Raw genomic sequence first — 71,878 nt, 5'->3', positions numbered from 1 at the left:
GGATAACCCCAAATGCCCCACAGATAGTGCTGAACATGCCAGGAGTGGATGTAGGAAGGAAGACACCCCCCCACCCCCGAATCAGCTCTGTGTCTGAATTCCAAGTCCACTTGCTCTGGCCTCCTCGGGAGGAAGAGACAAGAGCAGGGGCTTATTCCTGGAACTTCACAGCTCTCCCTCCTTCTCCTCTCCATCCTAAATAAAGATGGCTTTTTTAGTCTCTTTCCTAGACTCTGATTCACAGATATTGAGGAGGCATCTAAAGATGAGACCAGAACCATTTGGTTGGGAGCAACTGTGTTCCCGTAACTTATGTATTTATAGAGATGTTGTGGGGGAGGGCAGACACAGCTGAGCGACCTGACACCCTGGAAGTTTCCTGACCAAGGAAGGACCAGGAGCAGGAGCCCTGGGGCTTCAGCACCTAGCTAAGCCAGCCTGTTTCTCCATAAACTGACTCGGACCTTGATAAGCCATGAAACTGATAATGGACAAAATAAGCTGAAGGGGGTTTAATTCTTCATCATGGGGGAATCTGTCTCTTCCTTTTCGGGATCTTTACATTCAGTCTCTGTCTACGGCACAAAGAACTTAATAAATAGGAAACTCCTCAACGGTTTCCTCACATACACAGGTTTTGTCAGCATTCCCGTATATCCATCCAGCTTCTTTTCAATGTCTTTTATTTTGTGTATGTGTGCCGCGTGCCCATGCGGGGGTATGCACACGTGCGTGTGAGTGCAGGTGGCCAGAAGCCTCAGAGCCCCAGGAACTGGAGTTGTAAGTGGTTGGGTACTGATGGCACAGTGCTGATTCAGCTCCTCTACCAGAGAGAGCCATGTGTGCTCTTAATCTCCGGCCATCTCCGCCCTCTACCCACTTTCTTGAATCAGATGCCAGAGTGTCATCCTTGAATCAAAGCCACCTCCTTTCACCATCACACCTCACTAAGCAATCAAATTTCAAATTCTGTCTATTTGAGTCTACCCACCCCTCTCTCTCTCTCTCTGTCTCTGTCTCTGTCTCTGTCTCTGTCTCTGTCTCTGTCTCTGTCTCTGTCTCTGTCTCTGTCTCTGTCTCTGTCTCTCTCTCTCTCTCTCTCTCTCTCTCTCTCTCTCCCTCTTCTCTGGATTTTTATCAGCTTTTTTACTACTTGGACTATAGCTGCTTGTATTATGAATGCTAATTATGTCCCCCCTCCCCCAAAACCTGCTTGCAAAAGAGTGTCTGCTTGTAGCTTCTGGGAACCTGCCCCCAGTTGGCTCTGATTAGTAAATAAATATGCCAACAGCCAATAGCTGAGGAGGGCAGACAGAGGCGGGATTTTAGGATTTCCCAGGCTTGGGACCAGGCAGGGGAGAAGGAGATCTGCCATGCCATTCCTGAGAAAAGTGCCGGGGAAGAGAGGCATAGCCAATGTGTGAAGGAGCCAGAGAGTGCGGCCCAGAGAGTGACCCAACTGGGTCCAGAGCAGCCAAGATAGAACACAGAATTTAGTAAGTAGTAACTCTCGGAGTTATCATCGGGAAGTAGATTCTAGCAGCAGTGGGCATTAGGCAGTGGCCCAGCTACTATTTAAGGGATATTAAAATATAAAGGTTGTGTGTCTTTCATTTGGGAATATAAACCACTGGGGTGAGTAGCGAACCTGCCACTGTGATTTATTTATTAATAATTATTTCTACTTGGACAATCTCCATATGTTCTCTGCTCCCTGCCACCTTTCATGCTGCAGTCAACCTAACGGAGTAAAAGTTTAAATGTTTCATCCCTACTTAAAGCCATCAGTTGCTACCCACTGCCTTAGGATGAAGACTAAAGCTCTTACCAAACCTATAAGTCACATCTGCTCAGCACCCAGCACCCGTATCTCAGCACTGCACTTTTACTTCAGCCACAGTGGTCTTTCCACTCTTCAGAACCATGCCCAGTGTGAATCCTGAGCCTTTGCTCACACCAGACCCTGTGTACACCCCTCCACGAGCCAGTTCCGAACCAGTTCCTAAGACCTTCCTGAGAAAGGCACCCTTCAGGCTGGGTAGAATTCTCATAACACTTTGAGATCCCATTGTGTTTGGTTAGGGTCCCCAGTGCAGACTGAGCCACAGACTTGTGCAGGTCACACATTGAGATGTGATCTCACAAATCAGGGGTCTGTAAGCTTCAAAGGAGATACTGCCAACAAGAGATGGATCTGCAGACTTGTGCCCGATGGCTACGGCTGGAATCAGAGGCAGTGGAGGAAGGATGACCTAGGAGGCCGAAGGTGGCTCCTGCAGCTGCTTCCATCATGCTTAAAACAGTTCAATCCATGCTGAATCTGCTTAAGGTGGTTTTCTGTCCATTAGTATAGAGTTTTCCCTGTTCAAAGTTGCATTTTCAGTGCCTGGCCACTGTACAGCAAAGTAGTCTGGTACATAGTAGGTCATTAATTAATATTTGCTGAAATAAATGGAATTGAATGGGGGTAAGGGTTGGGGAAGCAAGCCTAGGGAAAAAGGACCCTGAGGTCCTTTTTAGAATGTGATAGTCCCTTATTCCAGTTGAGACTTGAGATTAATTTATGGATTGAATGACAGATTTATTATTGCCTTTGTGTTTTTTTCTTCTTATCTGTTCAGTCATTTTACATCGGAAAGAAACATGCTTAACTCAACTGTGCCCTGCCACCTTTGTTATCAAAATCACATTACTCACTGTCTAAGCCAATGTTCACCAGATCTCGCTTATTAAAAGTGTCAAAATTCATCTCTCCTGCATGTCGACAGTGGAACCTGGTTATAAGGAGCCTCACTTCAAGCTTCCCTCTCCACATCTGTCCTCCCGTTCTGGCTATCATGCCCAGAATACATGTTCTCTTGCTACCAGCGCTTGAGTAATCTCTTAAAATCTGCTGCCCACATACATGAGAGTTCACTATATACCAGGAACTGTGCTACATTTCATGGCTACAAAGACAATCTGCAGTGTGGCTTGCCCTCCAGAAGTTTGCAAGGGAGGCAAACTCATTATCAACTGTGAAAGTAAAAATATGACGGAGTGAGGCTTGGGGTAACATGTAAGAACTACAAAGAGACATCCAGTAGTCTTTGTGGGTTAGTGGTAAATCAATGAATGATTTAAGATTGGAGGCTTGGGTAGGAGGTCACTGTAACAGGAACTGGCAAAGGACATGTCGCCAGATGTTGTAGAGATGAAACCAGTAAGTATGGAGCTGTTTGGTAGGGCGTGACCAACAGAAGACTCTAGAGAGGGAGGCAGGAGCCAGTTCCTGGAAGACTGAGCAATGTGGTTAAGACTTTTCTCATGTGGCTGGCTGCCTCCTCCTCCTCATGAACCATGCCTTTCCTCATCAGCTCCCTACATTCCCCTTGCATCCCCTCTATGCTACTCTAAATGTTCTCTGAGAACTCACATCCTGTTCCTTACTCCTATCCACGGGGAAGGGATCAGGTGGCTGTGTACAACAGGAAACAGAGATCTCAGGACTGTCTTGGAAATCTGTCTATCTTACAACCCATTACTCTGCACTCGAGTTTCCAGCTCAATGTATTTTTAAAAGATTGTTTTCCCCCAATGGACTCCATGATTCAAATTCACCATTTGAAGAAACGAGGCAACTGGGGAGACTATTAGTGCTTCTCTAACATCTGACCCCTAACCTTTGGATTCCTCTCTTTTATAGGAAACAGGTTCTGCTTCGATCACATGGTGTATTATAGAAGTTCTAGCTGATACAAGCTTACTTAGAACATAGAGATCAGATTTTCTGGCTTTCCTTGCAAATAGGTACAGCTACGAGAACACTTCTTCAGCAAGATTATAATTAAAAGATGAAAGTGGCTATGGAAGTCTTCTCCGGAGACCCCAGATCTTGCCTTTTCTTTCAGAATCTTATTTATAACCATCAAGGTAGGCAAAGATGACTTTGAACTTCTGATCCTACTGCCTCTGGGGATATAGGTGTATGCCACCATGAACCACTTATGCAATGGAGGGGATCAAGCCCAGGACTTCACAAATGCTACACAAGTAATTTATCAACAGAAAAACACCCCCAGCTCCCTTTAGTCATTTCCCCCCATCCTTTCTCCATATATGGATACTGGACCCCAAATACCTGATAAGTTACTAGATAAGTTCCACGAAACTAGAGATGGCAGTAGCCTGAAGCTCCACAGACTTTGTGGAACCAAAACACCATAACAATTTTAGATTAAACATCTTGACTTGTTTGTTTTTGTTTCAAAACAGGGTTTCTCTATGTATGCAGCCCTGGTTGTCCTGGAACTCACTCTGTAGACCAGGCTAGCCTTGAACTCAACTCAGAGATTTGCCTGCTTCTGCCTCCTGATTATTGGGATTAAAGGTGCAGAGCTACATCTGGACTTTTAACTGGTAGAGAAATAAGCTTGAATTGCGTCTAAGCCACTGATAATCAGTTGAATATATTCTCAACCACCACAGGATTGATCCATAGTCCTGAGAGCTTATTCATGCTCTTTCCTCAATTTCTCTAAGATCTTATGTCCACTAAGGTGTTAGATCCAATTCTGTTTCCCTTTATGCCTCCTCTCAAACTCTTCCCTCTCCCTTTTTTTCCAACTTCCCAGCCCTCTTGAGCTTGCTGTTTTCCAAACCCAGTATCCGTCCCTTCACTCAAGACTGCCCAACCCCCATAGTATTCCTGACTATCCTCATGTTCGTCACGTCATTGCTCACCTTCGAACTCCCAAACATGGGCTTCACTTACGCATGTTAGGACAATTTCAGAATTAGTCTTCACCTGGAGTTTTAGTTTCCCCTTCCTTGGATAATTGTCACCAACATTCAAATCCCCAGTTAGGCCATTTTCCCTGAGCTTTGCCCATGCCTTGTGCTGAGGCCCTCCGCCCTGGCCATATATTAGAACCATCTGGGAAGTCATGTATCAGGACTGATGCCCAGTAGGTTGGCACTCAATGCAAAGGCATCATTTCACAGACCCACAAAACAGCCCTGGAAGGTGCCGGCAACATGACTGTGACCATTCTACAGCAGAGGAAGGGAGAGACAGGAAGTGCAGGGCATCTTTCCTGGCCAGTGTGTAGGGAGCCAGATTCCAACAGTGAGGACTTCTCTCCATTCCAAGTCTTGACTCCTTGAACTGTATTACAAATTAAAAATAATTTCAAATAGCATGGTACAAGATTGCCAACAAATCACTAAGTACAAGTGAAATATTAAATACTATCAATTCCTGGGCCTCACCCCAAACTGATGAATGTGTAATTTTCTGGGAATCAGGGTCTGAGTATATTTTCATTCATTTTTAGTTGAGCCAAATTAGCTCTCAGGGACTCTGATGAGAAGCCAGGTTGAGACCTGCTTTATCAAGATGCCCCCCCCACCTGTCTTCCTCCCATTTCCTTAGCCTTTGGGGTGTCTTTGCCTTTGGGGTTCAGTCCATATCATACCTCTGTAGACCTGACCTACTTTTTCCAGCCTGCATAAGCTTTCCTTCTCCCAAATGCAGGTGGCACAATTTGTCCATCTCAGCTAAGCTGGCATCCATCCACCCTTCAGTTTGGACCTAGCTCCTCTTGGCTTTATGCCTCTGGATCCTTGGCAGACTTTGTACATTTCATCATTTGCTGCTCAGCTACCTCCACCTCTGCTCCAAACAGCAACAAGCACAGTTGCTCCTCTATGAGAAAGCAAGGCTAAAAGCTCAGGGTCGTGCCAAGTGGTATTCTTGAATCAGCGGTCCATCCTAAGGAACCCTAAAGCCAGGAGAATGTGGTTAGGGAAGACAGGTTCTAGAGGAGGGACAGAGGGAATGTGGGCAGGGCTTCCAGGATCTCAGGTGCAAATATGGGAGTCACAAAAACAATGATGGACATGCCAGCATCTCTAAGGGTCAAGCTGTACCTGTGGGTAGACAGATGCTGAGAGCAAGCCTGAACCTGTGGGCAGATAGATGCTGAGAGCAAGCCTGAACCGAGCCTGGAATAATAATGGTGGGAGCCAAGGGCTAGGAAAAGAGAAGGGAACAGTTTAAGTAGAGGCAGCATTTGGGTCAACTGAGGCTGCTAAAGATTGATAGGATAAGTGGACAGTCTCCTGGACAGTTGGGAGGAACGCAGGGGCCATGGCACTCCTAAATAAGAGACTGTCAGCCATGTCTTACTTTTCTACTGCTACTAGTGACAAAGTCCCAGGTCCAAGGCAACTCATAAAAGAAAACATTTAATTTAGAGCTCATGGTTCTAGACGGTTAGAGTCCATAACCATCATGACGAGGAGTGGGGCAGCAGGCAAGCATGGTGCTGGAGCAGTAGCTGAGAGCTCACATCTTGATTCATAAGCATGAGGCACAGAGAGCCAACTGGGAATGGGGTGAGCTTTTAAAGCACCAAAGCCAAACTGGGGAGTGGGGGGTGGCAATGTGTACCTTTAACCTCAGCTCTCAGGAGGCAGCAGCAGGTAGATCCTGGCTCTACAGATTGAGTTCCAGGACAGCCAGAGAAACCGTCTCCAGCCCCCCACTCTCCAATAAAAATAAAACCTTGAAGTCCCCCCCACCCAGTGACACACCTCCTCCAACAAGGCTGTACCTCCTAATCCTTCCTAAACAGTTCCACCAACTGTAGACCAAGTATTCAAATATATGAGCCTGGGGTGGGGGTATTCTCATTCAAACCTCCACAATGTACATCGAGGGCTGGTTGGGAGGAGAGAGCCAGCTAACTGCATCAACTTACAAGACAGTAGAGTCCTTTGTCACCTGGACTCCAGCAGCTCTGAACCAGTCCCTACCAAAGCTGAGGCTGTGTGCAGGTCTGTACACCTCTGCTGCTAATCTACCAGTTTGATAGGTATGGTATCAGATGGTAAAAGACCCTGGCGTTGGAGATGGAGGGGAACAGTCATCCCGTCTCGATGCTGGGGTTAGAAACCAGCTCTGCTCCCAAATCTGGATCTCTTTCTTCTCGACTCTGTTGCTCACATGACTCACTTGGCCTTCGAATGTCTAAAAACAATGCAGATCTTTGTGAGTTTGGGGGCAGCCTGGTCTACACAGTGAGTTGTAAGCCATCCAAGGATAGACAGCCAGACACTGTCCCCCAAACAGGAACAAAACAAAAAACAAAATCCTCAGAAGAAGGCTATGGGTGGAGCTGAGGAGTGCAAGAGGGGCTCTTTTCCCGCCTTCCCTGCTTCCCATAGGATGCCTCAGGACTTCTGTGGGGTGTCTGTGCCACCCTAGTTGCTACCTGAGCCGGTCTGGTTCTTTCTCTCATGTGAATTTGAACTGAAGATCATCAGAGAAAGGCAGAAGGTAGAAGAAATGAATGAGCCTTAAACAAACACTCCAAGTAGTGCTCAGACTTGAAATCTTCCAGCATCTGCAATTACCCTAATCGGCAAATAGAAGCTCCTGTATTCCAAACCACCTTCCAGATGCCCGCAGTCCATTTTAACGCCCACCATGTGCATACATGCCCAGAATCTTGACTTCCTTATCTCCATGCTTCCTCCAGCCAGTCCAATTACCTGGGAAGGTCCAGCTGAGGCCCTTTGACATAATAATCTAAAATGGCAGGAGAGGCCCCAGGACCACCCCAGAGGCAAAGTGAGGGCGGCTGCCTCTTCCCACACTGAGAAATCTTCCATCCCTACCTCAGGGGCTCAGAAGCATTAGAGCAGAAGACCCATCAGGCCCCCCAGAGACTTGCAGTAGAAACTAAGACAGTCTTGGGGGCAATGTGGCCATGAGACACTGGGCAAAAGAAAGAATCAGTCATGGGCCTATGCGTGCGAGAGCTCCAGCTGCCCCAGACACTGCCGTGGGCCTGTGTGGGATCAGTCTTTTCTGTGATTGCAAACACTGGCTTTCCTCCACACAGCTCACTGGGCTGACTGTGAGCCTGTTTGTTATCCTCAACCGCATCCTTACATATTGACAAGCACACTATGCAGTCTCACTCGGGGTAGAGGAAAAGTAGCAGAGATGCTGTCCTGGAATATCCCTTTCAGGGGCCGAGAAGCCTAAGATGTATCCTAGCTCCCAGAAGGTCTCTTCCAGCACAGGCCTGCAGAAGTATCGTCAGTGTGACAAACCCCCAGACCTTAGTAGGGCCCCAGACCTTAGCACAACCGACTCCATGATCAAAGTACCATTCAGGCTGTGAAACTCAGCACACAGAGAGCACCTCCTGCCAAAAACTAAAACAAAGGCCCAATCCATCAAAGTCCATCGTTCGGGAAAAGTCTCTAAATGTGCTAACCTTGCTGTTTGGCTTCCGTAGTTCTGCTTCTGGCTAACTGTTCTTGCTAACTGAAGTATGTCGACCCAGAACATGGTTTTTAGGCTTAAAGGCTTATCCCAAGAAAGGCTTAGAGCTACACTAGGATCCTGAACACCCAGTGTAATCATTGGTCAGCTAATAAAGGCCTAAATCAGTGGCTGATTTAATTTAGTTAGTGGCTGGTGGAAACCCACAACCACCAGCAGCGCCACTGGCTTTCTCAGGTGATGCACCGTGCACAGATGGTGTGTAGCCTGCAAAACTCAGCTTGGAAGCCATTTCCTGAGCACTCACTGTGTGCCTGCTGGCGTAGCTGAGCCATGTAGAACCCGAGAAGGAAGAGGAGGAGGAGGAGAATGTAAATTAGGGGCACCTCGAAGCCACTGAACTGGACCACTCTATGGACAGAAAGAAAGATTTATTTGCGATTAAACTGCCAAGGCTATTTCTTGGGGGACAGAGAGAAACAAGATGGCCAAAAAGCAAATGCACTCAGCAAGGTACTGGGGGTGGAGGACAGGGGGAGGGGGGCGAGAAGGAAGTAGGGCAGGGCTGTGGCAGGCCTTGGACCTAACAGGTAAGATCCACTTCCAGCTCTAAGAGATGTACTCAGAAAGCTCTACTCCTTCCTCAGAGAATAGCTATTCAAATGACTAAAACCAGAGCTCCTTCTTGGTGGTCAGAGACTTATGAAAACCTTTAACCATGGGGATCAAGGCCTTCAAGACGGAGTCAAAATTTGATCTAAGTTTTGGGGAGGAGGTACATGGAAACAAATGTTCAAAAAAGGGATTACCCATTTCTGTTCACAAGCACAGGTTGGTCATTGTGCCAGAAGGAGAAAATAGAAGGGGAGTACCACGTGCTCTGGTCCCTGTAGTGGTCCAGGTGGGGAGCCAGACAAGCAGATGAAGGCCACAGCTTAATGGGACAGAAGTTCTGGGTAGGGGAGGGACGGTGGGTAGATGTCCAAACCATATAGGCCTGGTGCATATCCTGCTAGAAAAATAAGCATAGAGGGAGGGAGAAAGCCAGACCACCACACACAACCACCACCGCTTACCTATACTTGAATCTGACTCCATTACTGCTTTGCTGGAGCTGGGGTGGGGAGCAGAGCCCTCAGACAGAGGCTGAGGGATGCTATGGAGTATCCAAAGTGATACTAGAGTATCATCTTTGGATGGGCCAGGGAGGCAGAGAAGGTAGGTTCACTCATAGCTGAGAGAATTCACTGTTGGGTAGGAGCAGGAGGCACATCATTTCTTCAGAGGATACATTCTGTTATCCTCTCCTGTGTTCACAGTCCAGCCCTGGGAAGGGGTGCGAAGGTTAATCGTCGTGACCAGCTTGACTGAATTTAGAATCGCCCAGGAAATACGCTGCTGGGTGTGACTTGAAGGTGATTTCGGAGAGGTTTAACTGAGAGGTAAGGCATACCCCGAATATGCCTACCACTACCCTGAGATCTGGGCTCCAGACAGAAAAAAAGTGGGAAAGGAGAAAGATGGCAGAGCATCAGCAGCCCTGCCCTACACTTTCTGATTCGTGGCCCCTCCCACTGCTGTGATGGAGGACACTTCTTCAAACTGGGAGCCAAAATAAGCCCCTCCTTCCCTGAGGTGCTTTCGTCAGAGCGATGGAAAAAAAGTAATGAAAACAAGGGGATTGTGGTCTCATTTTTACAGTCAAGGGCACCCTGGCTCAGGGAGGAAAAGGGACATGAAAAGACAAGGCCACACAGCTTCCCAGGGGCCAGATCAGACCTGTTTGTTACACATATTATTCTCAGTCTGGTTCTTACTTGTTAGGGACAGCTAGGGTGTTTTGTTTTGTTTTGTTGTTTTGTTTTGTTTTTTGATCGTTTGGTTGGTTTGATTTGGTTTTTCATCTCTGTGGCTAATGAGGTGCTGAGGTCAAGAGGAAATGACCTGGACACAGGTGGCACGTGAAAGTCCAGAGGGAGAGGTGGCTTCTGGCCTCAGGAACAGGCAGACAGAACCTTGGGAGACAAGTCACACACTTCTCTTGTAAGAGTGAGCAGAGGTGAGGAAGCGTTAGAGAGGAATGAAACACAGACCTCTATATGTTCTTCGCTAGGCTCCTGAGAGCCTTCCTGAGAAAGGGGAAGGCGGGTCATCTCGATGCCCCGCCCCATCCCCCACCCCCCATCCACCCGCAGGACCCGCAGCTCACTCAGCCCTGGCAGAATTTGCGCTCTGCCCTTTTGCTCTGGCAGAGTTCTGCAGTTCAGCTCGCCCCCACTCCGATTTGGCTAGGCGTTTGCTATTTTGATCTGGTGGGAAAAGACTGAATCAAGGGCTGAGATTGGGAAGAGCAGACACTAAGATTAACCTTTGAGGTCGGGGACTCCCTCTTAGACAGCCCGCTCTCAGCCACCCCCAGCTTCTTTCTGCTTGCTTGTCCCAGAAGTAGAGTCGGAAGTAACTAACTCTTAGAGAAATTGGCCACTTTCTGGCCTCAAGGATTCTGGTACTTAGAACAGCAATCGTGTCCCCAGACGTTCCCAAATCAGTCGACCTCTAAGAGAAGGCGTCCTGTTAAACCATAGGCCTGTGTAGTCCAGCCCTATCCTTCGCCCAGGGGTGGGGTAAACCTCAGGCGGTAGAATGGATCCCTGCAGGGTTTCCTCCACTCGCAGGGCGGAGCACAGCTGGAGGAGAAAGGGCAGGGTGTCCCTGCTTCTGGCCCCAGGCGTGCGCTAGACCCTTGCGGGGAAGGATGGTGTGGAGACCAACCTGCGGTACTGAGTCGCGGGTGGTGGGAGGAAGTTAGTCCTTCAAACCCAGTAGGACGTTAAATTTTGACTCGAACCTATCCGGAGCACCGGGATTCTGGCGCACAGCACAGCAGGTTCATGAAAGAGCCCGAACGCGGGACCCGCCCACTCGAGGGTAGAGAGACCCAGTGTGGCTCGCACACGTGTGTGTGTCCGCGGGTGTCTGCGCGTGCAAGTTGAGAGGGTCTCGGCGTCCCTCGCACTCTCTCTTTTCTCTCTGGGATTCTATAAATTTGCCTTCCTTTGTTCTCAAAATAGTACGTGAGCGCTGCCGGCGCTGCTCTCGGGAGGGGTGGGGGCTGCTGCGCGCTCGCTCGCGCGCAGAGTTAGCTGCAGGGTTACAAACAGTCTCTCCTGCTCCCCCGGCCTGAATTAATGTGTTACTATTTCGGGCGAGCCAGTGTTTCCAGGGGAAACCTAATGACGCAATGACGTCAATGCAGGTCAGCAGCAGACTCTCCGGGAGGGCGGGCGGGCTCCCGGCTTTCAGGCTCCGCGCAGTCTGCGGGCGGGAGGGTGCCAGCGAGGTGGTGAGGGCGGCGGGTGCGGGGGCGCAGCAGCCCTGGCCAAGCCCAGAGACCGGAGGACACCCCCCTCCCAGCGCTCTAACATGGGTAACTTCCCGCTGCCCGGGACGGAGTTTCTCCGTTGCCCACGGACATCCAGGAGGCCGTGTGGAGGGCAAGCAGGGTAACCCCCACTCCTAAACCACATCTATCCAAGGGGAGCCCGAGGAGCCAGCAGGTCCGGACACTCTGAGGAGGCTCCTCGTGGGGCCTCCCACGCACAGGTACGCGCTGGTCCTCTGGGTGTCTTCAGTTTGGGAGGGAGACACATTTCCATCCACTCTCCTCTACTGTCCTGGCACCATAAATGGGCGTTTGGGGAAAGAAGAAGAAGGGGTGTCTTAGGAGCCACTCTTCGCTTGTGGCACCCCTTTTTTTTGCGGGCCTAAGAGCCGACTGCTCTACTTTAGCATCTTCTCTGGTCTCAGACTAGAATTGGAACTTCCTTCCTGGTTATGCCTCCCTTGGGGTCACCATCTGAGGCCCAGACACAAAGCGGGAGGGACATCCAGGCCATACAGGCCAAGGTGATGCTAGGCTGGAGAGGTACTTTGGTAACCTGGTGGGAGCCAGTGTTGTTGTTTAAAGAGGGCAAACAGAACTGCTTGAGTGTGTTTGATGTGCCCATAGGGTGTGTGTGCACCTACCCACGGGGGTCTATGTGCAAATGTGTCTGTGCCACCCGTGTACATGGGAACGCCTTACGTATCCTTCCTTGCTATGTATTCGTGGCATCTTTCCTGAGTGCAGGAATCCTTTCCCCGCTCCATCTCCGTTTGTTGGTCCAGATTGCACCTTGCTCCTAGGGGGATCCTGGCCAGCTTTCCCCAAGCTGACCACAGCATCAGATTGCTGCATTCTTCTCAAAGCCCAACCTGTCTTCTTGCCCCAACTAACTCAGGCGCTTCCTTTGAGGATAAGTAGGAGGGGGGATCGAGAGGGAATCCCTTTCTACCCGCCCCCTCTAACTTGTGGCGGAAGCACAATCTTCTCAGGGCTCCTCCTTTTAGACCCGCTGCTCTCCGATTTCAGCACCTCGGCGTGGACAGCTCCAGGCTTGCACCTGCCTAGCCTCTGCTCTTTTTTTTTTTTTTTCCCCTTGCCAACTCTTGGGAGCCAGGTCTGGGAGTGCGCAATCCCGGCCCCAGCCTACTCCTCCTGGCTGGGGCCTTTTCTGCTTCTAGCTCCAGAACCCAATTCCAGATCCCTCTCCCAGGCTTGCAAGGTACACCATACAGGAGGAGTCTTCTGTGTCAGGTAGCCGGGAACTCCTGCTCTGCCACCATTCTCTTTTCTCACTTCAATTCTTTTAATGAATAAAATGAGATTTCCACTCCCTAAAACGCAAGCCAGACTACTGACTGCAGAGGAGTAGGAATGGGGAATCCTCAAGACACTCCCTCCCTAATCTCACACCCCCTCTTTTGTTTCTTTTCCTATTCTAGGCCTCCTTGGGTCTGAGGCCTAGGGTAAATTCACAGCCCCTCACTGATCACAGGACTCCGGGGCTCTGTATGGAATAATATTCAAGGAGGATCTTGTAAGTGTATGCTCTGGGCTTCCCAGGAAATCTCCAGGGATACATTTGTTAATTAATTAATTGATTAATTTACTTATTTTTATAGTGATAGAGCTCTATGCAATTCACACTTACTAGGCTGTGACCACTTGGCTAACTGGAGATGGCAGCACACACATGCTAGCACTGATGGAATTCCAGATAAAGCAACTGCCTGCAGCTTGCTCCATTCCTGTATCCCATGACTGGCAAGGCACTGGGATGTTGTCCCAAACACACTTCAGTCCTCCCTCTTCAGGAATCTCATCATCATCCCAGCTCCTCCAGGAAGAGCTGAGAGGGCCTGTGGGACATCCCAGTTGGCTCAGGGACTAGCAGGAGAAAAGCAGGGGAAGTCACCCCTTCTAGCTTCAGAGACAGGCAGAGCCCCCTCTGCTTGGAAGCCTGAGCTCCAGTTAGTTCTTTTCATTAAATATTCTCTCTGGGCAGGAAAGATTAGGCCAACATTGTCAGGTCTGACTCGGGGCAGATCCAGGTGCTGCCTTTGTACTGCCAAGGTCAGCAGTATGGAATGAGAGCTAGGCTTGGGGAGATGGTCACCCCTCTGCAGAAGCTCTGGGGCCTGGAGTGCCCGGGCACGCACACTGTCAGCAGGAAATGGCCTTTCCTCTGAAATGGCCATTGTTCTGTTTGCTGCTGAGCTACCAGGGAGAGGCAAAGAAAAGGCTCCCTGGTTGGGGACAAGGAAAAGGGTGATGACCATCCTAGCCCAGTGGCTCTTTTCACAGCTCAACTCCTATAAAGTCCTCAGTGTCCCGCTGGCTTCCAGGAGGTACAAGGAAATGACTGTCCCCCAAAATGAGTTCATTTCATGGCAGAAGAGCCATGTGTGACCAGGTTAAACAGGTGGCAGTGTGGGCATGCACACAAACAGTACAGAAATGTACCTTCCACTAAAGGTTGATGGACTCCCCAGAGTCTTTCAGCTACTGTCATCTACCAAGCTCCATTTCTGGCCATTTGTCAAGTTTCCTTAGCTCCCTGGCTCCCCTCCTTGTTCAGCTGGGTAACATCTGGCTATGGCCTCAGGGAAGAGTGGCCATGGTGGAGCAGGTTCAAGGAAGTATGGCCTGTGATACCAGCCTGGCTCCTCTGGTTATTCAGAGTGGAGACTCGGTGAAGCCAGGGAAGATGGCTGACCTTGCTAGAAGGTCACACAGGGCTTATGCTGGGTGGCTCTTCTTGCCTGACTGCAGGGCACCTTTTGGTCTTCACGACCAGGCACTCAATAGGAAGCTGAACTGATGAAAGTCTAGTCTGAGCATGGGCTTCCGATGCTCCCTTCAGTCCCACGCTGACTGTGTAAGGTCATCCTCATTATGAACTTTAAGTTCTCCATCTGTGTGAGGGGGATTGGTGATGAACAGCTTGGGACCTGGCTTGTTCTGAGCATGCCTGACCAACACTGGATTAGCACTTGAGATCTACAAAAGATCCGCCAAGATGCCTGGGATCCTGAGAGGCCGGAGAACCCTGGAGCCCGAGGAAGGCTGGTCCAGGTCAGGTGGTAGCTTTCCTGCTGCCTGGTGAAGATCTGTTTTCACCGGGGTCTGAATCTCTCCCTGTAGAGAGAGGTTGAGCTCTCTTGGCTCTACCTCTTGCACCCCATCAGTCACAAACAAGAGCCTCACCTCCCTCTGTGTCAGAGAGATTCCTAGGAGGCATAGATAAGGGAGAGCTAGCTCTAAGTTGGTCAGATCACTGAAACCAAACCCCTGGCCCTACCTGGCATCCCCCTAGCTCTCTAATAACTAACTAACCAACTAACTAACTAATGAATGGAATAAGAGCCTTCACAGCAAAATGGCAGTGATCCTAACGTTTGTTCTTGGGGCCAAGAAACTTGGAGTTTTCTCCTGAAGGCTTACATATAAACTGTACTGTCTTCCAACTAGAGCACTGAGCCTGAGAACACTGAGCCAAGGTCCAAGCCACTGGGGACAAGGTCTTCCTGTCTACTTCCTTGTGTGGGAATCACTCATGTCTTGAAGTATGAGTCTCATGTGTGGCCAGCCTTTGGATTCTGCACCTTTCAGGGGATTTGCAGTTCCGAGGCATCCCTTAGCCACACTCAGGTTGAAGCTGACTGGGAGAAGCTTTACTTCAGCAAAGAGAAGCAGTGTGTTTACTCAATGTGTCTGCTTCTTCCAGAGCAGTGGTTCTCAACCTGTGGGTCGACACCCCTTGGGTGGAGGGGGTCAAATGACCCTTTCACAGGGGTCACCTGAGACCATCAAAAAACACAGATATTTACCTTACAATTCATAAAATAGCAAAATTACAGTTATAAAGTAGCATCAAAAATAATTTTTATGGCTGGGGGGTTACCACAACCCAAGGAACTATATTAGCAGGTTACAGCATTAGGAAGGTTGGACACCACCGCCCCAGAGGCTACATGTTCAGGGCTGACACCAACCCTGGAAGAGTAGTTTCGAGATTCCCTTGGTGCCATCTCTCTTGCCTATGTAACGTTGGAGTACTCATTTCATTCTCAGCATGATCAACCAATGCCCTTTACAGGGCCAGCGAGTGATGAGATACAGTGAAGACAAATATGTCACAGACGTATGCTATGCCCATTCTCACAATCAGGTATGTTTGACAGTAGTGTCGTAGTCACATATTCACAGCCTAGGGTTGAGAGGCAGTACATTCCATGCAGGACACACGAGGCATGCACTCAGGGCTACATCAGGGCTGAGTAAACTGTGAGGCTGTATGGTGATGATGAGTGTCTTGAGGAGGACTCAGTGGGCGTGTCTGGATCACTCTGTGGGCTGATGGGGAAGTAAGATGTTCCAGCTGAGAACCAGGTAGAGAGCCACTGGCCTGGCTCAGAGGAGAACTGGCCAGGTAGGGAATGCTTCCCACACGGTGGGGCATGTCTGGAGAAAGCATGGAAACTCAGGGTTGTTAGGACTTGCTGGGACTTAGATGTTGTCTTAGGGTTTTATTTCTGTGAACAGACACCATGACCAAGGCAACTCTTATAAAGAACATCTAATTGGGGCTGGCTTACAGGTTTAGAGGTTCAGTCCATTATCATCAAGGTGAGAGCATGGCTGCATCCAGGCAGGCATGATGCAGGAGGAGCTGAGAGTTCTACATCTTCATCTGAAGGCTGCTAGCAGAATACAGGCTCCCAGGCAGCTAGAATGAGGATCTTATAGCCCACACCCACAGTGACACATCTAGTCCAACAAGGCCATCCCTTCTAATTTGTGCCTCTCCCTGGGCTGAGCACATACAAACCATCACAGATGTCAAGGCAGCACTTGAAGTTTTCAGCTTTCACATACAATGCTCTAAGACTGTGTGTTCTGTCTCATTCATCCTCCTGATACCCCTAAAGAGGGTTACATGTCTTATAAGGAAATTGAGGCTAAGTATAAAACGTGATCACCCAGATCAAGCTGTGACCTCGGTCTCTCCCGACGTTAGTGTGTACTCTCTGCAATGTCTGCATTGACATCTCGAAGCAGGCGCAGTGAGAAACACAGTCTACAGATGCCCCAGGATCCTCTGCAGCTTTCCTTTGATTATAGTTGGGAGGCCATGGTAGAGAATCTAAAGGACTTTTGACAACTCTGATTCCAGATCCTGTGGCTGGTGAGTTGAGTTGCCTATAACCGCACCAAAACGCCAGTTGTGAAGGGCAGAGTGGGTTCAAGAGCACGGTATGGAGCCAAGTCAGTGAGAACTGAATCCCAGCCAACCCCAGTCTCTCCCCTGCTATGTGGCTTCGAGCTCACATATTCTCTGGGCTCAGGCTTCTCAGCGATAACTGAGGGAAAGATGGATGCGCACAGAGGCCTCTTCTAGTTCAAAGGTGTTGTGAATCTTTGAGAACTCTCATCTGTGGAATAAGAAGCCCCATCTGTAGAGAAAGTGGCTTCCAGGACAGGGGTGGTCCTGTTGGGTCAAGAAGAGTCACATTGATTCTGTCTTTTGTAGTGAATTAAGGGTGACGTGGTGGCTGTGTGAGTCAAGACCTAGCCCAGCCCAGCCTCATCTGCCTCAGGGAGGTGACTGGACGAGTCTGGCCAAGGTTAGTTTCCAGAAACTCCTCTGGGGACAGAAAAGTATGTGTTATTTTTCTATCTTGGTCTCAGAGTCCTGAGGCATTGACCTCTAGCTCAGCTCAGTCAGCAGGCTCCCTATATACCTGAGCACTTGCTGTGCCTTTGAGCTTGGTCCTTTTCTTCCTATGGGATTTGACAAATAAATACCACTTAAGCTTTAATTTCAGATAAATGCAACTTAAGAAAAAAAGTGCCTCAGAAAGTCCCCTTGAAGGGGCCCTATAATCTGTCTGCCCTGGAAGCTCCCTCCTCTGTCCTTGGCCCCTTTTTCTTGAGATTCGGGGTTTCTGCTGCCTACAGGGACCTGAGTGTGCTTAGAGAACAAAAACTAATGACAGCTGCAGAGAATGCTGAGATTGAAGCTCACATATCCCAGAGTAGCAGGCCAGGTCTGAACCGGAGGCCTTTATGTTTGTTTTGTGATCTATCCTTTCTCATCAGTGTGGCTGAAGAACTGCAGGATCATTGCCAGGGTCAGGTGGCTGCACTGCCCTCGTGTCCCCAGCAGCTGCTGAGCCCTGGCTCTGTGTAAAGCTGAGCAGCCCACTGTGTAGCCCCCAGGCTTCAGGCTGGCCTGCTTTAACTGGCTTGTGTTTGATTCCACCTTTTAGTCTGAGGCAAATCCATGTCCCCCTGACTCCTCCTCTGGCCGGCTGCTAATAAACCACTGCTCCCTAGTTGGTCTTCTAGCTGTGAGTTTATGAGGGAGGGAGAGAACGTCCGTCCGTTCCTCCTACCCCTGCCACCACCGCTGCTGCCACAAGCAGTCACCCTGACTGGTTGAACACAAGGGGTCACAACTTATGAGTGAGGTGAAGACAGGCCCTGTGTGGACACTTCCATACGCCAGAGGGGTCTTGATGACTTCCAGAAAAATCAGCTCAAATTAAATTAGTGTGGGATGCATGTGTAGTTTGACATTCACATTGAAGTGAGCTACAATGAACTCCTTCTATGGTCACATAGCACTTACCAGGAAAATGAGGGCTCAGGTCTGACTTTTTACCCCCAGGCCCTCTTCTGTACTTGCAACCCCCCACCCCCGCCATTCTTTCCATTCCTTGGGAGTACAGCCTGAAGACAATGGCGTCTACCTTAGGGAGGGGATATTGAAATACTTACCTGGTGAACTTAAGATGCTCAGGGATCTGATTTAATTAATATGGGTGTGGTCCAGGCATCAACAGTTTGTAAGAGCTCCCCAGCTAAGTCTAATAAGCACCCAGGACTTAGGATCCCCAATGACCGAAAGATAGCCCAGGCCAGAGTCTTCCAGACCACATTGGACTGTGGCTTTTGACTCCCTCCTCTAGCTGTTCTAATTAATTAATTAATTAATTAGTTTTTGTTTTTGTTTCTTAAGGCAAGGTCTCAAGTATCTCAGACTGGCTTCGACTTTGCTGTGTAGCTGAAAATGACCTTGAACTCCTGATTGTCCTGCCTGTACCTTGTACGCGCTGGGCTCTTGCACCTACCAGCATGTGTTACTAGGATCAATTTTATACGGTGCTGGGGATCAAACACAGGGCTTTATGTAACCACTTTGCCAAGTGAGTTTATTTCCCCAGCTTGATATAATCGGTAAAAATATTACTACTTTAGAAAGCTCTCCCAGTGACCCTGTTCAGCCAAGTTTGAAAGCACCGGCCTGGGATGGGGCCTTGCTCCCTCTCGGAAAGCCAGCAGCATCAAGAGGCCCCAGCAGCCTGTTCGAAACGGCAGACTTTAGGCCCTGCCGTGGTCTACTAAATTAGCATTACAGGTTAGCAAGACTTCCAAGTAATTTGCAGACACCTTAACAATTGATTTAATGAGCTCTGTGGTTATTATGGCTGATGTTGGGCCTTTAATTCCAGCTCTCAGTAGACAGAAGCAGGAGCATTTCTGGGAGTTTGAAGCTGGTCTCAGTAGTGAGTTTCAGGCCAGCCAGAGTTACACAGCGAGACCCTGATGAGATAGATAGATAGATAGATAGATAGATAGATAGATAGATAGATAGATAGATTAAAAAGCTTATGATATAATTAAAAAGCAAATGAGGGTTTTTTCTTCTCTTTCTCTTTTGTTTAAACAATTCATCTCTGTTGACTCATCAATTTGGTCGTTCTGCTGATAACCTGTGAGGACTAGCTCTATGCTGGCACCATGCTGAACATCACTTATTCAAAGAGGAACAGGGGTGACGTGGCATAGCTGTCAGTGATAACCCAAGGGTGAAGACAGTGCTTGTAGAAGCTTGAGGAGAACGCCGTAGGAGAATACAAAGGATGTGCCCTCTGCCCTGAGAGCAAAGGAATCCTGCAGTTGGGTTACAGAGGGAGGCTGGGAAGATTGCAGGTGAGACTGACAGACTGCAGAGGAATCATGACTTTAGCTGCGGACAAGGAAAAGTCCCTGGAAATTTCTGGTAAGAGAAAGGGGAAATGCTATGAGTCTTTTGTTCTCCAAGGTGGAAAAAAATCCAGAAAAGTACGTGAAGGCCCAGTGCGGAAGTGGGGAGAGCAGAAGAGGAAGGTTGACAGGTGGTTCTGTTGGAGAACCCCAAGATTTAGGAGCAGATAACATCTTGGGTATAAATGACAGACATTGAGGAAGTCTGGCAGTCGTTCAGGCACAGGGTGGAGGTGGCACCATTCCAGGAGATAAAGGCATGCGAAACGGAATATGCTGAGGTGGGCTGAGCAGCCAGTTATGTGGAACCCCTAACCTCGGAAGGAAGCTGAGGCACGTGGATCTGAGAACCCACACTGTCAGGGGCTGTTGAAATCGTGGGAGCGAAGAGCCGGAATTTAGGGAAGGAAGAAGGATCCATAGCGTGCTGAACTTCACTGTGTACAGGAAGAAAGGGAGAGAAGACAGGGAAAGAAGTTGGGGTAGGGAGAAGGAGCCAGCAAAGACAGCCTAAGAGAATAGGTCAGAAAATGAAAACAACAACAACAACAACAACAAGAAAACAGGGACCCCATAAGCAGAGAAAAGGAGAGGGAGAGGGGGAGAGGGAGAGGGGGAGAGGGAGAGGGGGAGAGGGAGAGGGGGAGTGGGGGAAGAAGAGGGAGGGCGTAGGGGGAGAGGGAGAGGGGGAGGGGAGACAGAACAGAGAGACAGAGACAGAGAGAAACACACACAGAGAGACAGGGAGAGAAAGAGACATAGAGAGTGGGAGTGAGATGGAGAGAGAGGGAGGGAGGGAGGGAGGGAGGGAGAGAGAGAGAGAGAGAGAGAGAGAGAGAGAGAGAGAGAGAGAGAGAGAGAGAGAGAGAGAGAGAGAGAGAGAGACCGTAGCAGTAGAAGGTACTACTGAGGAAGAAGATGCAAGTGAGGGTGTTGATCCAATGCTTATGGGAAAAGGAACCATTGAAACAGTTGTTTAAAAGAGAGCTAAGATGCGGAGAGCTTTGTTTCCTGTTTGGGTTAGAGGAAATGAGCCAGTTTCTGAGTAGAGAACATGAGTCAAAATGGTGACGGATGAGGAGGGAAACTGCTAGTCATTCTGAGAACAACAGATTGCATCTTGGAGAGGAGTATTAAAGTGGCACTCATCATTTTCTTCTCTATTCCTTGTGGAGAGGCACATTCACCTTGTGCCAATCAAGAGACTAGTGGGCTAAGGCTCCTAGGAGCAGAATGGATGTGAGAGTCGGTAGGTCCCTTCTGCTGTGGTCCGAACAGCCTGCAGTATGATACATTGTTTCCAGCCACAGAGGTTCAGGAAGTAAGGACTTTGAAGGTGACTGTTTTCCTTCAGGTTTGGGGACTTGCCACGGAAAGTGCAAGAAGAGACGGCATTCAGGAGCTGGAGGAGAGCACCATTTAGACACGCAGTCCATTGTTTTTTGTCTGATGACAGTCAAGTGCAGGGGCAGTCACAGCCTACTGTGAGCCTTCCTCAGAAAGGCGAAGAATAATGGGGCTACTGGTGCCTTAGCTGTATGTACAGAGCTCTTTGGAGAAAGGGAAGACCTTAGCCCCTGCCCCAGCTGCAGTTGCTGCTCTGTTCCAGACTTGTGGGTGGCTCTAGGGATAGGAGACCTCTCTCACCTCTGGTGTTTGCTCTCCAACCCTTGGAAGAATCTCAGGATCTCAGCGTTGGAGAGAACCCTCGCAGTCTCTTAGTCCAGTGGGTCTCAAACAGTGGTGATCCCTGGAGGCATTTGAAGTAAGTGGTGACTTGGATTGATTATCGTAATGGTTAAAGGCATGCAATTAACATGGAGGAGGAGGAGCAGGAGGAGGAGGAGGAAGAGGAGGAGGAGGAAGAGGAGGAGGAGGAAGAGGAGGAGGGGGCCTGAATGCCTGGCTGAGTGCAGTACAGAAAACAGGCTTGTACAGACAGCCCTGATGGGTCCCTTGCCTGCCAGAGAGCTTTCACACATTCTCCCAAGCAGCAAAGCACAATTCACAAAGATCTGTGAGAGGAGTTTACACATTTACACCCTTGAGCCCACTGGAGCCACTTCTGTGGATAAGTTATGAAGAGATTATACTCTTTACAGGTTGAAATGGATGCTCTGTCACTACAAATGATAAACTAAGTCATTTTAATTATATGTATCAATTAGGGAGTTATATTGACTTTTTTTTTTCAAATTCTTATTTCTTGAAAGAAAGCTTTTCTGTTATTTAATTTCAGGATAGCAAGAACCTAGCCCACTCTTTCAACCAGCGAGTTGAATTCTCTGTACAGTATCTCTCCTTGCTGTCTGCTCAAACAACTCCAGGGTGGCAACTCATCACCTGCCCAGGTCATCAGCTCCATCACCAGGGAGCTGGTGTTGACAGGAAGAACAGAACCTGCCACTCAGTACCTCCTGCCCTGCTTGGCAGTCCTGGGTGCGCATAGGAGGTGACAGTTCTCTTCCGTGAGATTTTCCTGATACTCGTGGGTACCACTGGAGCCACATGCTTCCACCTGTCTGCCACGACATTTGTGTCCAGACTAGAATCTTTCTCTATGTGACATGATTTGGGGGCCCCTTGTTATGCAGACCAATCTAGATACTGTACTAGAAGGGTTGAGGGACCTGGATAATTTAGTTCATCGCAGGATGGTTTATAGGCTCTTGGGCAGCTTTTGCTATCCACTGAACTAAGCTCTGGGAGTACAGAGGCGACGTAGAAGCATCTTGTATCTTCAGTTTAGCTGAGAGTGAAATTCAGTAAGATGAGAGGTTAATGCACACCCCTGTCTCCCTCCTTACCCTCCCGGGGCTGGTCTAGAATTATAGGCAGGGGTCTATGTCTGTGCCAGGAGAACCCAGAAGAGGGAGCCAGATCCCCTGGAGCTGAAGTTACAAATGGCTGATGTGGGCACTGGGAATCCAACCTGGGTCCTCTAGAAGAGCAGCCAGTGTTCTTAACCATTGAGCCATTTCTCTCCCCGGCAGGGGTTTTATTTAAAGAAGAAAATCCTTACCAAGTAATGATGAAGAAAGGTCACTCACAAAAGGAAACTTCCATTACATTCTACAAGTCCCAAAGGAGGGGGTGTCATAGTATGGCCACAGAGAAGAGCAAAGAGCTCTAGCTTAGAGTGCCCAGAGAAAGAGTGGGGGGAGGAAAAAGATAGGGTTCCTTCTTTTCAGAGAACCCCCTGGGGGTGGTCTGGTCTGCAAAGGGCCTGCGGAGGCAGAAGCAGGAATGAGATCTGCAGCCAAAACAGAGGGATTTCTGGGGGGTGCACTGTGTCACACTCCACGGCCTTATTTAAGCATTGTTTTCATTCAGAGTTTTGTCCTTCAGCTGGGGCGGGGCACTAGAAGTTTCTTCTTGGGACAACTATGGGTCCCTAAGTATGGCAAATGATTCTCCACCAAATTTAGTTATTGAGAAAACCTCACCTACATGTGTACAGCTCTGAAATAACCGATATCTAATTCTTAAATATTTACATGTATGTGTGCATGCCTGAGCACGCGCGCGCGCGCGTGTGTGTGTGTGTGTGTGTGTGTGTGTGTGTGTGTGTGTGTGTGTGGTGTGAGCACCACATAGGTGCAGGTGTCCTCAGAGATCAGAAGAAGGCATTGGGTCACCTGGAACTGGAGTTACAGGCAGCTGTGAGCTGCCATATGGATGCTGAGGACCTAACCTGGGTCTTCTGCAAGAGCACAGGGCACTCCTAACCACCGAGCCACCTCTCCTTTGCAGTGTCTTATTCTTAAGTATATGAATAGATGCTGCCCCGTATGTTCTAACCCCAAGGGTCGTCTTCAACAAGACTGAAGCTGGGGAAGAGAAAGAGAAAGGGACCCCAAGGAAATAGAAATAATGTCAAGAACAGAAAGACCTAAAACCAAAGGAAGCAAAGCTCACGTTCAGGTCCACGGGGACTGGGGGAACAGCAGAGCTCCAAGGGAGACACGGCTGCTGGAAATGAAAACAGTTTTTAAATGGCTGCCACAAGAAAATACTCAGTAAAATTGAAGAAGAGGGAAGTCGCTCTTTCAGAGAACAGAGCTGTAAAAATCCAATAGAATTGCAGACTGCAGCTAAGGAGAACCCCCCAGAAAGCAGGCTAACAAGACATATGGAAAAGATAACAGGGACGAAGGGAGAATCGATTGGGAAGGTTCATACTGGACTAATGGGCGTCCCAGAAAGAGACAACAGGGAAAATTGAGAGAAAATGATCAAATAAATAATAGAGGAAAATTCTCAACCCTGAAGCTTGAGGGCCTTTAAAGAGCCTGCTGAGTTGATCCAGCAAAGAACGAACATCTATCTGCAGCAGTGTGTGCCAACCTCAAATTCCAGAGACAAAGAAAATAAGCAAAAAAAAAAAAAAATGCTGAGGGAAATCATATAAAATTCCAATAAACATTAAAATGGCGTGAGACGTTTTCATGCCTCCAGAAAGCAGGTGGAACGGGCCTTTGCAATTTCAATAAAAAGTCACCCGAGTTCAATAGCCAGAAAAATGATCGTCGAGCTCCAGGGTAGAACAAAGGCGTTTTTCAGCTACAGTAAAGGCCCGCTGACTTATTTAAGAAGGTTATTAACCACATGCTTCATGGCAGGCCTGCAGCGCAGGTCTGTAATTCCAGCTACTCTGGAGGCTGAAGCAGGAAGACAAGTACAGAGCTGCCTGGGGTACACAGTGAGTTCTAGGCCAGCCCGGGACATTTGGTAAGAGACTCTGTCAAAGACAAAAAGTAAAAAGAGGACCATGATGGCCTTAGCTCAGTGGGTAGAGGTCTTATCTACCCTGCAGAGGAAAAGACTAAGCCAAGAACAGCAGCAAAAGTCCAGAACCAGTGGCTATCATCTGGAGAGCACCTGAGCCACGCCCCAGGCTGCCTCAGCTTGGTAGCTGTGGCACATGTTGGGGTACTGCCACCCAATCTGCAGCCTTAAGACAGAGGGGTCACAACAGGGACTGTACGGAATTAAATGGAGGGGCCAGAGCAGCTACTTAAAAGAGATCATGGCAGAAGTATCAGAAAGCCAATGAGAAATTCCAGAATTCTGCAGACACAAACACTAGTCCTTGTGAGAAACATGGGCCATTAGAGAGCTCTTCCTGGTCCTGCTGAGGCAGGCTTTAGATCAGTAAGGGCTGTCGCTGCAAGTGAAGATGTTTTATTCTAAGTCTTAAGGATGCCTGGATCTGTCTAATCAATCCGCACAGCAGAGAGAGTCTTGAAGCTACTGCTGACACCCAAGTGAATTTAAATGCGAATTAGTTAGAGGCTGGAGAGATGGCCCTATGGTTAAGAACACTGGCTGCTCTTCTGAAGGGCCAGGGATCAATTCCCAGCACCCACATGGCAGCTCACAGCTGCCTGAAACTTTAGTCCGAAAAGATCCAACGTTCTTTTCTGGCCTCTGTGGGAAAAATAAAAGTAACCTTAGAATTTTTAAAAATGAAAATTATTAGTTAAATGCATGGTTTGCCAAAGGCTCCAGCTAACAGGCTGCATGACTGCCCACGCAAGGTGCTGTAGGGCTAGGCCACGTGGTGACTGTAGGAAGGCGGGCCAGCTTCACTAAATGGTCTTTGAGAAGTTAAAAAAAAATGTATTTTTAATTTCATAAATTTATTTGTGTGCTTATGTGTCCACACATGTGTACGTGTGTGTATGTGTGTGTATGTGTGTGTGTGCGCGCGCGCGCACGCGCGCGCACGTGTCCCAAGAAAATTATGACTAGGTAGAACAGGACCATGGCAATTGTAGATTTGGTCCTAGAACTTGATGGTAGTAATGACGAATCACCAGTGAACTGTTGTTTGTTTGCGACAGAGTCTCATAATGTAGCCCAGGCTGTCCTGGAACTCACTATGTAAACCAAGCTGGCCTCGAACTCACAGAAATCCTCTTACTTTGCCGCCTAAGCGCTAAGATTAAAGGTATGCACCACTGTGCCCAGCTCAACAGTGAGTTTTTTTTTTTAAAAGAAAGGTGGTTAAGATGGAATTTCTATGTTTGGAAAAATACCATGCCCGCAGTGAGTCTGGGAGCTTATTTTAAAGGCTCTGGAATGCGGAGGAAAATCCTTTTTGTCCCTGCAGCTGTCGCGAGGGAATCATGGCCATGGAGGGAGGTGGGAAGAAGCCCATTTACGCAAATACTTGAAAGCAAATGTGTGACAGGACGGTTGTTAGATGGGATGGACGAGAAAGAGGGTGGATGCTTGTCTGGAGAAGTCCGGAGAAGGTGTGCAGAGCCCTCCAGGAAGGTCAGTGTGGGAGACTCGAGGGAGGGTCAGTTTGCAGAAACCCCGCTGGGATGGATAGGCTGCTTCTCTGGGGAAAAGGCGGTGCTGATGCTGGAGACTAGGAAGCCGTCTGCCTGTGGGGGCCAATGGAGGCAAGGGCCCAAAGAGCTCCCCATGGGCGAAAAATTTGGACCAGGGACAAAAAGTAAATCTGGAGTTTAGCATTTAAAAAGCAAGGTAAGCCAGAAACAGCAGTGCACATCTCAACCCCAGCAGGCACAGGTAGCGAGCGCCTGACTGGAGGCCAGCCTGAGTTGCCTTGAGTGACCTTGTCTGCCATGCGCGCGGGCATGGGGCTGGCCTTCCTTTCATGACTTACCGCTCAGTTTTATTTCTTCTCCTGTGAAATACCTATTTTGCGTTTGGATTATTTTTCCATTTCTATTATTTATTTCAAACCAAACTCATCAGCTAGTTTAATGATAAAGCCATGGAAGGATTCCCACGAGGGTAAGGAGCAGTTAGATGAAGTAGTAATTAAAGCAGTTAAATAAGAAGAAGAAATGAAGCGCCAAATTACAGAACAGGAAGCAAAATTGTATCTTTAGTGTTAAATGACCTGATTGCATAAGTCAAAAATCCAAGAAAATGACGGGGGTGGGGGATGCAACTAGCAAGAATTCTATGGGATTGGTGATAGAAAATTAATAAAGAAAATTAATAGCATTCCTCAAACAACAAGAATTTTATAATTACAACGGAAGGGAAAAACCGATTGCAATAGCAATAAAGACGCAAGCATCATATGAGGAATTTACAACATTCCTGAGGGTCACAATAGAAGGAGCTTCAAAATAGAAATGAAAAGTCTCATTCTTTACTTGAAAATTTCGTATCCAAAGTATTACAACGATGCTCATTCTTCTTAAATTATGCGTGACATTTAATTAACTGGGTATCTTTTATTCTTGGACTCTGACAGGTTTATTCTTAAGTGTTTGTGAAAAAAAAATACAAACACTCACAGATATCCAGGAAATGTAGTCACCTCAGAAGAGATCAGCTCACTTCTTTGTGAAAACATAATTAAAATAAAGAAGTACTGGAAAACATTCAGTCAGAGCAGTAGAGGGAATGGGGCGTTCAGAAGGAGAGCCAGATTAATACAGGAAGTTGGCGTTCCCTGAAGTGGCATCTCACCGGAGCGGCTAAGACAGGCTGTTCAGTATGGAAGGCTACAAAAGCTGGGCGTATACTTTGGAGAACAAGTGACTCTGACTTCAGTCTTTACATCGAAAAGGAGGAAATATTTAAAACTTGAAAGGAAAGTCACAAAAGTACTAGAAGAAAAACATGAAACGCTATATATATGTAGCATGTGTAAGTATGTGAATATATGTGAATACATATATAAAAATACACATACTTAGTATATATGTCTACATAAGTATGTAAATATATGTATATATATATATATATATATATATATATATATATATATATATTCTTTTTTTGTATTATTTTGAGGTGGGGTTTTACTCTGTAGTCAGGGCTGGTTTTAAACTAGTGGCATTCCTCTTGCCTTAGCATTCCAAGTGCTAGCTAGCATCACACATGTGTCACCACACCAAGTGCTCGCTCCCACGCTCGCTCTCTCTCTCTCTCTCTCTCTCACACACACACACACACACATATATATATACATACATACACACACATATATGTGTATATGTATATATATATGAGAAATTAATATTGTTGTATGTTTATATATATTCATATATATGAATAGCTATATAATAATAACATATGTGTGGGTTGTCAGGTAACTCAGCAGACACTGTTGCCAAGTCTGACAGCCTGAGTTTGTACTGTGTAGAAAACCAACTCCTGTGTTGGTTCTCCATCTCCATGGCCGACTTTACGTGTCTATATATATCGCAGGAGCCACAAATGAAAGAAAAAAATGTGTTTGTCTTTCTGTCTCTTACTATGATTATCTCCAGCTACACTATTTCCCTGTGAGGACATGAGTTCTTTCTTCTTTAAAGCTGAAATAAATTGTGCTGGGTCTCTCTGCCACAATGTGTTTATCCGCTGTTCTGTTCTGGCATATCTAGATTGGTTCTACCATTTAGCTGTTGTGAATAGGGCTGCAGTAAACATTGGTGAAGAATGAAGCTAGATCCCCATCTCTCATCATGTGCATACGTTCATATGGACCACAACATCCTCAATACGGGACCTAAACATCTGGGTCTGGGGAGATGGCTCAGCAGTTAGGAGCTCTGTTGCTCTTGCAGAGGACCTAGGTTCAGTTCCTATCACCCACAGGGAAGCCCACAACCTTCTGCAACTGAGAATTTGATACCTTCTTCTGGCACTGTGGGCACATGATGCGCAGCATATATGCAGGCACAACACCCCTACACACAAAAGAAAAAGAAACAAACCTCTTTTTAAAAGGCCTGAAACTCCTAGAGAAAAAAAAAAAACAATTAAGTAAGCAGTAAGTTTCCCAAGACAGTTTCATACATGCATGCCGTTATGCTTGTTTCTTACCTACCCCACCCCCACTGACCGACCTTGTCCCTTCTCTCTCCCTACTCATCCCCTTCTCCTCCCTAATAGTCCCTCTTTCTGCTTCATGCCCCCAAATGCTTGCTGCTATTACTGCCTCTTCCTCTTCCTACTAGACATCTTTCCTCCTCTCACAGTTCTCTTTCTATGTATATGGTGTGTGTGTGTGTGTGTGTGTGTGTGTAAGAGAGAGAATGTGAGTGTGTGAGAGTATGTGTGAGTATGAGAATGTATTGTGAGTGTGAGAGTGTGTGTGAGTGTGTGAGACTGGTGTGTGAGTATGTGTGTGAGCATGTGAGTGTTAGAGTATGTGTGTAAGAGTGTGTGGGTATATGTGTGAGACTGTATGTATGAGTGTGAGTGTGAGAGTATGTATGTGTGAGTGTGTGTGAATGTGTGTGTATGTGTGAGTGTGAGTGTGTATGTGTGAGCATGTATGAATGTGTGAGTGTGAGGGTGTATGTGTGAGTGTGTGTATGTGTGAGTGTGAGCGTGTGTATGTGTGAGTGTGTAAGTGTGAGAGTGTGAGTGTTAGAGTATGTGTCTGTATGTGTGTATGTGTGTGAGTGTGTATGAGTGTGAGTGTAAGTGTCTGTGTATGAATGTGTGACTGAGTGAATGTGTGAGTGTGAGGATGTATGTGTGAGTGTGAGCGTGTGTGAGTATGTGTGAGTGTGTAAGTGTGAGAGTGTGAGTGTTAGAGTATGTGTCTGTATGTGTGTATGTGTGTGAGTGTGTATGAGTGTGAGTGTGTCTGTGTATGAATGTGTGACTGTGAGTGAATGTCTGAGTGTGAGGATGTATGTGTGAGTGTGAGTGTGTGTGAGTATGTGTGAGTGTGTAAGTGTGAGTGTTAGAGTATGTGTGTGTCTGTATGTGTGTATGTGTGTGAGTGTGTATGAGTGTGAGTATAAGAGTCTGTGTATGAATGTGTGACTGTGAGTGAATGTGTGAGTGTGTGTGTTTGAGTATGAGTGTCTGTGTAAGAGAATGTGAGTGTGTATTAGAGTATGTGTGCATATGTGTGTGAGTGTGTGTATGATTGTGAGTGTGCGTGAGTGTGAGAATGCATGTGAGTGTAAGAGTATGTGTGTGAATCTGAGTATGAGAGTGTGAGTGAGTGTGTGAGCATGAGAGTGTGTGTATTTATATTAATATGAGTCAACACAGGCAGTATTTGTCTGACTGGCTCATTTCAGTCTTTGCTATTATTATTAAGGCTGAAGATTTGTAGACATCACTGGGCTGGAGATACAGCTGAGTGTGTAGCCTTTGCCTAGCACCTGCAAGGCCCTGATCCCTGGCCCTAACCCCACAGTGTCTTTTATAAGGACATTTATCTTGGTGTCATGTTGGGACTCTCTTCCTAGCTGGGATTTGTAAATTTTTATTACACTATTCTACCCTCTACTATAATGAGGGTAGAATAGCGTAATAAAGTCTCACATTTCCCCCACCCAGTGCCAACCATTATTAGCAGTCAGTTTTGTTTAATCTCTGCTGCTCCCCCTCCCTCTATTATTTTGAAGCAAGTCCCAGACATCATATCATCTTTTCCTGCAAATATCATTTTTTTCCCTGAAAACATTTCTGCTGTGTGGTATCTTTGACACAGGGAAAGCATTTGTACTTCAGCAAATCAAATCAGAAGCGAGCAGTCTTCCTGTTATCCTGCAACACTTCCTCAAACGCACCTCTGCCCCCACCAACTTCAAATGCCAATTGGATTTTCTGGCTTGCTCCTTTGATCCGTTTTCTTTGACACTGAGACCTTACTGCGGCAATTACTATGGGCTTAAGATATATATGTTCTCATATTTGATGTGACAAGCGTGCCAGGCTCCCATTCAGACTTTCTTCCCTCAGAGTTTTATGAATTCCCTCACTCAACCTTGTCCCAATAATGGCAGAGTCCTTAAATAAGACTCTACTCAAATCTCAGTTGAGACGTTGATTCCCATGATGGAGTGTGTAGATGAGACAGGGAAAAAGGAATACTTTTCCAATATGGACTCCTGACTTAAAACAAAGCCCGGCTTAAATGTTACAAAAACTGTGAGCTTTTCCTTTTGTGAAGTGACAGGCTGGCAGGGTTCTTCCCAGACTTTACAGATATCTGTCCATACACAGTACTGTGCTCCCACTACCCAGCATGCAACATGGGAGCTGTGTCCCTTGCCTGTCCCCTCCTGACATTGCATAGTTTGCTTGATATCCAGAGTGAAATTTTGTGTTTTCCTATTACTCTCTCTCTCTCTTCTTTTCTTTCTCTCTCTCTCTTTCTTTCTCTCTCTCCCTCCCTCCCTCCCTCCCTCTCTCTCTCTCTCTCTCTCACTCTCTCTCCCTCCCTCCCTCCCTCTCTCTCTCTCTCTCTCTCTCTCTCTCTCTCTCTCTCTCTCTCTCTTTCTTTCGGTTTTTTGAGACAGGGTTTCTCTGTGTAGTCCTGGCTGTCCTGGAACTCACTCTGTAGACCAGGCTGGCCTCGAACTCAGAAATTCCCCTGCCTCTGCCTCCCGATTAAAGGCCTGTGCCACCATGCCCAGCTCTCCTATTACTATTTCTAATTGGTTGTTGCAAATAAAAATTTTTTCTATATTTTCTTTGAAATTGCATACTTTTTCCAAATCAACAATTGGTCTAATTTTCCCTTGATCCTCAAGTTGGATGGAGACAATCAGGCTTTTAGCTCTCCTGGTTGAATAATGCTATGGATTTTTTTCTCTCTTTACTGATCACAACGACTAGAACTTCCAGTGCTTGGTGGTTGCTTCAGTCAAGGGCTCTGAGCATTCCAGGGCAACGCTTCTCGTCTGCTTGGATAGAAACAATTACAAGTATTCTAGGAACACATTTTCTGTATACACTAGGAGTCTTTCAATATGCCTATATTTCAGCTCAGTTTGAATTAAAAAATATATATATCTCCTGTGCATATTTAATAATTAACATGCTTGGCACCTGATTAGATTTGTTCTCTATCTGGCTTTAACTTCTGCTTGGATTTTTAGCAATGGGCTTTCTCAAGTGTCTTGAGGGTTCTCTCAAACAACTGTGCCATTTTCCTCTATTTCTGAGATGGACTGTATCAGTGTGTCTCCTGAGTCACATTCTGGGATCAGGCTTCACGTGGTCCTGTCTGTTATTATTTTTATTATTATTCTGCCGCCTTCTGTTTGTGGTGGTTTATTTCCGTTCCCATTAATGTTTGCATATGAAACAACACATCACTGTTGCCAAAAGCTTAGCAGAGAAGGCAAGGAAAGAGAGGGGAAGGACTCGCATGGAGCACGGGAGAGGAGCACAGGAGAGGAGCACAGGAGAGAGGGCAAGAACTTGGGGAAGTGAAGGAAAGGGGCTTTGGGTGTCAGTGGAACCAGCGCATGACAGCAGGGTGGTCCTGAGGAGGACAAGGGGCAGCCTGTGATGTGAGACTCACGGTGTGAAGGAGAAAGGGAGTGCGGTGAAGAAGACTAGACCCCCAGGGAGAGGAAGATGCTGAGACAGGTCATTTGGAGACTTCAGTGCTAACCAGGGTCAAAGTTGTCTTCAGATTTAGAGGGAAAATTACAGGCAAGTCCCAGTTGGAATGGGAATTGGAGAAGTGGGGTCCCTTGGACTTATTCTGGGGTATTTTTATTTTACTATTTCTTTTTTTTTTAATTTTATTTTTGAGGTTTTTTTTTTTTTTTTTTTTTTTTTTTTTTGTAGCTCAGATTGGCCTTGAATGTGTTATGCTCCCGAGGTTGACCTTGAACTTCTGATCTTCCTGCCTCTATTTCCTGAGTGCTGGAATCCCAGGCATGTGCTAACATGAGTGTTTATGCAAAGCTGGGGGCTTTGGACATGCCAGATGAGCACTCCAACAACTGAGCTACATCTACAACTGAGCTACACCAGATACCAGGACTGTTGTCAGTTCCTTCGATTTGTTGATGTTTCTACAGTGCTCATTGAGATGACAAACGCTTTCCCATTGAGCCACACCCTCAACCCTTGATTAGTTGTTGGTTGTATTTTTGTTTTTGTTTTTGAAACAGGGTCTCATTGTTTAGTCCCAGAACTTACTATGCAGACAAGGTTGGCCTAGAACTGTGAAGCCCCACCTGCTTTGGTCTCAAGTATGCTGGGATTTCAGGCACGTGTCACCTTGAGCCCAGGCACGTGTTTTCTGTTTGCATCGTTTTGCGAATTTGTGTCATATTTTTTCTGATTGAGCTCCTAGAGTAGAGAAGGACGGAGAGACCAGGGTGAGGGTTTTGATATGTGAGTGTGGAAGACAGACGCTGAGGCCAGGGTAGGGGTACAGGTTTCATGAACTGGCAAGGGGCAGTAGGGACATGAGTGACATGCAGGCCTCTCCCGAAGAGGCTATCATATTCTGTCTTTGTTTTATATTTCTGCCTTGAGGCAAAAGTTTCCATTTTTGCCCTGTCACAAAACAAATAGAGTGCATCCTGGTTTGAGCTAGATCACTTATGTAACGGGTTTCACGCTCTGACACTTCTTGACAGTTATAGAAAGTGAATGAAGTTGGGAGGTTCCGTTGGAACGCCAGGAAGTGTGCTCTAGTGTGAATCAGAGAAGGAGTGGGGCTGCCAGTGGATGTGTGAGCCCCTGCTTGCTCCTGGGAAGCTGGGGGTGGAGGGGACTCGGTGACACAAGAGAGAGAGCAGTTTGGCCCTTTCCTTTGCTCACTTCCTCCGAGGTTCTCTCTGTTACCTTTTCCCTCGCTGTGTACAAAGGCTCCGGGCAAGCCTCATTTTCCTCTGCTGCTGCGGCACTCTCTCTGCCTTCATTCCCTTGATTAGAAACTTCTAGATGAAACATTGTCCCGAGTCTTTATGCCCTTCCTTAAGCAAGCTACTTGGATTGCTCCAGTGAGGGTCATCCGGAGATCTTCCCCGGGGGAGTACACTCTTCCTTTTTGCCCTGCTTCTTTCCTGGCCCCAAGATCTTTCCCATCCTCCCCTTCCTCCTCCTCCTTCCTCTATTCTATAACCTCTCTTCTTCCTTCTACTTCCCTTTCCTTTCCCATCTCCTTTCCCCGTCTCCTATTCTCTTCCTTGTTCTAGTACTCAGCCTCTGGTTGGTTACCAGAAAGCTCTCCTCTCTGGCCCCTCCCACTTCAGTGCTCCATTGCTAACAACAACTTTTTTTTTTTTTTTTTTTTTTTTCCCCCGAGACAGCGTTTCTCTGTGTAGCCTTGGCTACTCTGTAGACCAGACTGGCCTCGAGCTCAGAAATTCGCCTGTCTCTGCCGCCCAAGTGCTGGGATTAAAGGCGTGCGCCACCACTGCCCAGCTTGAGTAAATAATTCAAATGCTCTAAGAGACCACACTCTCACATCTTAGCCAGTCTCCCCACCCCCATCCCCGCCCTCCAGTCATCTCCTCCCGTACCATTTTACCAAGTCTTCCGGACCCCAAGCTACTTTCTCCTTGAGCTTTCTTGAGCCCAAGCTCCGGTCTCCCAGGAACCGCAGGAAAGGGCAGGCCTCCCTATGATACAGTATACCCCACCCCAGCCGCCTGACCACCACACCCCCTCCACTGGGCTTTTCTCTTCTTGGGGGAGGGAAACCAAACCCCCATTTTCATCCTGTCTCCGCCCCTACAGCTCAGAGGTTGCAGGCACCACTGAACCTAGTCGAGTTGGCATTTTGTGAGAGTCATGGGGATTTGAACTCAAGTCCTCGTGTTTGTATTGTTTATAACGCACCCTCTCTTACCCTGTAAGCCGTCTCCAGGGCGCAGTTGTATATTATTTTTGATAGACACATAATTGAACATGTTTGTGCATTCAGTATGGTTTTTGTTGTTTTTGATGTATGTATACATTGTGTAATGATCAGATCAGGGCAGTTAGCATATCCATCACTCCCAACTGTCACCATTTTTTTTTAATTTCAAAATAGCAGGGACAGAGGGTTTGAAATGTTCACAGTACTTTCCTATTTCCTTTAATAGTTACACATCATTACCTAAAAATAATCACAAAGCTATTCTCTCCCTCATGACAAATAATCCATGTTCATGGTGGAGAATTTGAGAAACGGGGATAAAGACAAAGAGAACCCTAGGCGGCCTCCACAGTTTCACCAGCCAGGGCTAACTGCTGTTAGCAGGAACATAGGATAGCCATACTGTCTCTCAAAAACAGAAAGCTGTTAAGTTCAACTCCAAACATCTACGGTTTGATTTCCTGATTTTTAAGTGCTTAATAACTTATCTATTCGGTAAGCACCTATGTGTCTTATTCTAAAGATAAAAATGATTTTGGATAAAAAATTTTAAGCCAATCATAGAAAACGAACTTGGAAGATTTGGCCTACCAGAAACTACCAAGCATTTAGTACTGCCATGGCTTACAGCAGCACAGTGGAGGGTGGAGACAGGACAGGGGGACAGGCTACTTGGGAACAGGATCTGTGACAGGGAGGGGTACTGCCCATCTGCTCAGTCAAATGGAACTAGGCAATAAATGAGGGAACTGGTTATCTATGTAGAGGAAAAAATAGAATTTCCATCCTACCTCCCACCCTTCAGGAAACTCAATTCCAGATATATCCACTACTTTATTTTAAAGACAAAACTAGACACATTTTAGAAGATAACAGATTATATGAACTTGGACAGGAGAAAATCTCTAAACCAGACACACAGGACAACCGTGCTAAAAGCAAAGGCCTGGGCTGGGTGTGGTGTGCACGCCTTTAACCCCAGTACTCAGGAGGCAGAGGCAGGGGCAGGCGGGGCTCTGTGAATGTGAAGCTGCAGATCTTCATAGCTGGTTCCAGGCCAGCCAGAGCAGCAGAGTGAGTGCTTGTCTCAAAGCAAAAGACACGAGCCTCTGCTCACCAAAGGAATCACAGGAAGAAGGGGAAAATGAGCCACAAACTGGAAGAAAACATCGACAACCCAACAAACCAACAAAGGCCACGCGCAGTTCATAATCAGAGGCCTTCTACCGATAAAATCCCTAAAGAACACTGGGCAAAAGACGTGGAAAGATCCTATTTATCTCTCTTCTCATGAACTTACATCCAACGGCAGACACAGACAATGCGAGACCTCAGAAATAAGCAAACCGTGAGCTGGTTGTACTGGCCCATGGACTCAGAGGCAGGGCTGCCAGGTTTTAGCCAAGGTCAGCCTACAGAGGATGGCCTTGTCTCAAAAAAGGGGTGGTGGTGGTGGAGAAAAACCCAGCATGAAGTAATTTAGCAAGACAAAAATGAGGAATACATAAAGCCAGGTAGAGTTTGAGGGGTCCTGAAAAGGAAACAGCTTGTATGTTAAACACTAGGGGAGCCGTGGACCTTTGTTGAGACATTGAGAACTGAGTGGAAAAAGAAGGTAGTAAGCCAGGGCCAAGAGAATAACACTCCCCACAGTGGGAACAGCAGCAAAGAGCCCGGCAAGTCAGGAGTCTGATGAACTATAGCAGGCCAGGGTGGGCAGAGCAGAGTGGCCACTGGGAGCTTGCAGGAACAGAGGGGCTTTGAGATAATTAGAAGCATGGCAGTAGTGTAGCTAGCAAGGGTACATCATGGTGTAAGGCTAAGAGGAAGGTCTCCTTTGTCTTCCTTACCAGGGCATAGTCCCTCCCTGTGTGTGGTCACCAGTCTGCTCCCAGTAGGGGCTCTAAGTCCTGGAATATTGGGATCATACAGTATTCCCCACCCCAGCTTTATCTCCCTTTCGTGTGGATATTCTCGGTTCCTTTTATTTTTATCCAGACTTTCCGGATTGGCTTTACTTTGTACACAATCAAACTCACTTGTCCACTTTGATATATTTAGTATTTGTGTGCTCAATAGGAGCCCATCCCTCTGGTGATGGTGTTATTCCGTCTTCTTTTCTGCTTCCCTGTTGCTCAGATAAAGCACAGACTGAGGCCCACGTGGGAGGAAACAGTTGATTTGGTTTACCGATTACAGTCCATCAGGAAAGGAAGCCAGGACCAGAGCTCCAGGCAGGAACTGAGGCTGTTGGCTCTTCAGCTACCTTTCTTCTACCTCCCAGGACCACTTGCCCAGGGATAACATTCGAAGGGGGCTGAGCCCTCTCACATCAATCAATAATCAAGGCAAAACCTCCGAGGACATGGCCACACCCCAGTCTGGTGCAAGCATGGCCACATCCCAGCCTGGTGCAAGCATGGCCACATCCCAGCCTAGTGCAAGCATTCCCTCCGTCAAGGTCTCCTCCTCTCTTATGACTCTAGTTTGGTCAAGTTAAACTAATCATAACAAATGTCTTTGTATCTTTTTATACACTAGGCCTTCTAGGACTCCTGGCCTTAGGCCACTGCTGATCTTTTTGCTACTGTGTTTTCACCTGTTACATAGACTCACATAGCTTGAATCAGGCAGTACACAGTGTTTCTGTGCCTGGCCCATTCCTCTTAGCATAATGTTCTTACGAGTTCTCATGCTAATACGGCTATCAGTGCATGGTATGGTAGCAATTAGAATGCACTTCCTTACAATCAAGTCAGCCCCTGTTATGGTCTGCTTTCTAGAAAGTGTGAGCATTTACTGGGGAAATGGTGATGCGCTGGATCCATTTTGTTAATATTGACACGTGTTTGACTTCTTCTAAGATGTATTTATTTACATACATGTTTTATTCATGTGTGTGTGTGTGCCTTCGTGAGTTTATGTGCATTGATGCATTACTACAAGCCATAAGAGGGTATTGGGTCCCTGAAAGTAGAGTCACTGTGGTTGCTTTGGTTGTTCTGGGAGATCAGTAAGTGCTCTCAACTACTTGGCTATCTCTTTGGTCCCATATATTTGACTTGTATATATTCTATATATCCAACAAGGTTATTTTAATAGTTGTCTTTAAAACAAGTCACAAAGGAAAAGTAACAGCCTTTTAAAATTACCCATGTATCTAACTTCAAGTGTTCCTCTTTCTCCCTGTAGGATCCCAGTGTCTCTCTGGTGTCTTTCTATGCAGCTTGAAGAACTCCCTTTACCAATGGTCATATGGATAGCTGCAAACCACGAACTCTCTCAGTTTTTACATTTCTGAAGGTTCAATCCTTCGTTTTTGAAAAATATTTTCAATAGATACATAATCTGGAGTTAACAGGTATTTAAGGGCAGGGGTGCTTGTTTTCTTTCAACATTGGAGAAAGGTGTTCCCCTGCCTCCTCCTCACCATTTCCTGTAATCTGTAGTGTTAAGATGTCCCTGCACCCCTCCCCCAATTTTTAGCTTTAGTTTAGAATGCTGAGTCATCTCTCTAGCCCCTATGCCTGCCTGCCTTCCTCCTTCCCTCCCTCCCTCTCTCCTTCCTTCCTTCCTTCCTTCCTTCCTTCCTTCCTTCCTTCCTTCCTTCCTTCCTTCCTTCCTTCCTTCCTTCCTTCCTTCCTTCCTTTTCTTTTTCAAGTCAGGGTTTCTCTGTGTAGCCCTGACTGTTCTGGAACGCTTCCTGCAGAACAGGCTGGCCACGAATTTGGAGATCCGCCTCCTGCCACTGCCTTCTGAGTGATGGGATTAAAGACATGCACCACCATGCCTGACCTAGCCCCCACCACCCCCCCTTTTTTTTTCAAAATAAGCATTTTTTATTTATTTGCTTGTTTGTTTAGTGTGTGTGCGCGCACAGGTGCATATATGTGCACAAGTACGGGTTTTGAAGATTGAACTCTAGTTGTCAGGCATAGTAGAAAGTGAGGCATCTTCCTGCCCCACTGGTTCTTTTTTATATCTTCCGTTTTTTCCTGTGGGAATTCCTGTGTGCACTCATGCAAATTCCTAAAGTTTCTTTTTTTTTTTTTTTGCAAATGTATTTATGTGTTTATTGTGGCATTATATTTACTTATAAAGTACTCACTATCAGATATAACACAAAGCCCTCACCAGACCTTCACAGTAGCTCCATGAGGAAGTAGTTAACATTAACTCCATTTCTCGGATGGGAAAACTGAGGCTCAGAGGCATCAATGAGCCCACAGGCTATCCTAGGAGGCAGACTGGATTGAAATCAGGTCTAACTCCAAACTCTGTGACAAGACTGTATTGCTTTCTACTGGAGAAAGGAATGGGCCCAAGGAGTGTTGGGATGGCAGAGAAATGGGCAAAGAGAGTGTTCAGGAATCTAGGAATGCCTAAGACATGGCCTTTAGAAAATCGTTTTAGTGACCAAGTATTACATAAGACTAGAATAGCAAATGCTCTGGGGCTTCCTGTGGGGCACCTCTGAGTGGTGCTTCTGGTATCATTTCCTGGGACCACTGTGACTCAGCACTTCTGATTCCAAAAACCACATTTTAAGCCACAAAACTAATATTTCCCTCAACACAGATGTCTGCCGATCAGGCTCCAGAAGGTCGAGGGGCCTGAGATGACCCAGTCTGCTAATTCCAAGGAACAAAAGTGCAAAATATCAATATATAAACAGATCTTTTATGGGAATTCAAAGCCAGCTTCTCAGGTTTGCCCCATAAACAATGTGTTCCTCATCACACCATCTCGCTTGCCCCGAGTCTGGGCTTCTTCTTCTTCTTTTTTTTTTTTCATGATGTTTGTAGAACATGATTTTAATATTTTCAACTGTTAATATTTGACAAATAGAATAATTATTTTAAGATATATTTCCTTGTTATGTCTTTACATTTCTGATTTTATTAATTTGGATACCCTCCTGTGCCCTCTGGTTAGTATGCCTAAAGGTTTATCTATCTTGTTGAATTTCTCAACGAGTCAGCTCCTGGTTTTTGTTGATTTTTTTTTTTTTTTGTATAGTTAAAATTTGTTTCTATTTGGTTGATTTCAGCCCTGAGTTTGATTATTTCCTGTGGTTTACTCCTCTTGGGTGTATTTGCTTCTTTTTGTTCTAGAGCTTTCAGGTATGCTGTCAAGCTGCTAGTGTGTGCTCTCTTCAGTTTCTTTCTGGAGGCACTCAGAGCTATGAGTTTTCCTCTTACCACTGATTTCTTTGTGTCCTATAAGTTTTGGTATGATATGTTCTCAATTTCTTTATTTCTTCCTTGACCTTTAATTCTTTCTTTCCTTCTTCCTTGTATCATTGAGTACAGCGTTGTTCAGCTTCCATGTATATGTGTGTTTTCTGTTGTTTTTGTTGGTATTTAAGACCAGCCTTAGTACATGGTGATCTGATAGGGTGCAGGGGATTATTTGAATCTTCTTGTATCTGTTGAGACCCATTTTGTGACCAACTATATGGTCAATTTTGGAGAAGGTACCGTGAGGTACTGAGAAGAAGGTATATTCTTTTGCGTTAGGGTGAAATGTTCTATAAACATCTGTTAGATCCATTTGGTTCATAACTTCTGTTATTATCACTGTGTTTCTGCTTAGTTTCTGTTTCTATGATCTGCCCATTGTTGAGAGTGGGGTGTTTAAGTCTCCCACTATTATTCTGTGGGGTGTAATGTGTGCTTTGAGCTTTAGTAAAGTTTCTTTTATGAAAGTAGGTGCCCTTGCATTTGGAGCATAGATGTTTCAGAATTGAGAGTTCATCTTGATAGATTTTTTTTTTCCTTTGACCAGTATGAAGTGTCCTTCCTTATCTTTTTTTGATAATGTTTGGTTGAAAGTTGATTTTATTTGATATTAGAATGGCTACTCCAGCTTGTTTCTTGGGACCATTTGTTTGGAATATTGTTTTCCCACCTTTTATTCTGAGGTAATATCTGCCTTTGTTACTGAGGTGTGTTTCCTGTATGCAGCAAAATGCTGGGCCCCATTTACATGACCAGTCTGTTAGTTTATGTCTTTTGAGGGAATTGAGTCCATTGATGTTAAGAGATTATTTTTGTTGTTAGAGGTGGAATTATGTTTGTGTGCCTATCTTCTTTTGGGATTGTTGAAAGATTACTGTCTTGTTTTTTCTAGGGTGTAGTTTCCCTCCTTGTGTTGGTGTTTTCCATCTATTATCCTTTGCAGGGCTGGATTTATGGAAAAATAATGTGTAAATTTGGTTTTGTAATGGAATATCTTTGTTTCTCCATCAAGGTTAATTGAAAGTTTTGCTAGGTATAGTAGCCTGGGCTGGCATTTGTGTTCTCTTAGGGTCTGTATGACATCTGCCCAGGATCTTCTGGCTTACATAGTCTCTGGTGAGAAGTCTAGTGTCATTCGGATAGGTCTGCCTTTTTTCCTTACTACTTTTAATATCTTTCTTTGTTTAGTGCATTTGGTGTTTTGATTATTATGTGACAGGAGGAATTTCTTTTCTGGTCCAGTCTACTTGGAATTATGTAGGCTTCTTGTATGTTCATGGGCATCTCTTTTTTTAGGATAGGGAAATTTTCTTCTATAATTCTGTTGAAGATATTTACTGGCCCTTAAATTTGAGAATCTTCACTCTCTTCTATACCTATTATCCTTAGGTTTGGTCTTCTCATTGTGTCTTGGATTTCCTGGGTGTTTTGGGTTAGGACCTTTTGCATTTTGCATTTTTTTTTATTGTTGTGTCCATGTTTTCTATGGTGTCTTCTGCACTTGAGATTCTTGCTTCTCTCTCTTGTATTCTGTTGGTGATGCTTGCATCTATGACTCCTGATCTCTTTCCTAGGTTTTCTATCTCCAGGGTTGTCTCCCTTTGTGATTTCTTTAGTGTCTCTATTTCCATTTTTAGATCTTAGATGGTTTTGTTCATTTCCTTTGCCTGTTTGATTGTGTTTTCCTGTAATTCTTTAAGGGATTTTTGTGTTTCCTCTTTAAGGGCTTCTAGCTGTTTACCTGTGTTCTCCTGTACTTCTTTAAGGGAGTTATTTATGTCCTTCTTAAAGTCCTCTATCACCATCATGAGAAGTGATTTTAGATCGGAATCTTCCTTTTCCTGTATGATGGTATATCCAGGACTTGCTATGTTGGGAGAATTGGGTTCTGATGATGCTAACCAAGTAAATGTGGTTTCTGTTGCTTATATTCTTATGCTTGTCTCCTGTCATCTGATTATCTCTAGTGCTACCTACCCTTGCTATATCTGACTGGAGCCTTTCCTTCCTGTGATCCTGGTTGTGTCAAAACTCCTCAGAGTTCAGCTGTCTCTGTGATCCTGAGATCCTGGGTGTCTCAGAGCTCCCAAGCTGCCTCTGGGACCCTGAGATCCTTGTGTGACCAAGCTCCTAGGATCTTGGGATCCTGTGATCCTGTGGTCCTGGGCATGTTAGAGTGCCTGTGAGTGGAGCTTCCTCTGGGTGCTGTGGGACGGGCTGTGGTCCTCATCCCTAAACTTTTAAAGAGCTGCCTAAATGTCTGTCTTTACTCATTCTAACATCTCTCTTACTTTGAGGGCTTGTTTCTGTTGGTTTACAATGGTGGCTTGATAATTCTTAGCCAAAGGTCACATTTTCCCATTTCTTCACATCTCTAAAATATTGTCATGATCTTCTGGACATTGTGAGTGACATAGTACAGCAAGTACATTTTATGCTTTCTTCCTTTAAATATATCAAATTTTTCTCTGAGAGCCACTGATCCTGGCAGATTGAGTATCTTTTCTTTCCCATGATCCTATAGCATGCATGACATTTACCCTAAGCACGTAGCTGATGCTCCAAAGGCAAGGCCTTTCGGGTGGCTCTTGAATGCTTGCTCTAAGTATTTCCTGGGGTCTCACTTACCCTGCTAGGTTGGAAACTTACCTCAGCCCCTGCATGACCTTGGCAACCCTGTTCAGTTCTCTGATCACAATAGCAGGGCTTAGCCAAGTGTGGTGGTACCTTTAACCTCAGCACTTAGGAATCAGAGGCAGGCCAGCCTGGTCTACAGAGTGAGTTCGAGGATATCCAGGGCTACACGGGGAAACTTTGTCTCAAAAACAAACAAACAAACAAACAAACAGACAAAAAGTAAGGGAGAAAGTGAGAGAGGACACTTAACACCAGGCACGTGCACACGGACACACACAGAGAACACAGATTGTATGAGGAAGGGGAGGGGAGAAGCTTGATGGGTTGTACTCAATGTACAATATAGTTGTGTGAAAATATCTTTATGTAACATGGTATGTTACATAAAAATATACAAAAAAAAACCCATTGATTTAAATGAAAACACATGTTGGAATAGTGCCCCCATCAAGAACTTTATTTTTAACCCAATCATTTGTCTTAAAGGTCTTATCTCCAAAGGCTGTCACATTTAGAGATCTCAGAAGTTAGAATTTACATGAAAATGGGGGTGACTCCTCACTGTCCCTACAAGCTATCTTGACCCTCCTGGTTCTGCCATGCCTGTAGCCCTGCACCCTGATCTCAGGCACCTGGAACTCACAGAGTGAGTTCCAGGCCAGCCAGGGCTACACAGAGAAACCTTGTCTTGAAAAACCAAAAAACCAAACCAAAACAAAACAAAAATGCGCTTTTCCCTTTGCTTTTCTTGTTGCTGTTTCTTTCCTTGGCTTTATTTATCATCCTTAAAAGAAAGTCAAGTTTCTAGGGAGGTTAATTTGAACAAAGTAAGAATAGAGACATAGGTAGGGCCAGAAGAGAAAAGACAGATCTAGAGAAGAGATGTGATCAGGGCAAGAGGGGAGGGAAGCAAATAGTGGTCACAGACAGATTGTCTTCAGTGTTCTCTATGAACTGGTGTGTGCATTGGTCCTCAAGTCTAAAGAAGACCTCTGTAGCGTCAGCATCATGGCTTCCTATCTGGGACCCAGGATGCGCTGGTCTAGATCCTGGCTCACTCCCAGAGACAAGAGCTGAAGTGGATGCCCCAGGCTGAGAAGAGGAGGGTGTCAAGGTGGGTCCAGCACCTACCTGCTACCGTGCTAGGAACCCCAGCTCAGGAAGCTGTACTGGTCATCGGAGGACTGTGTGCCAGCTTGGGGTGAGGTCGCTGTGTGTGGAGGGCGCAGTGGTTAATACCAAGTGACAACTTCTTAGGATCTAAAATCACTTAAGAGGAAAACATCTGGGGATCCGTGGAAAGTCGATTCCAGATTGGGTGAGCTGATGGGAAGGAAGATCAACCCTAATTATGGGTGGCCTTCTTCCATGGACCGGGGTGCCAGACAGGATAAAAAGGAGACAGTGAACCAATGCAGGCTCAGTGTGTGCAGTTACCTCATGATCCTGCTGCCATTCCTTACCCACCATCAAGGACTGCACCCCCTAACCATAAGCCAAAATAACCCTTCCTTAGGTTGCATGGCAATATGTAAGAGATCAGAGGACAGCTCCCAGAAGTCAGTCCTCTCCTTCCACCATGCTGATTTCAGGGTTGAACTCAGGTTGTCAGGCCTGGAGGCAAGTGATGAGAAATGTTGCTGACCCTTAAGCTGCTTTGGGGTACCCCAGCCATCAGAATATTAACTAATACAGGGAGCACAGCCTAGACAGGGAACTCCTCTGGAAAGGGCTCCCTCTGAATAGAGCTGTAAAACCTACTCAAGCCCTCTGCTCCACCTCTGGCTGTCCAGCTCCCCCAGCTCTGTTTGTGTCTGTTAAAACCAGCTTTGGGCTATGTCTTAGTCAGAGTTTCTATTCCTGGGCAAAACATCATGACCAAGAAGCAAGTTGGGGAGGAAAGGGTTTATTCAGCTTACACTTCCATACTGCTGTTCATCACCAAAGGAAGTCAGGACTGGAACTCAAGCAGGTCAGGAAGCAGGAGCTGATGCAGAGGCCATGGAGGGATGTTCTTTACTGGCTTGCTTCCTCTGGCTTGCTCAGCCTGCTCTTTTATAGAACCCAAGACTACCAGCCCAGAGATGGCACCACCCACAAGGGGCCTTTCCCCCTTGATCACTAATTGAGAAAATGCCTACAGTTGTATCTCATGGAGGCATTTCCTCAACTGAAGCTCCTTTCTCTGTGATAACTCCAGCTGTGTCAAGTTGACACAAAACTAGCCAGTACAGGCTACTTGTCTGATGCCGAACCCCAAGGACATCTCTGAGGACCCCTCCAGGACCATCTAGTAGCACAATCCCCAGGACCACTAATAGGGTGCAATATGGTCACCAGCTGTTCAGGGTCCTTCTCACCTCCAAGCTCCGAGGGTGCTGCCAGCAGGCCTCATCTGTACTTGAAATGAAGGAACATCTGAACTTCTGGAAAGATCTTTTTCTTGATGTCAGATCTGAGGGGCTCAGGTCATCCAGGAGAAAATGTCCATACTCCCCTCTGGATGTGGAAAGCGCCAGTGAGGCTGACAGTCTTCAAGACTTCAGGCCCCTCCCCTACCTCACGTTACAGTTCCCTAAAGAGTTTAAGTAGGTGGAATAGGAAGTGGGGGGTTGGATTTCCATTATCATCAGAAAGAAAGGAACTCTAAAGATACCAATAGAATGAGTTCTATAAATGGCACTGTCTCAATTCATCACCATTCAGTATACACAGGCGTTATTTTTATCTAAATTATTTTCAGAACAAGGATAAGATTCATATGTTAAATTAAACAACTGTTACTCTATTTAGTTTCATTTTATGGCTAATGAAACCATGAAGACAATGAGAACTTGTAATAGGTCTGGAAAATATTATTACTGAGCTGATAAAAAGAATATAAATACTGGCCTATAAATTAGCAAGGAACGCTCGAGGAAGAAATATTTCTATTTTAACATGAACTAAGGGAAATAAATACTCAGCAGAGAAAATTACAAGGGACAACTTGTTGCCAGGCAGGCGACAAATCAAGAAAAATGAAGCAAAACCAACGAAAGATGAGTCACCCACCAGGTGACGGAATCACAGTATGAAATTACACAGCGTCTTGTCCGATTTCTGTGGCTGTAACACAATGTCTGAAAATAGGTCGTTTATAAGACGATCCATTTACTTTGCCTCTCAGCTCTGCGAGGTCAAGAGCAAGATGCGACCCTCTTTTCTGTCTTTGGTGAGAGCTGTATGCTACTCAAGAGAGAGGAGAAAGTGCAAGTGGGTGCGTTTGTGTGTGGAAGGCAGGGAGGGGACGCAGAGGCAGGCCCGCTTTACAATCTGACTCTCCAGAGCCCTCACCCAGCCTCCAGAGAAAAGCATGGATCCCTGTCAACCCCTCCCCCCAACACAGCTACCAAACTTCCACAGAACTTTTGGTGGGAACAAAACCACATCCCTGCCATGGAACGGAGGAATATTTATTTGCCTATTGGAAGAACCCTCTCCCAGAACTCTCAGGGGAGGGAGGGTCACTTGCATTTAATTGCAATTACAACAGAAAGGTGTGGCTCTTAAAGAGAGGGCTTTTCAGCCAATTGCTGCCTGTAGAACCCACTTACACTTAATAGGGCCATGAGCGATGTGAGTCTCTCTCCACTGGCAGCAGTGAGGCTCATAAAACAAGCTGAGACAAGGGTCTACCTTGTCCCCTGACCAGCATCACTTGGTTAAGACACTGAGGCCTGGGTCACAACGCTTCAAGTCTCTGCTCTTGGTCCTGCCTGATGTCTACTGGCTTGTGTGTGTTGACAGTGACTTTTTCATTGGCTGCTTTCTCTTGGTCACATTTCTGGCTACTCCTTGGTCTCCCTCTGCCTGATCCCCTTCTGCCTCTTCCTTCCCAGGGAGTAGTAACCAGAAAGCACCCACCTGTGAGCAGGGAGCCTGTGCCCTTGTGTCATCCTGGTGACCTGGTGGTGAAGGGTGGGCACATTAGGACAAACTCCCTTGCAGACTTTGGTCAAGCATCTTTCTGTCCACCTGACTCTTACCATAGTCGAGGACCCTCAATCCAGAGATCCTGCTATCTGACTCGAAGGAAGGCTCAATGAGCTCACCAAGCTGGACCACTTCGTGGATGGAAAGGTTTGGGGGGGGGGTCAGATTGCCAAGGCTGTCTCTGGAGGTGAGGGTGGGGGCGGGGAGAAGCAAAATGGCAGAAAAGGAAGCAGATTTTATAGGGCAGTCAACAGGGTGATGGTCCTTGAGCTAGTACAGACTGTTCAGATTGACCAAGAACTATAAGGTCAGCCTGAGGTGGCTGACCTTTGGGGGACAGGATTAAGGACATCAGGCAGGACCAAGAGCAGAGGCTCTGAGACTTTGTGACCTAGGCCTGGTTAACCCTCCCCTAAAAAACGTGTTAGAGATCTGCTTTTCTGGTAAACAGAAACCCACCTTCATGCTTCTGTTCACCCGGTTAGACTCCTTCTGTTCAGGACGTTGCCGCCAGCCCCGTCATTTTGAGGGTCTGCTTTGGACTTAGGACAGACCACCCTTCTTACCTCTTCCTTCTATGCTTCCTGCCTGCCTTGTTCCATTCACCTTCCCTTTCATCCCGTCAACACTAATTATGAGTGCTGGGCGTATAGCTGCTAATAAGACAGGCAGGGCTTCTATCCTCGGGGAGCCAGTCCGGTGGGACGGACAAACATTAAGTCCACCAACAAAGGAATCACAGCCATGCATATAGATTTGCAAACGGAGATGTAAGCGCGCGCGGAGGGAGCACAGGCAGCTCTGCTGTGGACTAACAGGGTCAGTTTAATTTGGGTGCTCGGGGAAGGTCTCTTGGAGGGAGTGATAATTAAGCTCGCTGCTGCAGGCAGTGCCGGAGTTATCCGCGGAAGTGGGAGGGACCCCGTTCCCTGAAGAGGGGACAGCAAGGGCAAAGACCCCGAGGCGAGCGTGGAGTCTTCAAGGAGCTGGAGGCATGCCAATAAGGCTGGAGCGTCCAGGGAGAGGAGAAGATTGACACAGGAGATGCGTGGGCTGAAGGCAGGTGATTGGACGGGAATTACTTTTAAGAGCGCCACTTAAGGGTTTCTCTGGTGGCGGAGGAAGAAAAGCAGATTTGCATTTAAATTTGGGGGGATTGGAGGAGCAAGGGATCCTGTGGAGTGCACTGGTAGGAAGCCACCAGACTCTGAGATCACAAGGGCACCAGGTCTTCCTCAGGGCAGGGCAGGGAGAGGGGGTAGGGGTGGCCAGGGACAAATAGAGAGCTTCTGAAACATTTAGCAGTTCGACCTTGAGACTTTTAAAATAAGGAATAAGGAAATAGAGCTGCCACCGTGGCAGGAGCGGTGACAGCTCCCGCACAGTGGACCCAAGGTCACTCACACACTCTTTTGGAGTGTGGGCTCAGCCTCTGCTTGGCATGCATCCTTTCCTTTGTGTGAGCTAAATCATGACTCTGAGAACTTTCCCAGGGCGGGGCTGGAGCCTTCCTCGCTGTCTTGGTCAACTTTGGCATCTTAGATTGGGGGACAGTGCTGAGGAAATCATCCTGGAAGAGTGGAGGTGACCATAGCACAGTAACCCCCGCCCCTCAAACCGCACACCTCCCTCCCCGCTCTAGCTTCTATCTCTGCCTCCTCCTGTCATTTTTCTACCCTTCATGTGCCGTCCTCATTACCGAATCCTCCTTGAGGACATTGCTGATCCCTGTGCATCTTGGGTCCTTCACACCTCCTTATTGAACTGGACTGCATGTGGTATAAGATCTAGCCACCTTATCTCCTCTTGGGGCAGCCTCCCTTCCTTCTTCACTGGGACCCCCCACACACACACCTGGAAGTACCCCTTCCTTTCTTGTCTCTATTATATCCTACGTTTGCTGCAGCTCAGTCTCCCTCCTCCCACCTACCTAAGCTAATCTGCACCCCATTGCTGCTCATTAGTTCATTATAACTCTACGTCCTACCTCCAGCCTGCCCTGCTTCCATTTCCTGCTCAAAACACTGGTGGATCTACAAACCTATCCGCTGGGGGGAACACCAAGCTTTGGTGGAAGTCTTTTCATTCCCTTCCCTCTCTGTGTTTTGATACTTTGTGTCTTTCATCTGCTCTCAAACTACCTCAAACTTTCCCATACTACCCAAACTCAACCTCTTTGGAGAAGCTTTCCAGACTTCCCTCCCTCATCCCATCCATCTTGGAGAGTCTCAGCTTCCTGAGTTCTTCCAGCCCTGGGTTTGACCTCCACCATTGACCTATGGACACCAGCTGTATCCCATCACTGGTGATGCAGGAGTTGAGCAGCATGGGAGGGTGGCCCAGCTCCAGCCCAGGTTGCTTAAATGCCTATAAGATACTTTGTTGGAGGTGATCCCAGCAACCAGGGAAAAATGTCCACACTGGCCTTCTCATCTGGAAGCTCCTGGCAGGCAGGGTCTATGAGGGCTGTTTCTCCAGCCACTGCGTTTAGCTCGAGGCAGGACAAGTGCAGGAGCACAGGTGATGTTTACCAAGGGGATGGTGAATGAACTTCGCTGAGGCTAAGATTCTGGGGAGTGGATTAAGGTAGCCAAGGAGAGTTGCTGGAAGCAGGTGGGGTTGAACCACAAGGGAAGGTTTAGACCAGGAAAAGGAGTGGGTGGATGGTGATAGGAGTTTCTGGGGAAAATGGAGACTAAGAAGGGATGAGGGGTGGGCTGGAGAGGGGACAGTGTTCCGGTGAGATTGCTTCTGTCTGAGCAGAAGATACCAGGCAATGAAATCAGAAGGATACGTTGGATGATGGAGCCATAGTGAGATCCAATCTCCCCATACCCTGCCACACTAGGTCACAAATACCGAATGGGCTCGCTTTTTCTTACGCCTTCTGATCTTCATGGGAGAGACCTAAGGAAGGCAAGGGATGGCTTGGCCAAGTATGGGAGAAGCTGGAGCAGAACTGGAGTACTGGGGACCTCTTTCCACATGCCAGCTCATGCTTTCATGTTTGTCGGGGCTCAGCAGGGAGCTGGGGAGGTAAGAATCTTATCAGGGAACAAGCTTATTTCTGGGGGTTACAGAGCCTCTGCCAGGGTAGGGGGCTGATGGGTGGGGTTAGGGACTGGACGCAGGAAGTAGAAATCTAAGCAGTCTTTGGAGGCAGGACTTGGGGACTTTTCTGATAGGTACCTGGGGAGAAGGAAGTCACAATTGTCACTGATGGACAGGCTTGTGGGGTCCGGCTCCCTGAATCCTACCACAGAGTAGACCTGTGTCTCCAGTTCTTGAACAGGGATGCCGGGCATGGGAGCACAGCTTTTTCTCATTTGCACAATGGCTCTGTTTAGGACAGTGGTGTCCTGGCCTTGTCCTCTGAGCCCTTGTCCCCTATACATCTTATTCTCCACAACTCCCTTACTAACACTCTGAGGACCAAATATGTGGAACAATTAAACATCACCCCCCCCCATTAGGTCCCTCATAGAAGACCATACTCCTCTCCTTTCTCATTCTCTCTCTCTCTCACTCTCTCTCTCTCTCACCACACTACAGGCCTTGGAGAATTGCATGAGGCCCACTCACATTAGGCAACTGTTTTACTTGGCTTATTAATGCAAATGTTAATATCCTCTTTAAAATTGTCCTTGGAGACACATTAAATATAGTGACCAGATAGGTGGATGCTTGGGGGTCTCAGTTAACATAAAATCAGCCAACACAGCTTCTTCAAGAAAGCCTCGTTGGAGGAGACACCTAGGGAGGATCTGCCGTCCTGGATGTGCAGGACAGGGGGCTGGATCTGGGGTGGACAGAAGCAGGAGCCAGACCTGGGATACACAGGAGATCATTCAGGTAAAGGAACGGCATATACAAGAGCCTGAGACCAAGACACAGTAGACACTGCCACCGCAAACAAAGAAGCCATTGTGTTCAAAAAAGAATGAAGCAGGTGGCTAGGAGATAAATCAAGAGAGGCAGCAGGGGTGGGTGAGGGACAGGGCTCACCCTTGCTCTGGTGGGGATTGTGGACTTAGTCTGAATGAGATGGGAAGACACTGAAGAAGTATTTAAGAGCCGATGCAATGGATCTCTTTGGTTGGTTGGCTAACTGTGTTTTCCTCGTTTTGTTTTGTTCCTGAGGAAGGGTCTTATATATCCCAACCCAAGCCTGAACTGAAGGTCACCTTGAGGCTCACATCCTCCTGCCTCCCCCTTACGAGGACCGCAGATGTGGCCCACCCCACACAGTTTCAAAGGTGCAGAGGATCGAACCCCAGCACCTCATGCATATTAAAAAAGTCCTCCTTCCAACTGCTGTTCCTAGCTTTGACCTTTGTCGTTAAAGAGTCGCTCTGGCTACTTTGTAGAAACAGACCTTGTGAGGAGGTTAGAGGTTATGCTTTGAAGAAGTGGTGAGAAACAGCTAGAACAGAGGTTCCCAACCTTCCTAAAGCTGAGACCCTTTAATATAGTCAGTTCCTCATGTTGTGGTGACTTCCAACCACAAAATTATCTCATTGCCACTTCATAACTGTAATCTTGCTACTGTTATGAATTGTAATGTAAATAAATATCTGATACTCAGAATTATCTGGTATGTGATTCCCCCCTGCCCCCCCAAAAAAGTGAAGTAGTGACTTATAGGCTGAGGCCCACTGATGGAGGTTCTGAAGAGCCAGAAACATGCTAGTGAATGAGATAGGAGCTCTGGAAGGACCCTGAGAGATTTTTCCCTTGAGCTGGATTTTTCATTTCCTTGTGTAGGAGCAAGGACAACCCCACAGGGGAAGCCTGCAGTGCTATGCAGGCTTGTAGCAAACACTGGGCAGATGACCATGTGAAATAAAGAATCTTGGACGGGTGTGGGAAAGGGCGTGGTCAGTGCCAAAGAGAGAGTGTCTTCAGGGGCAAGGTTCATGTGAGAGAGGCAGGGGCTGCCACACTCACTTCCCATGGGAGCCCTTCCCAGCCTGCCTTAATTCCAAGCCGGTATGACTCAGAGCAAAGCCATTAGGAGAATGTGCATCCCTTCTCCATCCCTATCTCCTCCATCTTGTTTCTTTTGGCATAAGCTGCAGCCAGGTAAGGGAGGCAGGATCCAGAGATTTCCCCAGGGACCGTGCTCTGACGGACCATATAAAGCTGGAAGCAGCTGGAGCCAGGGGTCTTCTGCAGCTGTGCTCCAGCCTGTGCAAGCTAGCAAGCCCACAGTGAGATGCCTGTGGCCCTGGCCCCCCCTCCACTTTGGAGCACTCTCCTAAAGTGAACATCCAGAAGGGGAAGCCCACCTGCTGGGCAGGGTGGGAGAAGATTCCTCGCCTTTTCCTCCTGAGAGTGAATGCAGGCCCCCAACAGGGAGGCAGCGTAGGCATCTCTCTTACAAAGATGCTCTCTGAGTCTCACAGCCTGTGTGTCCTCAGGTCCTTCTCTGCAGTTTGCCCTGGAGCCAAGTTCTCTCATCCGACACCCTTTCTGTTCTCTTCCCTGTGCAGGTGCTGAGCTGGGCCAGCGGGTATCTCCAGGCAGCCTCTGCTAATGAGCTCTTAGCAGGTAAACAGCTCTTCCTTGACCCCCTTCAGGATATGCAAGAGACAGGACCAACCTGAGCTGGCACGTGGCTGAGAAGCAGAAATCATCCAGTCTACAGCCCCTTAATGTTCTCCCAGCTGGGACCTCTCTGCTCTCTGTGGCCGGGGCCTCAGGACCTCCTGGAAGAGTGGGACAGACCCAGGCTTGGGGAGCAGGGATGCTAGGAAGCCTTCTACCTGTACTCTGGAAGAATTTAGGAAGAAGGGTCACTGTAGTTGTTTAAGACCATAGAGGTTGGGGGCAGGCCAAACGGGGCTGGCCTGGAGCCTCTACCTTTCTTCATCATACCATAGTATCTGCTGATGCTGAACAGAATCCATGCCTTCAGCCCAGAGCTATCTAGTGACAGCCTCTTGGGGGGTGGGAGGGCTCTTGGTGAGTCCCCAGGAGGAGTTGGGGGTGTTAAGGCAGTAGAATCCAGGACATAGAAGATGCCTGGGATGACTGACTCCCAGTCATAGCAGGAAACTGTAAAATCCTCCTCACAGGACAGAGGAGGAGACAGATTCCAGCTGCCCCCGCATGCCAGAGCACACAACCGCTCTGTTCCTTACAAGCCTGCCAGGTGAGAATACGATTGACACGGGGTGGGTAGAAGCGGGTGCAACTGGGGCTCCTGTCACCTGGCTGCCTGAATATATCCTAAGGCTCCCCCCTCTCCCCTTCCCTCTCCCACCCTCCTGTTCCCCAGGTCCCGGCTCTGCTTCCCTGTCCCCATCTGCAGTCGCGCAAGCAAGCCCCAGCCCTGGAGGGACTGCACCCAGCAACCTTCCCACAGCTGTCTCCTTTGGATCTTTTTGCGGTCTGGGCTTGCTGTTCTCTCAATAGTAGTCAGGAAGCCCTTACCCCAAAAAGTATCTACGGGAGGCTTGGTCTACAGGGGAGACCCCCAAGGGCTCCAGGTGAGTCACACCAAACCCAAGACTACCATGTGGATCCAGGGCATCTTTGCCATACCTTAGTATTGCTGGGTGACCATGGGTCAAGCCCTAAGCCTTAAGTTGGCAATCTTCCTAATGCTGTGACCCTTTAATACAATTCCTGATCTTGTGGTGTCCCCAGCCATAATATTGTTTTGTTGCTACTTTGTAATTGTAATTTTCTACCAATATGAATTATAATGTAAATATCTGATATCAAGATATATATGACCCCCAAGTGGGTCGTGGCCCACAGATTGAGAACCACTGCCCTAAGACATTCTGTGACCCAGTGACCTTAAACCTTTCCTGATAGACAATGTTTAGTAGGAGTGGCTTTAGTCAAAGCCAGCGAAGGCCACTTGGGTAGATGTTGCTGGCTATCATGGGCACTCCTCGCAGGGCTGTCACTCAATATGCCCAGCCCTCCTTCCTGGCATTGGATAGACATGAGATCCAAGACAGGCCTGGCTATTAGAATCCTGGGCAGAGGGACTGGGAACACCACAGTTGATCCCAGCAGCTGAGTGAAGATGGTAAGCCTCTGTGGCAGGATGAGGTGTCCAGCATCTGCCTGCCGTCCCTTAGCCTGAGTCAGTCACCATGACCCCCTTTCTCCTGTGAGTCAGTCACTACTAGTCCTTCAAATAAAATCCTTGACTGCTCAAGTTTACTGAACAGATACCATTACTAACCTCTGATTCACCGCCATCTAGAGGGAGGAGGGGGGATTGCACACGCTAGAGAAAAGGGGCCGACTTGGGGGAAATCTGCGTCAGTCATCCTTAGAGGAGGCGTTGAGGAGAGTCCATAGGCAAGGCATGAAGTAAAATCCAGGGGAACTTTCTGAAGCGCCAAATAAAGAGCAGAGGACCGACATAGGAAGATTTAAAGTCACCGCGTCCTCCGTTTCCAAAGGTGGTAAGGACAGGTGATGACAATTGGTGGTGACTCCTGCCAGTTTAAGGGAGTTGGGTACAACTCTGCAGCTGTGGTGAGGCACGTCAGGTATGGCCACATGGGCATCCATCTCATTCATCTCTGCCCCCACCCTACTTCTGTGCTTCCTGGTTCTATGCCTTTCCTTATCTGGATCCTCTGCTCTTTTTACACTCAGGTGCGGGATGGGTGGGCAGCCCTGGACAAAGACAATCTCATTGCTAACAAAGTCACAGATCTTGAGAAACAAAAGCCCCCAGAAGGTTACCTCCCTGTGCAGAACTACAGGAGGCAATTCTAAGGGGATATGTACACTGGTGTGTGAGTCTCGCCGAATTCAAGGGTGGCAAGAGAGCCTACGTGGGGCTGCTGGAGTGTGCTGTGGCAGTTCAGGAAGGAGAGCGGAGTTCACAGGTCAGAAGGGAGAACTGCAGGTGTGTGGGGCGAACGCCACCACCTGGAGACAGGAAGACATTGGCGGAGAAGGCACGACATGAACAGGCCACATTACAAGGCTGACTCATGACCACAGGAGCTCAGGGTCCCGATGCTCTCTGACTTCTCCATTCTGGCCCCAACAAAGCAGGTTTGCTAGGCCACGGTCCCCAGCATGCGGGTTGGAACGGGGTGCGTAGCTCAAGGGCGGCATCGTGCGGTCATCTTGGGGAACTTCACCCTACATCCTCTATTGAGTGAGGGTATTGTCTGACTCTCTGGAGGACAGCAGTCTTTGTTGCCGGTTAGGGATTTCTGTGCCAAGCAGTCCCTTCCCAAGAGCCGCAGAGCCTGGGGCGAGGTAGATGTAGGTGGGAAAGGATGCTTCTATGGGGTGCCCTTCACTGAGGCTGTTTACAGTTTGCACATCACCCGGAATAAATCACCTCTCAAAATGGGTTTCTAGGAACACAGCCTGGACATTTGACTGCCCCTTGCTCCTCAGTCGAGTATCTGAAGTCTCAGTTTGGCTCCCTCGGGGAACTGTTCCCATTAGAGGGTATCTTTTGGAAAAGACTTCAGCTCCTAACGTTCCTAGGAAGAACCTGGACTTCCAAGACAGTCAGATCCATCTTTTAGGACTAGCTGTGTGCTTTCCGGAAAGTTCTTAACCCTCTCTGTTCTTCACTTTGCTCATCCCCAAAATAGGGATAATAACGACTTCCACAGAGGGCCATGGGTCCCGACTCTGGGCCCAGTGAATGTCAGCTTTGGGGTGGGATCCATGTGACCACCTGTGTATAGCTTTCTTGTGTTGTGTGTGTGTGTGGTGTTGGTAACCAGGCAGGAAGGAGGTTGATGCAAGGCCTCTTTATTGGCATGGCCCATACGTCCAGAGAAAGGGTTGAGAGCTTAGCAGCAGCGAGGAAGCCTAAGGGTTTCCCGGAGTCCAGCTGGAGCAGAGACATCAAAGGTGGCTGGAGTTCTCACTTCCCATGAGCCTGACAACAGGTGACTCTGTAAAACAACATGACCTCAGCAACTTTGTTCAGCCACCCCACCTGTGAACATCTTCTGCCTGCAAAGCCTCTCTGTTGTTCCCCAAGGTCACCTGCTCCCAACGGGACCTGGGGGTGTGACAGAGAACACCAAAGAACTTCCTGAATGAAGCTGGCAGTCACATGCAGGGGACTGGACAGGGCCTCTCGGTGCTCTCACGTTTGTACCCTAAGTCCTGGGGCAGCTGCTGACCCCAGTCACACAGCATCTCTGTTCTGGACTCTGGCTCTTCTTTTCTGTCCTCTCCACTCTCTTCTTTGTTCCTTCCCTCTTTTTTCCCCCAGAGTCTGTACCTTGTCCAGCCAGGAATTATCTCAGATCTGATCCTGCCCTTGAAGAGGTCCTGGGGTCCAGGGCACACCCATCCTGAAGGCTGTGCCCTTTAGAGGTGTGGTCAGGGCATTCGGGACAGGAACAGAGTTTGTGGACCAGTGTTCCAGGACATGGCTCCTTTGCTGAAAGACTAAGAAGTCCCCTTTTGAGCTCTTTAACATTAAGGCTGCAGGATCATTGACACAACCCAGGGCTCAGTCTTTTGGGGCAGAGACTCTCAAAGTAGGGGCCTCTTTGGTACCTATTGCTCAGCGTCCCACTGGAGGGTTTTTTGTTTTTTCTGTTTTTGTTTGTCGTGTCTTCAGAGAGCCTGTTGTTCAACGGTTTTCAGCACCCAACGCCTCTGTCCAGAATTGAAGGTGGAACCCAGAAACGTCATAAGATGACTCCCTGTGCAATTGTGTGTAAGAACCACTGGCCCAGGGCTCAGCTTTGGTGGAATCATGACAAAAGAGTCCAGGGGTTGACACTTGGAAATGGGAGTTGCTGAATGGCTACAGTTTTTTACAAAGAAACACTGGGAAAGACAGAGAAAGAAGAAAGATAAAGAACTAGGTAGGACTCCCCTCTGGGGAGAGAAGCAACGGAGGAGGGGGTCCTGGAAATCAAACTTCCAGTGGCTGAGGAGGTGGTAGATGCAGCCAGTTTCCTGTGTTCTCAATTTGACCCCCACATCTGAATGAGGGTCAGTTTCAGAAGGGCAAGGATAATTGACTAGGGGTGGGGGAAGCCCTTTGGGCATCCATTTCCGCAGCGGAGAAAAGCATCCTGTGACCGCTTGTTGGAAACCCGGGGAAGGAAATCCTGAGAAGGCTCTCCCATATCCCCGCCCTTCTCATGTAAGTGCAAGTGTTGCCTGGACTTTGTAGCATTCTCTTTTTCTTTTTTTCCTTTTAGTTCTGAAGTATTTCAATCTTACAGCAAGATACAAGTAGGGACAGGACAAGAGCCATGTACCTACCCCAACAAATGGCAGATGCTAGCATTATGCTGCATTTATATCAGATTCTAAAAACAAACAGAAACAACAACAACAAAATCCAACGGCTGAAGTCCCTTCGTGCCTCTTTCTCTCCAAATGCACAGCCGCTGGTCTGCACTCCTCGGATAATTTTCTCACACACGTGCTCGTCCCATATTACTCATAAATGACAACTAGCAGTACTTCGAGCGAGAGCTTTTTATTTTGCATATGCGGTGTCAGAGTGACCCTATCGTCTGAGAACTCGCTGTGTATTTTAAAATCTAGTATTGTGTTTCCAAGCACACTGATTTCCTTCTGAATAACTGGACAGCACAGGAAAACCACAGTTCATACCCCCACTCCCGATGGACATTTCAGTTTGCCCCAGCCTGGATACAGCCTGTTCCTTCAGAAACTCGTGTTGGAATTTGATTGCTGTCACATCAGGGTTTGTCAGTCAGGGCCCTCCACCCGTGTGAATGGCTTAATCCATTCATGGTCTACTAGGTCAGCTCAAGGATGACTTCCTTATAAAGGCGAGTCTCGTTTGGAGGGGGAATGCATGTGGGTTATTCCAGTGTAGGCTCAAGCAAGAGGATCCTGAGTTTGAAGCCGGTAGCACCTGTCTTAGTCACCATTCTATTGCCGGGAAGACCATCCGTGGCCCAGGCAACTCTCCCAGAAGAAAGCATTTCATTAGGAGCTTTCAGAGGTTTTGTTTATTACCCTCTGGGAACATGGTGGAATACATGCAGGCATGGTGCTGGAGAAGTAGCTGAAAGCTACATCCTGATCCACAGACAGAAAAAGAAAGAGAGGATGGACCTGGAATGAACTTTTGAAAACTTAACCCCTGCGTACACACACATGCACATACACATGTACACACACACACGTACACACACACACACACACATGCACACATGACATATATCCTACAATCCTTCTAATCCTATCAAACTCACTTCTTCCTAGTGACTAGAATTCAAATATTTGAGCCTATAGGGGCCATTCTTATGCAAACAGCAGCAGCAATTTAGCAAGATCTATCTCAAAGTAAAATAAGCACAATGGCTGGAGATGAAGGTCCTTGGTTGAATCCCCAGTACCATTAAACCAAACAAAGACAGCAACAAAAATAAATATATAGGTAAGAATGGTAGTGGTAAGATGCCTTAGCCCAACAGCCAGATTGGATCTCAGGAACTTCCATGCTGGAAGAGAACTCAGTTGTCCTCTGACCATCACATACATGCAAAGGCATGTGTGGCTGACCATCACACACATGCAGTGCCACATGTGGCTGCGTTGTCACTCCTTGCTGCTGCATATTTGCATGTGCACACAGACATACACATTAAATAAACACTAAACCACAGCTAAGAAAAACAGAATAACAGTGAAAGAGAAAGCAGTGAACTCCCTAACTAGCCTCCTCTTTCTTACCTGAGATGTGCTCTGCCATGTTTAGCATCATGGAGTTGGTGCTTACACCAACAAAAATGGAATGGGGAAGTTGAAGCAGTCAGTTGAGCTCCTGACTGAGCTTGCTTTCCAGGGAAGAGATCCTTGCCACTTGGAAAGCCTTTACCTCCCAGCTGTTGTTCTCAAGGTCATGATGCTTTTAATACCCTTGGCTGCCTGCTGTTTCCCCGTTCTCTTTGTTACAGAACCAGGCTGACTCAAGACAAGGAGTTTGGAGAGACAAGGGAAGGCATCTTTGCTTCACAGACATGCAGAGGCATGTGTGTCTGACCATCACACACATGCAGAGGCACCTGTGGCTGCATTTTCACTCCTTGCTGCTGCATGTTTGCATATGCACACAGACATACATATTAAATAAACACTAAACTGAAGCTAAGAAAAACACAACAACGACAGAAAAGGCAGTGAGCTCTCTGGCTACTTTCCTCTTTCTTACCTGAGGTGTGCTAAGAGTCTACTTTCAAGAAATTTAGGAAAACATGGCAATTTATCAATATAATATGTATTTCAGACCCTTACCAGGTGACAGGCAGGTGTCAGCAACATGCTATGTACTCCTCAGACACAAGAATTATAAGCTTAATAAACCTATATTCTTCATAAAGTAGTGAGTCCTAGATATTTTTTAAAAAGTAACACAAAAATGGACTAAATTTTTTTTTCTGATTTGTCACGATGACTTTCAATAAATATCTTCAGCCATGTGTCCCTGGTGCTGCTGGGTTGAAGGGAAACTGCTGTCTCCATCACGGCCATGCTGGTTAATTTGCTCAGGAGCCGCCATGCGACCCACTAACAGGATGTGGTACTCGGGCGGTTATTGTGATTAGCAGCTTGATTGCCGTTTAGAATAATCAAGAAGACATAACTCTGGCCGTGTCTGCAGGGTTACAGGGTCATGGAGACTTGTTACCCCACGGTCTCAGAATGCTGCTGTCCTCAGCCAATGTGTCTCTGAGCTAGATTCTCTGCAAGGAGACCCTGAAAGACCAAGGATGTTTAGCTGAGGATGTACCAGCCCCAGAGGCTTGGTTCCTGGACTGAATAAAAAGGGGAGGAAATGGGGAGGCCAGGTGAGCATCAGAATGCAATGCTCTCTGTTTTCTGGCTGCGGGCACAGTATGTTCTGTTCCCACGGCTGTCCTTTCTTACTGCTGTGACTGCTTGGCCATGGGATCTTTAGGCTTTTGGAACTAGCTTGCAGGAGGAATTTGGAAGGGTTTTGACCAATGAGCTTAAAAAGCCCTTACATAATACAGCACAGCTTAAATGGTTATTCTGGTGGGAGGGTGGAAGACCAGGAACACTGCTAGAAACATACTGTCCTAGTTAGGGTTTCTTTTCTTTTTTTTTTTTTTTTTAAGATTTATTTATTTATTATTATATGTAAGTACACTGTAGCTGTCTTCAGACACACCAGAAGAGGGCGTCAGATCTCATTACGGATGGTTGTGAGCCACCATGTGGTTGCTGGGATTTGAACTCTGGACCTTCGGAAGAGCAGTCGGGTGCTCTTACCCACTGAGCCATCTCACCAGCCCCCTAGTTAGGGTTTCTATTGCTGCAACAACACTCCATGATCAGAGCACCTTGGGGAGGAAAGGGTTCATCGGGCTTACAATTCCTCAGCACTGTTCATCATTGGAGGAAGTCACGACAGGAACTCAAACGGGGCAGGAACTGGAGACAGGAACTAAAGCAGAAGCCATGGAGGGATGCTGCTTACTGGCTTGCTCCCTGTGGCTTGCTCAGTCTGCTTCCTTATAGAACCCAGAACCACCAGCCCAGGGATGAACACACCCACAACGGACTGGACCCTCTCTCAATCACTAATTAAGAAAACGACCTATTAAGCCTGCCTATAGACCAGGCTTATGGAGGCATTTAATTACTTGAGGTGATTGCCTCTCAGCTATTTTAGCTTATGTCAAGTTGACATAAAACTGTCCAGTACACATAGGCAGTGAAGCTTTGACTGATGATGTTTCAGAGGGCGACAAGGCTTATCAGGAACAGAACAAGAGGCCATTCTATTACATCCTGGCAGATTAATGTGGCTACGCTCTTCTTGTCCCGAGAGCTTGGGGCTGAATTCGAAGCCCGTGGCTGATTTGTTTGGCAGAGGACATTTCTAGACAATCTACCATTTAGACTGTGGCATCGTTAGTGCCCACTTCTTTTCAACAGGTTCACAGGAAGAGAACAGAAAAATGGATAAGGGCCAGATGAAAATATACAGCTTAGAGAAGAAAAGGCATTTAAAGTCGTAGATGTGAAGGGCGCGGAGAAAGCACGTGTCATTGCTAAAGAAATTAATGTTAACTAAAGAGAAGCTTTTCACTTAGCCCTGGGGTGACAGCACCTGAAGATACATCTCAGATCCCAGCCCAAGAAGAGCAACTGTCATGGACACACCCTAAAATATCCTTTATTTGGTGTGTTCTTGGATTGTGTTCTTCCCTGAACCAAAATCGGCTATAAGGATAATCTAATTCCGTCCTTGTTCTCTTGAGTCGACTTTCCCTTAAAGTCTTAATTTCTTCAGCTGTGAATTCTTTCACCTCTAAAGTTTTCGAGACTCTGAACTTAGTGGCCCCAAAGGAACACTTGATTGTGTGTGTGTGTGTGTGTGTGTGTGTGTGTGTGTGTGTAGTTTGTAATAAAAACAAGTGGAAAAAAGGTTTGGTAAGGGCCAAGCTTCCACAATATCTTTTTAAACAATCTATCAAGTCCAGGAAAGAGAGCCACCCACTCTCAGACCGTGGGTCCTTTCCTCCCTTCTATTTGTTGTGAGAGGAAGATGTTACCCTGTAATTCCGTAGTCCCAGATCCCCTACCCCTACAAAGCCCCAAATATTTCTCTAAGCTACATCAACCCAGAAAACAAGGAAAGAGGTGCATTCTCCGAGGGTGGGGCCCCTCCCTGTGCTGATCTAGGGTAAAGGGCTGGCTTTTGGCCCCAAGCCCAAGAGTCCTCTGTGCATGCCAAAGACTGCTCCTGCGCTGGGCCTGTGAGGATGGATAACTGCCAGGCTGGGCACTGACAATGTTGAGCCTAGCTCTTGGCTCCCGAGCCCACGCCTCCGCCTCAGGGCCAGACAGAGCCCTGGTTTGGAACTCCTTTCCCCCATACCCCCTTGAAGCACTGGGATATCAGTGCTTCTTAACGGCACTCGGGAATGGGGAGGAGTGGTTAAAGGGACCATAACCAAATTGCCTTTCTCAGAGGGAAGACACTTTCAAGAGGCAGAGAGTTCAAGTGAATGAAGGAGTTTCACAGTTGAGTTAATGTGAAGATGACGTCATCCCAGAGGGTCTTGTGAATGGTTTGTGAATATTGCCAATAACATCTGTTTCCTCCTTAACACCTTAGGGGTTTTGTTGGAAGGGGTCCTTTGGCCTTGATCAAAAAGATGAAGCCTGAGAACCGTGGCTTCCCTGGGCCACAGACCCTCCTCACGCCTGAATAGTCTACACCCTGGGTGACAGATGACTTAGTCCAGTCTGGAGGGCAGGGGGCCTACCTCTGTGCCCAGAGCTCCCTTCAAGGACCTCACCCTCAGAGTCCCACCCACCAGCCAATGAGGACTCGGGGAAGTGAGGTCACTGCATCCTGATTCCCGGACCAACAAGGGAGACTAAGACTTGGAGGGGGTAGTGACTAGCAGATGCCACCACCGATGTTGGTAAAGAAGTATCGAAGGGCAAATGAGTCAGCAGTAGGTTTAAGCAATGAACAGTTGCACCACGGGGTGTTTCTCAAATTCTTGTCTACTTTTAGAAAGTACGCAATGCCATTCAGTGGGCACTGAGATTCTGAAATAGCTGCGAAAATGTTAAAAATGCTGTGGGCAAAGATGTGCCCTCATTGACCTCTTTCCGAAAACAATAGCCCACAATTGTGTGGTGCGCCCTTCAGCAGCCTGGCTGCTCCCTCTGATCCTTGTTGGTGACATGAAGGGAATGCATGAAACTCTCTCTCTCTGGAGGTTCCTTCCAGCCTCGCATTCTGATACCTGACACTCGGCCCGCATTCCTGATACTCTGGCTGCATCTCTACAGGACCGAGACCACCAAGCCAATCGGGTGAGTGTGGACAAAATGTTCTCCCCAATCAATTCTTTGGCACAGGGTAGTTGAAACAATTAGTTAGCTGGCATTGGTTTTCATTTCACAACTGGCGGCTCTGGCATCATCGTGACCAGCGGTTTTTCCCACAGCGGTGTCCTAACATGCTGCATGCCTGGAGCAGTTTTGAGGTGTGTCATAGGCAAGTGGCTACCTAATAACAAACTGTCGAGGCTTTCGAATGATTGATGATCTTCCTGGTTTTAATCAATTAGAACAAATTCCACATAACCCCGTAATGATGCCCAGACGGTTGCTTGCATTCTGACATGCCTCTTTGTATGGAAGACGTTTTGCAACTGGCAGACCAGGTCTGCTTGGAGCTCCAATTCTGCTGGATGCCATGGAAAGAGTGTCACGAGCCATACACATGGATATCTGTCATCGGAAGCAGCCGCAGGCTGGCCATTGGAAGCCCCTGATGCATCCTTAGACATTAAACCACTAAAGATCCAAGCTCTAGAATAACCCGGCCTAAACAGCCTGCTACCGGCATAGGCTGAGGTTTAGCAAGACAGCTGGTAAACAAGGCAGTTCAGAAGAACACGGAATAAAGGGCCTGCTCATTATGCTGATCCTTGCTCTAAAAAGAAACATCCCACCATGATCTGTTCATCGATGAGGAAGGGAATGGGGTGTGACGCAGTATAGATTGAGTATTTGGGTGTCCATTCCTGTACAATCAATCATGGCCGGTTTAATACTGTTCACGAGGGACTTTGGGTACTCAGCCTGCGAGCTCGTATTTCCTCCCTCCTGTGGTGCAAAAGAGCGCTGTAATATCCAGGCCACTGAGTTATGGTAGAAATGGTCTATTTCAACCTAATGATAGAGCATTACATTGCAGGCATTAGACTGCTCGGAGCACCCTCTCTTGCCAGGACAGGGACTGGTGGCAGCCTGGGATGCTGTAAGCCTGAGTTCTGGGTTAATGTGGAGCAGAGCCCCCAGGCCTATCGATGCAGCATGTCAGTCACACAGCCTCTGGAAGATGAAGTCACACTTCATGATTATAGGCCATTACGATCTGGGGGGTCACTTGTAACTGCAGCACAAGCTAATTTTGTGCTGACTAGTACAATGTTTTATATAACATAGTGGCACAGTAATAAAAAAAAAGTGAGATTTCGAATTTAGAAGGAACTGAGGTAGAATCTTAACACTTGCTGACCATGATCAAATTCATTAGGACCTCAGGTTTTGGGCAAACCTAACCTCTTTGCTCACAATATTGGTTTAATATGAAACATGAGACCCAGGATTCATACGCAGATGTTCAATTAGGATGATTTCAAGTTTATGTATTCCACAAAATAGAGCTAGAGATGGAGGGTCGGGAAAGGAAGAGAGAGAGAGGTGTGAAGGTGGGGAAAGTGTAATAGAAAGGAGTAATTTATTACTGACATTTCAAATGAAATCAGATATTAGAGAAGACCCTGACCAAGGACCCCAGGGGTAAGTGAGCATGTGCAGTCCTCTGTGTCCCTGCCCCAAGCTCACAGAAACTCTAAAAGGTAGAACAGACCCTGAGGATGCCATTTACAATTTAGCTTTTCCACAGCCAGAGGAAAGGCCGGGGCTACCTATGGGAATGATCACGGACGCCTTCCACATATAAAATACAAGGAGCAGGCAGCGTAGCGCAAGGCTCTTTGCAGCTTGTTATCCTGCCGCTCCAGCTGAGGCCTCTCCCTGAGGTCTGGTGGGCTAAGCTCCTCTCTTAAATCAGCTTATTAGTAGTATCAGGACTCCTTTGGCGGGCTCAGCCAGGATCCAGGAATATTCCGGAAAGTGAACTATAAAGAAGAGAGAGCAATAGAGTGTCCACAAGACAGGAAGGGACTGAGGAGTCCCTCCCCTCCCCTCATCCTAACCACCAGCACATCTTTCCTTCCAACCAAGCCTGGCCTGGGGAAAGCAGGGAGGGGGCCATTCTAATCTGGTATGGCCTTTCCCTCACTATGCTTGTTGCTGTGGAAACCATCAAGGTCCAGGGTGCTGTACCAACCTTTGTTTGAGTTAGTGAATTTGGCTAGTCTTAAACCCAGTATTCTTTTTCCTCTCTCTCTCTCTCTCTCTCTCTCTCTCTCTCTCTCTCTCTCTCTCTCTCTCTCTCTCTCTCTCTCTCTCTCTCTCCTATTGGTCTTAAAGATTACTATTAAGAGGCTGGAGAGGTGGCTCAGTGGTTAAGAGCACTGACTGCTCTTTCAGAAGTCCTGAGTTCAAGTCCCAGCAACCACATAGTGGCTCACAATCATCTGTAATGAGATCTGATGCCTTCTTTGGGTGTGTCTGAAGACAGCATCAGTGTTCTCATATACATAGAATAAATAAACAAATCTTAAAAAAAAAAAGATTTCTATTAAACCCAGCATTCTATAAGGTGTTGATTGATCACCATCTTCCCCCTGAAATGTCACATCCTGGCCATGAACTTGGAATTATAAACGTTTTCTGCTCTGCCCCTTTGGACTCCTCAATTCAGCCTCTGGAGAGAAGCTCCCTGGGGAGTGCCACTCAGGTCAGACAGGAAGTAGCCTTTGATGCCTTATAACCTTTGTAGATAGATAGATGATAGACAGACAGACAGACAGACCCACAGACAGAAAAATGGCCAGTCCAGATAGAGCACCCAGCACAAGCTTGGGCAGCATTGGGAGCTGCCATCGCTCTGACTCTAACTGACCATGGATTCACTTTTCTCTTGTAGACCTAGCTCCTCCCATGGCCATCAAGTAACTCTGGCCTCCAGAAGATGGGTGATTCTTCTGTTTAGTTTATGAAAGTATTCATTGAACATTGTGGATGATGCTCAGGGGTTATATGTGAAAATGGAAGTAAAATTGTGAGATGGAGTCAGGGCGGGGGAGGGGTGTGGGGGGTGGGGGTGGGGATGGAGACAGGGTGGGTAGAGTCAACCTTTGTTTTGATCCAGATCCGAGATCATACCCTGGCCCTGCTTAAAATCTGTACACTGAGTCCGGGACCATGAGAGGAATGAGCAAGGGTTGGTATTGTGCTGGAGACCTTACAAGGCAGGGACTATTACCAGACATTGTTATTGCTGCTGTTCTCACTATTTTTCTCCTTTTTGGAGGGTGAAATTATCCAGATACTCGTGGCTTCTACTTCAGGGCTGAATTGCCTTTGTGTCTAGCAAGAAGAGAACCTTCTGGAAACAGAGCTTTGAGGACTCTCTTTTGTAGCCCTGGCTGTTCTGGGACTCCCTCTGTAGAACAGGCTGACCTCAAACACAGAGATCCATCTGCCTCTGCCTCCCAAGTTCTGGGATCAAAGGTGTGTGTCACCATACCCATCGAATACTGTTTTTTTGTTTGTTTGTTTGTTTTTAAATCACTTTTATCATGGGGAGAAACTCCATTCTGACAGGGGAGTGTGGCTTCGCTCACTGAGTCTTTTAAATTTAAAAGCTTTATAGCTGAAGTGAAAATTGCCTGTAAATGCTGGGTTGTGTGCAGTTGCAGTCTGCAGCGATGGTCGATGGTCGGGGGAAGGGCTTTGTTTAAGTCTCCTTGTTATGTGGCATGGCTTCCAGGGAGGGAGCTGATTATAGCTCACTATGCCTGTTGCTTGGAAGCTGCAGTAGTGGACAAAGGTTGGAAGGTTTAAAGAATCTATGAGCTGTGTCTCCAAAGTGTGTATGTTGACACCTTAATCCCTGGTGTGTCCTTATAAGGATCGTTAAGGGGTAGTTAATGCTACATAAAGCAAGGGTTGGTATTGTGCCATACGGTATTGTGCCATATGGTATTGGTATTGTGTCATACGGATAGACCTTTATAGAAAGAAGAAATGAAGGAGTGAGGATACCAGGTATAGGCTGGAGAAATGGCTCAGTGGTAAGAGCACTGACTGCTCTTCCAGAGGTCCTGAGTTCAAGTCCCAGCAACCACATGGTGACTCACAACCATCTGTAACAGGATCTGATGCCCTCTTCTGGAGTGTCTGAAGACAGCTACAGTGTACTTACATATAATAAAGAAGTAAATCTTTAAAAAAAAAAAAAGGATATCAGGTATGAATGCTTACAGAGAAAGAGAAAGGGGGAAGGGTGTGTCTGGAAGCCTGGAAGACAAGCCTCAGCAGAAATGCAGCCTCTGAGCCCCTCCATCCTGGGCATCAGTCTCCTTGTGAGCAAGCAGAGCTTGGATTTCTACTGTGGAGCCGTCGGCCCCTGGGGTTGTTAAGGCAGCAGCTGACAAGGCAGGCTGCAATTCAGACTGCCTATGTTCTGTTTTTTTTTTCAGCTTATTGGTTAATTCTGCAGATAATTAACACCTCCCGCCAATTCTGCAAACCCCCCCCCCCCCAAGCCTGCCTGAGGTTTTTCCACATTGCCCAGTCATCTGGTTAGGAAGCCAGAAATTTGGGCCAGGCAGAGTGAGTCAGAATTTGGCACATTCCTATTGGGGGTGACAGTCATATCACACATGAGTGGGTCTCAGCTCTGCCAGCTTCTACCTACCTCCAGCAAATGTGGAAGAAAGTCTTTACCATTCTGTGCCTTGCTGTTCTCATCCGTAAAATAGGGCAAGCACATCGCCTTTCCTTGTAAGATTACAGCGATGTAAAAATAGGCAATGAAATGAGCAATGTGATCATTTCACATTGTGCTCAGGGAGCACAGCTCCTAGGGAGCACACTACTCAGGGAGCACAGCACTCAGGGAGCACAGCACTCAGGGAGCACAGCACTGAGGGAGCACAGCTTCCAGGGAGCACAGTACTCAGGGAGCACAGCACTCAGGGAGCACAGTACTCAGGGAGCACAGCACTCAAGGAGCCTGCTGCTCAAAGACCAAGCTAGCCCAGGAACAGCGTAGCTCAGAGACAGGCTGCTCACTTTGGCATGAGGTGATAGAGACAGGGATGGATCGGTTCTATCCTCTCTAGGTGACCTGCACTATGATGCAAGAAATGGCACCAAGTTCTTCCCCCAGGTGAATCCCTGTCACCCCGTTTCCTAAACATGGTGGTCTTTTAAAAGAGAATGCTGTGCAACTTGATAAATGAGATAATGAAGTCAGGTTTTCCAGAGAGCCCAGCTTGCAACAAGCACTCAATAAATGGTAATGAGCTCTCTATGTAAAGCATTTTTCTATGTCACCCCTCAGAGCCACGTGGACACGGAACTGAGGCATAATTTAGATACCATTGATAAGAGCAGCATTAGGTAGCCTCATTAACAAACTTGGTTTGGGGCTGGCTCAGTGGTTAAGAGCACTGACTGCTCTCTCAAAGGTCCCGAGTTCAATTCCCAGCAACCACATGGTGGCTCACAACCATCTGCAATGGGATCCAATGCCCTCTTCTGGAGTGTCTGAACACAGCTACAGTGTACTCATATACATAAAATAAACAAATATTTAAATACATTTCAAAAAACAAATTTGGTTTGAGAATCTGGCACACCCCAACAAGTGGACCTTCCTGACTGTGGATCTTCTGGCTATGTGGACTGGTGTTTTTTGACTTCTTTGTTTTCTGTTTTTCAATTTTTTTCCTTTCAATGTGCAAGAACATTGGTGTGCTGGAAAGGAGTGGGCACCAGGCATAACTGCCGATGGGAAGGTCCAGATGGGCAGTGTGGTCAACAGGGCTCTGCTCACAGGGCTGGGAGTTTGCTTCCTCAAATCAGCTCTGTGACAGTAGGGACATTCGCTCTGTGACTTATTCCCAGGGCTCTACCTTCTTTGACAAAATTGTCTTCAAGGTCTCTATTTTCACATTCTCCAGGATCTTGATAATGGGAGACTCAGGGAGTGGTCACTTTGTGTCTCTCTGTCACCGTCTACTTAAAAAGTACTATATAAGCTGTTCTCTAATGGCCTGCTTTGTACCTACCAAATAGCAGGCTTTTCAAAGTCAGATGAAACAAAGGGTCAATACACAATTTAACCTTATCACAACACTGGTTGCTAGGGAACCCTTCTGTAGAGATTAGTGATAACAAATGCCACTGTCTTAGTCACCGTCCTATCACTGTGAAGAAATATCATGACCGAGGCGACTTTTTATAAAAGAAGGCATTTAATTGGGGACTTGCCTACAGTTTCTGAGGTTAGCTCATTAGCTTCACGTCAGGGAGTGAGGGAGTGTGGCTGCACACAGGAGAAATCGCCAAGGGGGCGTGGGAGGAGAAGAAGGAGGGCAGGGGAGGGGAGAGGAGAAGAGAGAGAGAGAGAGAGAGAGAGAGAGAGAGAGAGAGAGAGAGAGAGAGAGAGAGAGAGAGGAGGAGAGGAAAGAGGAGAGGGAGAAGGTGGGAGAGGGAGGAAGGGGAGAGAGAGAGAGAGAGATTGACTGGGTCTAGTATGGTCTTTTGAAGCCTCAAAGCCCTCCCCCCCCGAGTTATACAGTTCCTTCCACAAGACTTTACCTCCCAATCCTTCTGAATTAGGACCACTCCATGATGTAGTCATCATCATGATGTAGGCTCAAATATCTGAGCCTAAGAGGCTGTTCAGAATCAAATCACCACACCCGCAAAGATTGAGAACGAGAAAGGAATTCAAGAAAAAATATTCTCCCACTGGCCCAGGAAAACCAGTCATGAGTTACAAATGTTCTAGAAACCTCATACCTAATTATAATTTGCTTTCTGTTTCTCTCTACAGGCTACAAGGAAGTGAGTCCAAGAACCAAGAAGAAAGTGAAGTCTCCTTTAGAGGTGTTGGAAGGGGTTGAAAAGGGTCCTTAGACATCAGAGATCAAGGCTAGAGAGCAGTTGTAGACAGAGAATTCTGAAAAAGACGACACATACCTCAGGAAGTTGAAAGATTCAGAGTCAATGGACTCTACCTGGCTGAAGAAGTACACAATAGGACTGACACTGATCCTGACTGACACTCACCCGTGTGTCTGTGTTTCCATCAGTCTGCTTATCCTATTTTGAATTGATATTTGAGTTTAATATTCTTTGTTCTTAATTGCTTTAATAAAAAGTGCTGTTTCCATTTATTTAAATAGTACCAATGCCTTCATTATGACTGCCTTTGGGGAGACAAGCAATTCAAACCGGGTTGGTTCTTGATACCTGGCTGTTTCAGGCCCAGTTAAGTTTGTAGAGCACTAGTGATGGGGATCTATGACATTCTCACAACGGTCAGTGTTTGATCAACACTTACGAACAACACATATTCTAAGCTCAGAAAGCTTTAAAAGTCGGCCGACACAGAGCACCAAAGTCCTGGAGATGGATGAGCATCAGTGAGGGGCATCAGACAACATTCCACAGCGATGCCACCAGCTTTAGGCACAGTAACGGGTGCTTCAGTTGCTGGTTGCTGAGATGGATGAAAACAGAGCAATCTCTCTCTCTCTCTCTCTCTCTCTCTCTCTCTCTCAAACAATGTTCAATGTAAATGCAGACCCTTTGAAGTTTCTAAGAGCCCAAAGGAGATCCTTGGAGTTCTGAACTATCCCAAGACAGTTCATTTGGTTCAAAGGTGAGCAGCAATGTTGCATTCTCAACAAAGGTGACAAATTACTGTATCAGAAATTCCTGCCCATCCCTCATTCCCAACCATCTTCTATTAGTTGGGTGTCATGTGACCTGAAGGAAATGTTACAGTTACTTCTCATCCTAAACACAGTAAGAGCTAGCACCCAACATCTCTCTGTGTCTCTGTGTCTCTGTCTCTGTCTCTGTCTCTGTCTGTCTCTGTCTCTCTGTCTCTCTCTCTCTCTCTCTCTCTCTCTCTCTCTCTCTCTCTCTCTCTCTCTCTCTCTCTCTCTCTCTCTCCTTGCTTCCAGAGCCAGAAGCCACAAGCTGGGCAAAATCTGAAAGCAGAGCTCCCCTGAACTCTGTGTGAGCAAGCAGCAGCCAGCCGGAAGGGGTGGAGCCCCGGTGCTTTTAGTCAGATGGTCCTGCAGCTCAGCCAGCAACATCTTTGATTGCTGTGTCGGTGCCAATAATCACAGCAGAGGGGAAAGAACCTCTGTGAAGCTGTGTCTTGAGGAAGTCACTTTTCTCTGGGCCATTTTCCTCAGTTGAAAATGTAGGGAGTTGGAGACACTGTCCTCTCTGCTCTGTCATTCTACAGTTCTGTCTTTTTAATAAATAAATAAATAAATAAATAAATAAATATTCATTCCAATAAATACTAAATGAAAAGTTACTAGTTGCCAGTAAGGATTTTATTTTGTTTTGATTTCTAATAGGATCTCACTGCATTGTCTGAGCTGGTTTGGGGGACACTATGTAGACCAAGCTGACCTCAAACTTCTGATGATCCTCCCGCCTCAGCCTTCTGTGTGTCTGGACTACAGGTAATTAGATGCTCTTGCCAGTAACTTCCTATCTGTCAGCTTACCAGCACATCCATCCACGCACACACCAGCTCCTGTTGCCTTGTACTGTTGACTGGGATGACTGAAGTAGGATTTGGATTCCCCAGGTCCTGGAAAGAACCCAAGGATCCTGTACTATAGTGGCTAATGTCATGTGGCCATGGTGTCTAGATTGTTGGCCGAGCATCACTCAGGGTGTTTTCATTGAGAGGGTTAGTGAGGTTCACATTTCAGTCGGTGGGTGTTAAGTGAGGTCAGCATTTCAGTTGGCGGGCGTTAGGACAGCAGCTTGTCCTTTACAGTTGGGTGGCCTTCATTCAATCTGAGTGAAACAAATGAACAAAAAAACAAACCAAGCAACCCTGACCCTCCTTAAGTATGAGAAGACTCTGCGGAAGGCGCCTTTCTGTGTCGACAGTGCACCCTGCAGATTCTGAACTTCTTAGCCACTATAATCTCAAAGTCAACTTCTAATCATATATATCTTTATATACGTGAGTATGAACATGAACCCCCTGTGATTTCTCTAGAAAACTAACTCCTATATTTACCCATAGAATTGTAGAGCAGACCCCTAGACCTACTCTCTAAACAGTACATAAGTATGTAAGTGTAAAGAGGGAGCCGGGCATGGTGGCACACGCCTTTAATCCCAACACTCGGGAGGCAGAGGCAGGCGGATTTCTGAGTTCGAGGCCAGCCTGGTCTACAAAGTGAATTCCAGGACAGCCAAGGCTACACAGAGAAACCCTGTCTCGAAAAACCAAAAAAAATAAATAAATAAAGAGGGGACAGTGGAGCCCAGCCAAGGTCATCGCAGAGCAACCAGATGCCAAGTCCATGTCTGGATCCCTTCCATCCATTTTCTGTAAAATTATCACTCACTAATACACACACACACACACACAAAACATAGACACAAATGCACACACATATACCACACACACACACACCATACACACTTGCATACACACAACACACGCATACACATACACAACACACATATACATAAAACTCATACACACATGCACATATACCACACATGCACACGCTCACACACACACACACAGAGTCATCTAACATCTTAAACTGTGTGTGTGTGTGTGTGTGTGTGTGTGTGTAAACCAGAAGACAGCTCTTGTAAGATTCAGGACTCTCTTTCTACCAGCTGAGCTCTAAACTTGAACTCGGGTCATCAAGCTCAGCAACAAGGACATGAACCATCTTGTCTGTCACCAGCCTCCTTTCTAGCACCCAAGGTTGACATATTTGCTTTATTAAAGGGAAAGTTCACCTGAGCTAGCTTGGCCCGTATTATAGCCACTTAGTCTTGGTTTCCACCTACCTGAGAGCACTCAGCTAGAGAGAGGCCAGGAGGTGTGGCAACAGAAGACCTAGGAGTTTGGAAACATCTTCTTCAGTCCAGTCTCAGGACCCACCAAGGAAATGGAGATAGCGACACCTTCCTCTACAGCTGAGCTGAGAGGCTGAGAAGACAATAGACACAGAAGTGTGCTTGTGGAATAGAAACACGCCAACAAAGTGTGGGGGGCACTTCCTGCCAAGCAC

General features: G+C 47.1%; 1 long non-coding RNA gene across 1 annotated transcript; it reads left to right on the top strand.

Annotated features, from left to right (window-relative positions):
* The first annotated feature begins 11,628 nt into the window (after positions 1–11,628).
* LOC115031331 (uncharacterized) lies at positions 11,629–52,823 on the top strand. The gene is made up of 4 exons (XR_003836955.1): positions 11,629–11,881; positions 51,638–51,695; positions 52,223–52,299; positions 52,426–52,823. It is a non-coding gene; the product is annotated as an uncharacterized LOC115031331 (long non-coding RNA).
* The last annotated feature ends 19,055 nt before the right edge of the window (positions 52,824–71,878 follow it).

Source organism: Mus caroli, unplaced genomic scaffold (genome assembly GCF_978045245.1).
Source record: "Mus caroli unplaced genomic scaffold, Mus_caroli_1 scaffold_7, whole genome shotgun sequence".
NCBI classification, from domain to species: domain Eukaryota; kingdom Metazoa; phylum Chordata; class Mammalia; order Rodentia; family Muridae; genus Mus; species Mus caroli.
Note: the sequence above shows the minus strand (reverse complement) of the source record. Positions and strands in the feature narration are given on the sequence as shown.